The 71,118-nt window shown below is 45.5% G+C and overlaps 4 protein-coding genes and 1 long non-coding RNA gene across 13 annotated transcripts; 4 read left to right on the top strand and 1 right to left on the bottom strand.

Moving 5' to 3' along the window:
- The first annotated feature begins 15,999 nt into the window (after positions 1–15,999).
- Positions 16,000–19,352, top strand: LOC125521925 (TSL-kinase interacting protein 1-like). The gene is made up of 7 exons (XM_048686988.1): positions 16,000–16,325; positions 17,087–17,273; positions 17,383–17,492; positions 17,600–17,838; positions 18,088–18,253; positions 18,342–18,747; positions 18,850–19,352. The coding sequence occupies exons 2-7, from the start codon at positions 17,162–17,164 to the stop codon at positions 18,912–18,914; spliced, it is 1,098 nt and encodes a 365-aa protein (XP_048542945.1). The 5' UTR covers positions 16,000–16,325; positions 17,087–17,161; the 3' UTR covers positions 18,915–19,352.
- A 496-nt stretch (positions 19,353–19,848) lies between these two features.
- Positions 19,849–21,813, top strand: LOC125521029 (60S ribosomal protein L9). Its single transcript, XM_048686084.1, has 3 exons — positions 19,849–20,312; positions 20,423–20,545; positions 21,447–21,813. Exons 1-3 carry the CDS (start codon positions 19,950–19,952, stop codon positions 21,528–21,530), a joined length of 570 nt encoding a protein of 189 aa, XP_048542041.1. The 5' UTR covers positions 19,849–19,949; the 3' UTR covers positions 21,531–21,813.
- Positions 21,814–25,221: 3,408 nt separating this feature from the next.
- On the top strand, positions 25,222–32,563 carry LOC125518695 (F-box/kelch-repeat protein At1g22040). Of its 3 annotated transcripts, XR_007288068.1 has the most exons (4): positions 25,222–25,550; positions 26,415–27,848; positions 29,374–29,681; positions 32,335–32,563. XR_007288068.1 is itself a non-coding variant. In XM_048683523.1 (3 exons), the coding sequence occupies exon 2, from the start codon at positions 26,443–26,445 to the stop codon at positions 27,811–27,813; it is 1,371 nt and encodes a 456-aa protein (XP_048539480.1). In that variant the 5' UTR covers positions 25,222–25,550; positions 26,415–26,442; the 3' UTR covers positions 27,814–27,848; positions 29,374–29,871. The 3 variants fall into 3 exon arrangements, 2 of the variants coding, with proteins under 2 accessions (XP_048539480.1, XP_048539479.1); XM_048683523.1 differs by lacking the exon at positions 32,335–32,563 and having other exon boundaries at positions 29,374–29,871; XM_048683522.1 differs by lacking the exons at positions 29,374–29,681; positions 32,335–32,563 and having other exon boundaries at positions 26,415–28,095.
- A 6,804-nt stretch (positions 32,564–39,367) lies between these two features.
- LOC125523588 lies at positions 39,368–41,694 on the bottom strand. Its single transcript, XM_048688606.1, has 2 exons — positions 39,774–41,694; positions 39,368–39,495 (listed from the first exon to the last, which is right to left on the bottom strand). The coding sequence occupies exons 1-2, from the start codon at positions 40,936–40,938 to the stop codon at positions 39,449–39,451; spliced, it is 1,212 nt and encodes a 403-aa protein (XP_048544563.1). The 5' UTR covers positions 40,939–41,694; the 3' UTR covers positions 39,368–39,448.
- Positions 41,695–43,939: 2,245 nt separating this feature from the next.
- LOC125520984 lies at positions 43,940–53,918 on the top strand. 7 transcript variants are annotated; one of them, XR_007288950.1, is made up of 7 exons: positions 43,940–45,253; positions 45,318–47,217; positions 47,519–47,594; positions 48,274–48,419; positions 48,561–48,733; positions 50,023–52,672; positions 52,757–53,918. It is a non-coding gene; the product is annotated as an uncharacterized LOC125520984 (long non-coding RNA). The 7 variants fall into 7 exon arrangements; XR_007288951.1 differs by lacking the exon at positions 52,757–53,918 and having other exon boundaries at positions 45,318–45,434; positions 45,522–47,217; positions 50,023–50,564; XR_007288954.1 differs by lacking the exon at positions 52,757–53,918 and having other exon boundaries at positions 45,318–45,434; positions 45,645–47,217; positions 50,023–50,564.
- Positions 53,919–71,118: the final 17,200 nt, after the last annotated feature.

Below are 71,118 nucleotides of genomic sequence, written 5' to 3' on the forward strand. Positions count from 1 at the left end.
ATCCAACTTAAGCGCACAATAGCTGTTGCTCTTCGACCTGTTGCGCTTCATAAAATGTAAACATTCATAAGCACAAATGATATTATCTGTTATAAGTCTGGCAGGCACGAAAGCGGACTGCTCCTATGAGATTATCTCTGGCAACACGAGCTTTAACCTGTTAGCCACCACTTTTGAAGCAATCTTGTACAAGACGTTACATAGACTTATAGGCCGGAATTGTGAGAGGAGAGTTGGGTTCTTCACCTTGGGGATCAACACAAGAATCGTATTGTTAATGCACTCCGGGTTCTCTTCCCCTCTGACGATCCTGAGAACAATTTCAGTAACATCTTCCCCACACACATCCCAATGTTTCTGGTAAAATTGGGCTGGAAAACCATCTGGACCCGGAGCCTTGGTGTGAGACATCTGAAAAAGTGTTGTCTTAACTTCATCCCTCGTATGTGGAGCACATAAGCTAGTATTCATAGCCGTTGTTACCTTCCTCGGAACGTGTTCGAGCACATCATCTATGCCTTGAACCCCCTCAGAAGCATAAAGATCATTATAAAAATTGTGCACCAAAGTCCTCATCTCATCTGGATCCTTTGTCAACACTCCCAGAGCGTTTTCCAGCGCCCGTATCATATTCTTTTTCCTTCGCATACTCGCCCGGAGATGAAAAAAATTCGTATTCTTGTCACCAGAAGAAAGCCAATCAATCCGTGCCCTTTGTCTCCACATTATTTCCTCTCGATGGTAAAGCTCAATGAGCCTCTCATTTATTTTCAGTTCAACGTGGCTAGGCGATGTCCTCAAGGGGTCGCCCCTCAGCTCATCCAGTTTACTTTTAAGCTCCTTGATTTCTTTGCATACGCACCCGAAAGTATGCTTGTTCCACCTGGACAGTCCCCTGGAGACCTAAACCAGTTTATCTTGGAGTTGCTGAACACTAACGCATGGGCCGCCTGCTGTCCACTCATCTGTTACCGCACCTCCAAAATCCTCATGCTTTTCCCACATCGCCTCGTACCGGAAAGACCGGCTTGCCGTGCCCTCGTTACTTCTTCCCAGGCTGAGCAAAATCGCACTTTGATCGGAAGTAGCCGCCGAATGATGCTCCAAACAAGCCATAGGAAAGCGAGCAGCCCAGTCTGCATTGGCTAGCGCCCGGTCCAACCTGCACCTGGTGTACGTACCTCCTGCGACTTTTTTCTCAAAAGTCCAAAACGGCCCCTTATACCCAATATCCAGCAACATGCAAACGTCTGTAGCATCTTGAAAAGCTTGAATCTGCGCATTGCTACGATGTACCAATACCTTCATGTTCAGTTGGACGTAGAACTTCGTTGAAATCGCCAATACACAGCCAAGGGAGTGCGCTCAAAGTACTAATGTTTTTCAAAACCGTCCAAGTCTGGTGACGCAAATGGGTCTGAGCCTCGCCATATATACACGTCATTCTCCACTTCTCGTGTCCGTCTTCTTCCACAGACACATCAATATGATAACAGGAATAACCCAAAATCTCAACTTTTATTTCATTGTTCCAAAAAATACCAAGACCACCACTTCTACCTTGACTATCAACTGCAAAAGAACTATCGTAACCCAAAGTACCACCTAGAGCTTCTACCCTTTCACCATCAATCTGTGTCTCTACAATACACAAGAGGGTAGGGGCAAACTTCTTCGCAAATTCGCGAAGCTCTTGGACTGTCGCGGCGTTGCCCACACCGCGGCAGTTCCAACAAAAAGTACTCATTTGGCCTGGCGGCGCTCCTCGAAGGAGCCCGCCAAATTCTTCACAACAACACCTTGGCTCGTAGTATTCTCGTCATCCTTCTTTGTTCTCTTTGGGTCCCTCTATGGCGGTGGACTGGTGATGACGGGTGTCGGTGTCAAAACCGGCGGATCTCGGGTAGGGGGTCCCGAACTGTGCGTCTAGGCCGGATGGTAACAGGAGGCAGGGAACACTTTGTTTTACCTAGGTTCGGGCCCTCTCGATGGAGGTAATACCCTACTCCTGCTTGATTAATATTGATGATATGGGTAGTACAAGAGTAGATCTACCACGAGATCAAGGAGGCTAAACCCTAGAAGCTAGCCTATGGTATGATTGTTGTGTATGGAGTTGATTGCCTACGGACTACAACCCTCCGGTTTATATAGACACCGGATAGGGTTAGGGTTACACAGAGTCGGTTACAATGGTAGGAGATCTTGAATATCCGCATCGCCAAGCTTGCCTTCCACGCCAAGGAAAGTCCCATCCGGACACGGGACAAAGTCTTCAATCTTGTATCTTCATAGTCCAGGAGTCCGGCCAAAGGTATAGTCCGGCTACCCGAACACCCCCTAATTCAGGACTCCCTCAGTAGCCCCTGAACTAGGCTTCAATGACGACGAGTCCGGCGCGCAAATTGTCTTCGGCATTGCAAGGCGGGTTCCTCCTCCAAGTCCTTCATAGAAGATTTGTAAACACCAAGAGTAGTGTCCGGTTCTGCAAAATAAGTTTCCACATATTTCCATAGAGAGAATAATATTAACACAAATCAAATCTGCTGACGTATTCTGCAGTGCGCCATCACACTACAGCCAAGTCCTTTACTCGAATCGTTTTTACTTTTCCACCTCAGCATGTTTTGCGAGGCGGTTTCCTTGGCACGTCTTGTCAAAGCAGAGATCATGTGCCCTTTTTACGGGATTCTCATCAATACGGACGTGGGTAACCCAATCGTGCCCGTTAGCATGTTTTCTCGATTAAAGGCGAGTCCCAAACGGTTACGGGGAGGGCTCCTGGTATTCAACCTCTTATAAAGAGACCAAGGCCTTACTCCTTTTTCCAATCTCAAACGAGTTCGCCCATCGCCTCGAGTTCCAACACCCCAGGCTCCAGATTCCAGGCGCTTCGGACCTTCGACAATGTCCGGTTCTAACCTTCAAGGCCGATGGATGCCCTCCTCCGTCACGGAGGAGGACGTGCTAAAGTTAAGAGAGGCTAAGTTCTTGACCGCCGAAATTCCGCATAGGTTTCCTGCTCAAGGGCAGGCTATTCCCAGTCCCCAGCCCGATGAGAGCGTAGTGTTCATGTCTCACTTCCTTCGGGGGTTAGGCTTCCCGATGGATCCCTTCGTGAGGGGGCTGCTATTTTACTACGGGCTGGAATTTCATGACTTAGCTCCGGAGTCCATCCTCCACATTTCCTCATTCATCGTTGTGTGCGAAGCATTCCTCCGTGTTACCCCTCACTTCGGATTATGGCTCAAGACCTTTGGATTGGAGCCGAAGATGATCGAGGAGCGGCACGCAGAGTGCGGAGGCGCTGTCATAAGTAAGAATGCTGATGCTCCATGGCCCGAGGGCTCCTTTCAAGAAGAGCTCGGCTTGTGGCAACGAGAATGGTTCTATATCACCGCTCCCAGGAGCGCCAAGTGGGCGGCGCCTCCTGCCTTTCGCTTGGGTCCCCCATCACGGCTAGCGTCATGGGTCAACAAAGGATTAGATTGGGGTTTGCCCAAAGACGTGCCCCTGTTACAGGGCCGAATTAAGGATCTCTTGGAAGGAGACCTCAGTTTGGTCAAGGCGACGCAGGTCATGCTGATTCGCCGAATATTGCCCGGCAAACGTCGCCTCCTTCGCCTGTGGGAGTTTAATCCAGAGGGACCGTGAGCTCTCCAGAATTTTATGGGCGCAACGCCCGCGGAGATGTATAGAATGTTCTTCGGATCACAAGAGATGTGTCCGAATTTAACCGAGGACGCAGGCCTAAGCTGCCATCGCCCGGATACTCAAGTAAGCAACCCTGTGCCCGGACCTTCTATCCGTATAATTTTCATAAACTTGCCCCTAAAAGAGCCGTCCTTTTAAACAGGAGTGGATAGCGAAGGCGAAGCTGATCAGGTGTCCGGCTCCCCTTCCTGAAACCAGGCCGGATCCCGTGTTGGTCAGGATGCTGGAGATAATGCCTTTGGAGGGGGAGGACAAGGAAGCTATGGCCTCTTCGAAGGAAGCTGCTCCGAAGGGAGGAACCGACAATTCCTCTCCTAAGGGGAAGAAGAGAGCCGCCTCTGACGACCCAGAAACCATGGCCTCAAAACGGGGGAGAAAATCCTCGTCAGAGGGTCCGACGCCAGGGAGTTCCTTAGCCGGACTACGCCCTCAAGGGGATCATCCCTCCAGCGAGCCGTAAGTGGAGAAAAGATTTTCCTTTTGAGGGATGAGAGAAATCCTTGATTTTATATCTGAGAAGATTAACCGAAATTTTACCTTGTAGATCGGACCTCAGCCCTTCGCAGCAGAGCTCGTCTTCGGGGGATCTTCTTCCGGAGATGATGGAGAGCGGAACGCCTCCCCCTGCCGTGCCGCCCAGCGAGGCGGGCGACCCTGAGGTGTCGTCGCGGAGGGTTTCTCCGAATCCGGCAGGGGCGGAAGATAGCTATGTGGCCCCCCGAGGCTCTCCGCGTCCGGCCTTCGAAAGAGGCCATAAGACAAGTCCGGCACCGTCTTGTGCTCGGCCGGAGGAACTAAAGATTCTGCTGGGGCGAGCTTCTATCTCAGAAGAGCACCGTGCATTGATGGGCACGGTGATTGAAAGGATTTCATCTGCAGAAAGCGGATTGCATGAGGCCGTCAAAAGTTTACTGACGGGTTTTGAGGTACGTTAGATAATGTACACTTTTGTCAGTTGCGCATAAGTAAGATGCGCCCTGTGTAGATAGTAGCCCCTGAGACTCTGCGCGGTGTCAAGAAATGACGGCACGCAGAGGATCATAATCCCAGGTCTAAGATGTCGCCTTTGAATGTAGGTGGCGAGGTGTCCGGAATCAAGCCGAACTGATGATGTGGCCGAACTAAAGCGGCAACTGGACGTGGCAGATGCCGACATCGCACTTGTCAACAAGCGTCTTGATGAGGCTCAAGGTATTTAATTCTTCGGGCGGCATCAGGTAAGAGGAGCTTCATGCCAGTGTCTTACAATGTGTGTGCTTGACGCAGATGGTACGGCCGCCGTGGAGAATCTTAGGGCAGAACTTGCCCGAGCTAAGGAGCAAGCCAGAAAAAGCGATGCGGCTGCCGAGAAGGCCCTTGAAGAGTTGAGAGCCAAACAGGCTGCTCACTGCCGAAGCAAAGAAGAGATGGCCGAGATGGCCGAGAAGTTAAAGAGCGCTGCAGACCATTGCAAACTTCTTGAGAAAGAAGACCGGGCGAGACAGACGGATTTAGAGAAGGCCGTTGCCGATGCCAAGGATGCTCGCTCTGCGATGAGAGCTGCGAAGGAGGAGCTGCGTCAGGCTGAACAGATTGCGGCTGGAAAGCCCTTTATGCTGCGGAGGAAGTTTTGTGATCCGAAGTTTGCTCCGTTGGACCGGATGTGGAGTGTGGAGGACACCTATCTGGATTTGGCAGCAAGTGCTGCTGATGCGACCGAACACTTTTGAGATCTAAAAGATCGCGAAGCGGAAAAGCTTTTCTGGTCACAGTTCCACAATCCAGAGCGTCCACTGGCAGTGGACGATCGCCTGGCTCAATGGGCCGAGCTGAATAGATTGTCCGGACTCGCCATGAAGTACGTCATGGGTCATCTGTGGCCTGGGAGATCGGAGCCGAAGAGTTATTTCAGCTTGGTGCAGCAATTCCTTGACGCGGTGCCGCGTATTAATGCAATGAAGAGGTCAGCATGCATAGAGGGCACAAGGATGGCTCTTGCCCGTGTTAAGACATACTGGGCAGAGATGGAGACCACCGTTGTTGCGTCCCGAGATTCGGACAAAAGCCGAGTACCTTCCGAGCACTATTTTCAGGAAGTCCTTGAAGGCGCTCGTGTAATAGAGACGCAGTGCTCGAAAGATGCTATGTTATGATAGCATATGTAATTGAAAAGTAGTATTTTGATAAACTGTAGTGGCCTTTTTTATACTTGTGCCTTCAAGTATTGTGAACACCTTCTATGCGGCCGTTTTAAGATATATATATATATATATACAGAATCTGAAAGATGGCAGTCGTTGGCTTCAGCCCCCACGCACATAGTGCGGGGGTGCTCGCAGAAGACGCATTTTCATACTTAACCCAACGTCTTGGTCGTACAAAGGAGGTGATAGCGCAGCGGGCCAGGCAACCGAACTATAATGCTTTAACACTTTCACTTAGCCATAGGAGTTTGACAATGAGACTCTTTAGGTAGCTCCTTGGTGGCAACTGCGCTCGTCCGAAATCGGGGCGCGTATGTGCCTGACCGGGAAGCGGTCCTTCGTTAAAGCGGAGGAACCAGATAGATTCCGATAGGTCATCGAGTGGCTGACCAGTCTCACGCTACATCATGACAGTCAGTTTTCGGCTTTCTCTACTGAGGTGCTCGCCCTGGCCGAACCGGGGGCACAATCACAGTAGTTCTTCTGGTGCTACCTTAGTCGATAGAGCGGAACGTAAGGTAGCCGAACTCAGGAGCCGGGCAACCCAACATTTGACCAAAGACATGATTCGGAGCTGATGCATATAATGCCAAAACTCGCGACGCCGAACACTCCCTAAGGTGTTCGGTCTTTATGAGTGCGGGCGAAACAACACTCTTTATTAAAAAAGCTCCTAGTGTCCAGGTATGCGCAAAAATTCTGACGTGGCCACATGCCAAGACGCCAGCCTCCTCCTTGGTTATATTAGAAAGAAAAAACCAGGGGATGTGTAGCAACAAGAGACAGTAAAAAAGGTTTACGCAGGGTCTTAATCTAAAAAGAATCCTTTAGGACGGGTCCCTACTGCACGTCTGCGCCTGTGTCTCCGCTGTGCCGTATCCTGGACGGGCGCCGCACGACGTTCATCTATGAAAGAGAGGAACTGAGTTGAAAATGGGTCGTGCCGACAAAGTTTAGAATAAGCAAGTATAAAGTAAGATATATGAGATTGAGTTTTATTGTCTCTTATTGTATATGCGTGGAGCCCCTAGTGTGGGGGTATATGGCTTGGGTCTGCGTTTACGCCGACGCTTTGATTGCTTTTCGGGGGGTTGATCTCCCGTCCCATCCCCTCTTTCTCGTTGTCGCTTCCTTTAGGGGTATCCACCATGTACACATCGTGGGATGAGGTGGCTGTCCAATGCTCTATGGGCGTTGGTTCGTCGGTATCTCCTGCATTGTCATCCATGCTGTCGATGTCTCCGGAGTCGCAGTTGAGCACGTCTTTTAAATTGTCGACAGTGGCTACCAAGTGGGTGGTGGGTGGGCTTTGAATTTCTTCGTCGTCCGTATCCCAACCTTGCTAACCATAGTCTGGCCAGGGATCTCCTGATAAAGAGAGAGACTTTAGAGAATTCAGGATGTCGCCGAAGGGCGAGTGCTGAAAGATGTCCGCGACGGTGAACTCCATGATCGGCGCCCAATCGGATTCGATCGGCAGGGGCGCGGGGGGCTCGGAGCTTGGAGAGGGATCCGGATCCTCGGAGTCACGGGCCATGCGGAGTGCGGGGCTGGAATTCGGCTCAATCGCCTCTGAGATCGCAGCCCCTGAGGCAGCGTCTAACCGCTGATCCTCGATCGGTGCAGTAGGCTCCGAATCAATGGTCGGAACCGATGCGTGTGCGGCCTCCAAGGCGATGTTCGGTGGCAGAGTTATATCATGCCCATCGAGACAGTGCGGCGCGCTTGGCTGTGGCTCGAATCCATCGAAGATCAAGTTCCCGCGGATGTCAGCCATGTAGTTTAGGCTTCCAAACCTGACCTGATGGCCAGGGGCGTAGCTTTCGATCTGCTCAAGGTGGCTAAGCGGATTGGCCCGCAGTGCGAAGCCGCCGAAGACGAAGATCTGTCCGGGGAGAAAAGTCTCACCCTGGACTGCATCGTTGTTGATGATCGAAGGAGCCATCGGGCCTAAAAGCGATGACACAGAGGAACTCTCAATGAAAGCACCAATGTCGGTGTCAAAACCGGCGGATCTCGGGTAGGGGTCCCGAACTGTGCGTCTAGGCCGGATGGTAACAGGAGGCAGGGAACACTTTGTTTTACCCAGGTTCGGGCCCTCTCGATGGAGGTAATACCCTACTCCTGCTTGATTAATATTGATGATATGGGTAGTACAAGAGTAGATCTACCACGAGATCAAGGAGGCTAAACCCTAGAAGCTAGCCTATGGTATGATTGTTGTGTATGGAGTTGATTGCCTACGGACTACAACCCTCCGGTTTATATAGACACCGGATAGGGTTAGGGTTACACAGAGTCGGTTACAATGGTAGGAGATCTTGAATATCCGCATCGCCAAGCTTGCCTTCCACGCCAAGGAAAGTCCCATCCGGACACGGGACGAAGTCTTCAATCTTGTATCTTCATAGTCCAGGAGTCCGGCCGAAGGTATAGTCCGGCTACCCGAACACCCCCTAATCCAGGACTCCCTCAACAGGACCTGATGGAACGATCGCCAGGGCCAAATTTTCCGCCGCAGCCTGAGCATGGTCCCTTGCAGTAGCTGGGTAAGTACTCGCTTCAGTTATTTTAGGTCTCTTCCTGCTTGGATCATCAGTATGCATGTCATCATCTGCTGCCTGTTCCTCATTCCCATATTCTTCCATAGTATTATGTTTTTCAGCGCCCCAATTCCCACCGGACTCTCTTACATCCGAGCGTCCTCCTGTTCGCTTTCCATCAAAACGGCCTCCGGACCGGCCTCCGCGACGACCACCGTGGCGCCCATGTCCCTCACCAGGACCCCTCCTACTGCGCATAAACCACTCAGCCCTGAGCTCCTTGAAAACTAGAGCAGATGGTGTGAACCCCATTGCCATGTTCTTTGAAAAGATGGCCCAGCATCTCACAAACGGCGCACCAATCGGGAAGCCTTTCATACTTCACTTTGTATATCTGTCTCTTTCCATCTCTGATCATCCACACCGCGTTCTTGAGTGGTTTGTGGACGTTGATACGCACTCACACCCGGTGAAAATTTCCAGTGAAATCATGGGATTGGGTCTCAGCAAACAGGACTTCACCAACCTTGGCAGCTAGGGGCTGGATGAGATGAGCATATAAGTCCAGCACGTCATGGATCTGAATCCATATATCAATTGTCTCCAGTTTGATTGTAAAGGGTTTTGTTATTCCATCATATGGTGCAAGGAGCACCGCATCACCTCTAAAATTCCAGGGGCCCTCTTGCATGACACGCTCCCAATCCCCCAAGCAAGTAAACTGGACAGAGTATAGATTCTTCTCCAATGGTTTGAATTTTGCTTCCTGTGCCACATCCCAAGCGGACCTCATGTTCCTAAAGAACCATGTCTAACTGTAGGTTTTCTTGGTGTTTACCTTGATCAGCGCAACCCATCTCGGTGCCTCCAGCGGCGCCTCCTTCTCATCAAAGACTACATCGTCCAGATCCTCCTCACGTAGCCCCAATTCCATCATCATCTTCTCCACATCATTGAGTCCATAGGAGCCCGCGGCTCCCTCAGCAGCCATCTAGATCACTAATCCGAGAGAGGACTATCGGGTTTTTGGTGGGAAACCCTAGATTCTGCCGTGACATGATCCAGGCCGGGAGCAGGGGCGCTTTAGATCGCCCCCTGAATGCTCCAGGGGAGGGATCGAGCGGAGAATCGGCGGTAGGGAAGCGAACAACTCGACGGCGGCGACCGATAGCCCCGGGAGAAACCAGGCGAAACCCTAACGAGAGGGAAGACCACATAAATGAAACGTGCCTAACCCAGGCTCAGATGCACCCTATATCACAGGCGTTGAACCACATGGGGATAAGTGTCTGCCAGTGTATTACAGGTCTTATTCAGCACCGTATTGTTGATAAAACAGAGGGCCCATGTCAGTCATTATGACGGGTCTGTGGCCCAACGGCAACACCGGACCAGGTTGACTCACGGCACCGGCCAATTTCTGAGCCAGCACCCGGCGACGACAGCTACCTTTTGGGTGCAGCCGCGAATGCCTCTGCTTCGAGTTTCAGGGTGTCTACGTTGAACGAACGACTCCTAAGCAAATCGCCCTCACTCAAGGCTGTTTTCAAGATGCGCGAGGAGTCATGTCTGCCGGCGAGCATGAAAATGTTCAGTTAATACACTGAAGAAAACTCAGGAACCAAGTCTCTGAAATCATGCCAATGCTACTACTGCCAATACTAGAGCGATAACCTGCTTCTCTCCGGTTACCAAAATGCAAAACAATCATGCATCACCATCATTAAGCATCTAATCTACTGATTTTCGCTGCTGAGGTAAAATTCCTACAGATCAGGGACGCGATTTATCTCTTGGCCCACCCAGGAGCTTCCTGGTTGGTTGACCTTCCCCATGGACTGCACCGACTGCCCTTTCTTCCTCGGATGCACTTCTTCTCCACGCTGTGACTGAAGCCCCGTTCCAAATCCAACCACCTGCCCACAGCTTGCTCCGGCTACTCCAATAATACGAACCTAAATGCTTATTAGCGCAGCTACACTATTTGGTTGAATCAGGTGCACCCTGCATTCTGTCTGTGCTGGGTACAGGAGTGTAGTTCGCACTGCGTAAGGCGCTTGTGACGACATGACTGATGGTGGTAGTGATGACCTCTTGATGGTAGTCCACGCAGGGACGACGCACATGACAATCCTAAAGATTAATTGCATGCATGACCAGATGTCATTCTATTTTATTCTGTTTCATTTAAGAAAAAGCTATAACTTTTGAACCGAACGTCGGGACAAAGATCCATTTTCACCATTAGGTTTCTCGCGACAAGATCTTTAAAACTAGATCACATATGAATATGTTTTTTAAAGCAAATTCCATGTCGGATGAGGCAAATTTAACACTAAACAAAAGCAACTTTCTTACACCATGTGTACTAGTGAATTACCTATTAAGTATTTCGTAAAAAACTTAGAAACCATGACAGACAACTTTCATCAGATATAGACAAGTGAGCATTATCGGTGGGCAACTTTGGTATTACATAGAGGCAACTTTCAGCACTAAAGGAGGCAACTATGTGTTACGAAGGTGCATCCAACATATATTGTGCATATATTATCCTATGATAGCCTATCCATGATTTGTGGAAGCACTTAAAATATTTCTCCTAAGTTGTTTATCATGATTATGAAGTGGTCCAAAGATACGTGTAGACTAAATTAAAATTAATGTTAGAAAACCAATAATATAAAGAGGAAGGGCATTGCAAGCGACGAAACGCTTTGAGGAGTTGAAAGTAAGCATAGATCTAGAGATTCTCAAATAGGTCAACCTTTTGATAGGAAACTTGACTCCATTAAAAGCAACTAGTTAGCAATGGTAGGCAACTAACTAGCAACAAAGAACAACTTTGAAACAGAGTTAGGTAACATCACATCACGTTTCTTAAGCAACTTTTCTTTTACAACAAGTAACTTTAGTGCTAAAAATAGGCAACTTCACTCCATTTTATGTCCTAAATAATTTTGTCTAATATTCTCCAAACTTGCTCACCATGACTTGTAAGTTGCTTACCATTGATGCTCGTATGTTGTTGTTTCTAAATTCTCATAATAATATGAACTCGTCTATCATTGATGCTCATGTGTCTGTCATTTCTAGTTCTTTGCCTATCGTGGATGCTATTGTTTCCCAACATTACTTATTAGTTGACTATCAATGATGCCTACTTGATATCATCGCTAATTAGTTTTCTACAATACTATAAAATGTTGTTTGCCGTCGTTACTCAAGTTGCATATACTCTGAAGCGTAGTGTTCGTATACTCGCTAGTTATGATAAGCAACTTAGAGGTGAAGTTAATCAACTTATAGGAGTCGTGGTAACCAACTTAGAACGATTTTCTGCTGATATGCATCCATACTATACTAGGGAAAAAGAAGGGAAAATCTGTTTCTGATCCCAGGCTCAGATGCACCCTATATCACAGGCATTGAACCACATGGGGATAAGCATCTGCTAGTGTATTGCAGGTCGTATTCAGCATCGTATTGTTGATAAAACAGAGGGCCCATGTCAGTCATTATGACAGGTCGGTGGCCCAACGGCAACACCGGACCAGGTTGACTCAAGGCACCGGCCAATTTCTGAGCCGAACTGAGCCGGCACCCGGCGACGACAGCTACCTTTTGGGTGCAGCCGCGAATGCCCCTGCTTCAAGTTTCAGGGTGTCTACATTGAACGAACGACTCCTAGGCAAATCGCTCTCGCTCAGGGCTGTTCAAGATGCGCAAGGAGTCATGTCTGAACGACTCCTAAGCAAATCGTGTCCGGCGAGCATGAAAATGTTCAGTTAATACACTGAAGAAAACTCAGGAACCAAGTCTCTGAAATCATGCCAATGCTACTACCGCCAATACTAGAGCGATAACCTGCTTCTCTCCGGTTACCAAAATGCAAAACAATCATGCATCATCATCATTAAGCATCTAATCTACTGATTTTCGCTGCTGAAGTAAAATTCCTGCAGACCACGGACACGATTCATCTCTTGGCCCACCCAGGAGCTTCCTGGTTGGTTGACCTTCCCCATGGACTGCACCGACTGCCCTTTCTTCCTCGGATGCACTTCTTCTCCATGTTGTGGCCGAAGCCCCGTTCCAAATCCAACCACCTGCCAACAGCTGGCTCCGGCTGCTCCAAGTTAGCAGATGCGCCGCCACCATCGACCGGAAACAAAAAATAAAGTCGATAGAGAAGTTCATGTATAGCAATTAAGAATATGACACTGTAACAATACCACAAACTCACCTGTCCACCATAAGCAGTTCCACAGAAAAACTAGAAGGGGATATTTCGAAACAGATGAACATGCCGGTCTAGCACTATCGACATCACGAGGCAAATTTCTGTCTCGAACTACATGTCCGACAGCTCGGCTTTTCCTTGACATCACACTGGGCCGGCTTCGTAATGTCACCGACGACCTGTCGACGGAATGGGCGAAGCCGCCGGTGCAGGACACAGTGGATAAGACGATGGGGAGGACCACGGACAGAGTTCAGATGCTGATAGGGTTTCTTTTGTAAAAGTGAAACGTTTTTCCAGGTTGCCACTAAAACAGGGACCACGGGTTGATTTCATGTAAACTGAGGGGATTTTTTGCAAAACTATCACGATGGACGACCAGAAGCAATCGCTCCTTTATTATTAGGGGAAGATATCTTGTAGATCGATACCGTTGTGTCACATTTCTCCTTCTACTTCCATAGACCATCTCCGCCTTTGCCTCCCCAATGCAACCTCACTCCCTCTGTCAATGGTGCATCTCTCTCTCTCTCTCTCTCTCTCTCTCTCTCTCTCTCTCTCTCTTCGTTGTTTGAAATAGAAAAACTACTCTTTTTTTTTGCGGGGTGAAATAGAAAAACTACTAACTACATGCAACATTGGTACAGAAAAAACTACTAACTAAACGCTACATTGGTTGCTTTCGGCTATATTCCATGAAGAGAAGTACAAAAGATTGATCTACCAAAATAAATGAATCAAAAAAATCATTTCTCCGATACAAAAACGCTTGGTATATTTACTAGAACTATTGGATTCCAAAAATGTGGAACACCAAATCACCAAAGGAAGCGTAGAGTATATCATAGTGATTTGGGCATTCTTTTAATTGACAAAAATATTTTGCTCTCTTTTAGTTAAGGGACTTCCATTTTCTCATGCCGCCACACATGTAACATAAATCAAATGACTGAAATACCGTTCAAAGGAATACATCCTTCATAAGTTTCATGACAGAAGTACCACTAATGTAAAATATTTGAAAGCCTAATGGGCACTATGTCATAAAAAAAATCAAATCAAGACTCATGTATTCTTGCTATACACGATGGCATGTAAACAGTCAATGAGGTTATTAGAAGTGATAAAAATATACCTGTTAGATCCTATCAAGTTGTCCTATTTGTGTGGGATACGTGTGTGGTTTATTAATCTTGACAGAAATTAAAAAGCGATTATATTGACCTTGTAACACTAGTAGAAAAACGGCTTTTAGTATCGGTTCGTAAGGACCTTTAGTACCGGTTCTGGAACCGGTACTAAAGGATGGGCACTAAAGCCCCCCCCCTTTAGTCCCGGTTCAGCACGAACCGGGACCAAAGGCCCACCACGTGGCACGAGGCGCACCGTGGTCTTGGGGACCTTTAGTCCCAGTTGGTGGATTTTTTTTAAATAAAGCAAAAACAACCTGCCTACTGGGCCGACACGGCCTGCATACGACTAGAAACCCAACCTCCAGTTGGGCCAGGATGCAGGTTCGTATGGCCCAGTAGGCCCCACAGGGCAGAAGACTTGCAATAAGCCCACAAAGGCCTGCTTAGAGAGGAGCTCGACACGATAGCCGCGGCGGGGCTTATAAACCGGTGCGAGCTCCTCTCAACTAGCGAGGTGGGACTAAACATTGTGCACTGCGGGTGGCAGCGCACCACCTTTAGTACCGGTTGGTGGCTTCAACCGGTACTAAAGGGGGGTCTTTCGTACCGGTTGAAGCCACCAACCCGTACTCAAGGCCACCACCTTTAGTACCAGTTGGAGCCACCAACCCGTACTAAAAGGGGGGGGGGGCTTTAGTACCGGTTGGAGCCACCAACCCGTACTAAAGGCCACCACCTCTTTAGTACCGAACCGGTACTAAAGGTTCGTCACGAACCGGTACTAATGAGCGCCGCCCGCCTAGCCATTAGAACCGTCACTATTGGTCACATTAGTGCCGGCTCGAATACAAACCGGGACTAATGAGCTGAACATTTGACCCTTTTTCTACTAGTGTAAGAAAGATCATGTTTATAAGGGCATCTCATATTGCTATGCTCCGCGGGAGCAAACACACCTACATGTGATAGATAGTTTCATGTTGGCAAATAAATGTGTATTCAAAAGTACAATAGTTGGTATTTTGTCTTGGATTCTAAATTTTGCTTACTTGACCGAATATGTCAAACAAAGTGATGGATGTGTTTTCTTTCCAAACATTATGCTACCTGATTTAGCTGCCATCTGTTTGGAACCTGTTGTTACCCAGAATACTAAAGGAACATATGAATTGCCATATCCTTTTATTTTTATATTTTATCGATCAAGCGGCGTGCGCGGTTGCCACCGAGCGTGACCTAGCGCCATGGGCATCACCACCGCACATGTCACAGATCGACATGCACGAGTGGAGGGCGACGGACACGCTAGTGTCGAATATGAGGCGTGGGATGGAAACTTACAAGCGTGAGAGGTAGGTGGGGCGTCCAGGCACGCAAGGTGGGGTGTGCGATCGAAGCACCGGAGGAGACGACATGGGATGGTTGCTGGGTGATTTTAGGGCCGAAAGGAAATTGGGAAGGTAGAAGAAAGAAGGAAATCAGAAAGGCAAATAACCAAAACAAGTTAGAAAAAAGAATCAGGTGGGAGGGAAAAAAAGGTGTGGGGGAAGGAGGGTGGGAGGCGGGGCAGTACCTAGGCGGAGGTCAGACAAAAGATGAAGCGAGATGGGAACACTACTCTTTTTGTCAAGATAGGGAAGATGAGATGTTCACATTTTAAAAAATCATCTCAATTTTTTTAAAAAAAATCAGATTTTTTTATTTTTATTTTCAAAATTTTAATACATGGTGAACAATTCTTTGATAAACAATAATTATTTTGTTGTAATACAAGTTGAACATGTTTTTAATACACAATGAACTTTTCCATAATATATAGTGAATGTTTTTTAATACATTACTAACACATTTTTCTGAACACACCAAACATTTTTTTTCAAATTCACAAGCATTTTGCGAAATTCGGAACATTTTACAAAATGTGAAACGCTTCTCAAATTTTAAAACTTTTTCAATAATTTTGGAAACCATTCTTAAAATCCAGGATCATTTTTATAATCTGTTAACCTTTTTTCCTTTGAAATCCCTAACATCTTCTGAAACTCGGAACATCTTTCAAAAAATGGAAAAGCAAACCAAAGGAAAGAAAAAGGAAATGAAAAACAAACTCGCGTCAGAGTTGGGCCGGGCCATTGGCGCTCGCTTCAGCACTGTTTGTTTGATGCCTACAGAAAAAGAAAAAAAGAAAAAGCCAGCCCCCACGACCTCTTCTTCCGTCCCGAACGAACCAGCCTCACCCTCGCCCGCCCTCTCCGGCGACTGGCACCGCGCCGGACGCCGCCGCCGCCTCCTCCTCCCCGTCTTCCCCGCCACCCAGCTCCGCTCCGCCCCCGCCCCCGCCCCCGCCCCAGCGCGTCGCCGCCCCAAACCGCACCCAGGCGCGAAGGGAGCGGCACCTCGAGCCGGATTCTCCCCCCAAACCGCGCCCGCGACGAGAGGGCCTCCTGCACCCCGCCGGTTCGGCCGCGCATCCCGCCTGTCCAGATCTCCGTCCCCGCGCCGAGGCAGGGTAAACCTTCCCCCACTTCCGCGGTTCTGGCTTGATTCCTCTGCTACTCGGTCCAAGCGTGGAAACCCTAGCTAGGGTACCATGTAACCAAATTAGGGTTTGATGCGGGGATGAATCTCGAATAGGAATGACGCGGCGACGGTGCGTGAGTCTAGTCAATCCAGGGTAGCATAGCATGTAGCCAAGCTGCGATCAGTAGCTCTGGCATTGACAACGAGGATGTTGTTGATTGGAATGATGCTCCTGTCCATGCGGATCAGAGGGCGATGATGTATGTATGCCTTGTTAGGCATCCTCAGTTCTCTCCACTAGTTCCAGGGTGAACGGATTCGTCGCCCGCCACCTGGTAGGGGGTGGGGCTTGTCCATGTCTTGTTGTTGCATAACTGTGTGGTTGGTTGCAATCGCAATTGGGGATCAGTTGCTTGGCTTATTATTGCCAATACAATTCTGAATTTTTTACGTGGTGACCCGAAATTCTCTGGAGCAAATACGTTTTTGAACCCTAACTGTAACAAATACATAGAACAGTGAGTTTTTCACTTTTGCTTGCCACTTTGTGTTAACTCATTACGTATTGATTATCAAATGCAATAAGAGGAATTCTCGCTCCATTTGGATTGAGTTTGATACTCTACTCACCAATTTTCTGATCTGAAACACATCTTGTATGTGCCCTTTATCAAATTGAGAAGAGTTGTTATTATACATTAAAGTCTAGATATAGATTCAATAACCGGTTCCATAATTCATTACCTGCAGGAAAGGTGGAAGTTTCCTAGGGCTCGACCAATATTGAGCTTGATAGCTGCTACTGCTGACGAATATCACAGAATCATGAAAGCTCCTCAGCAGCACCATAAACCAACCGATACAGAAGCAAAGGCCAAAGTTGGTGTTAATAAGATGCACTGCCTGAAGCCAGGCAAATATACCCACAAATCAGCAGGTGATGCGTTGGTGCCCTATTCTTGATTTCTTTTAGTACTACATTTGTACTGAGCTTCGTATCAGGCGAATCAACAACTGAAGTAGAAAAACAAGGTGCTCTTTGGCAGGTGATTATCTCAGTTTGACAAACTTGTCTGCTCAACCACCAAATTATTCTGGAAAGATGAAGCTTCAGTTTTTCCCAATAGATGAGGCGATTCAAAATGTTCTACAGCAGGTGATTATCTCAGTTTTTGCAGGAGAGATTCATATAAATACAGCATATGATGTTCTTTCAAGTTCACACTTCTTTACTTTTGGTTTGTTCCACCACTTATGTAACAGGAGAAACACAATCCTTACCTGGAGTTGACTTTGGCTCCTCGAAAGAAGATGTCCTCAATTGTGCAACACTTGAACACAAAATGGGGTCGTTCTAGTTGTGCAAAAGGCGACCTCATGCTCTTCCCATACAGTGCTAGACCGGATAGCATAGCCAGCAGTAAAAAATGGACTCTTAATGATTCTTGCACTGCTGCCGATGTTTATGTTGCTGTTGGCAGCCCTTCAACATTCCGTTTAAGGTTCAATTTCTTACCCAGAAATGGTTACCTTCATTGTGATGTACATATATAAATGACTCCTTTTTTAATACTCACTAGATTAATTTAAGGTACCTTCAGATGGTCATGATTTTGTATTTATTAACAACATTTCATCGAAGAAATTAGTAATGACGGTTCAATTCTGGAAGACTTGTCATGTCAAACAGCATTCTATGAAAATCAAGGGAATACGAAAAAATTCAGCTAATTATCATTTGCTTACTTTAGGTATGGTTGGTTCAAGCCTAATTTGAAGCAACAAATCAGCGAAGCACCCTTGGCACCAGTGCTCTCCGCAGAAAAGACTTTGGGCGACAAACCTTCACATCATTTTGAGTTTGCAAGTAAATTTGCCAGTCCATCCGTTGAGTGTAACACGGAAAAGACCATGGTGGTGAGTAAATTTCATGTGCTTCTTGCAATAATGATGTCATTTGTACTTGAGACTTGATCTGATCCTCTTTGTATGTTTCCAAAATTAGGATAACAACCAAAGCAAAGTGACACCGCTTTCATGGATTGACAGCATATCCAATATCAGTTTTGGAGCACTGCTATCGCAAGCCGTGCCCTCTCAAGACAGCAAACAACCGCCTTTGCAACAAAATAGCTCGATTATCCAGCAGCAGATTCCTGCCACGTGCGATTCATTCGATGCTGCTATTGCTTCCTTGATTGCTCGCCAGCAAACAAGTAACCAACCGAAGGTGTCAAATCCATCCCTGTGGGATGCAGATGAAACCTGTCATGCATTCCCTCCTCCCCGGAATCAAAATTTAGCCAGGATGTCCGCTTGTGGTCCTGGCAACAATAGTGCTATTACCTCAACTACCCTTGGTGCAATTGCTGAATCCGGTACAGGTGGCGACCAGCAACACTGGCTACCAGGTAGCTGCTGATGATCCCTTGCTCTACTAGTGCTGTGTTTTCCACCCAACACAGAGGTATGTGTTGCACTGTTGCTTATCAGCAGTCATTTTCCTTGTGCAGCGCTCTACCGAAGGCAGGAAAGAGGAACCAAGGCCCCCTCAGATACCACCAGGCTTGGGCAATAATGATAATGTGAAGCCTGATGTGTCACTGCAGATGGGGCGTTTCACGAAGCTAGGCTATTGAGTGGAACTGGCAGTTTAGGGCTAAGCGGCTTGCTTAGCAAACAGCTTGGACGCGTTCCGGAAGTTCTGTGTTTCGTAAGGCTCGGAAGTTTTACATGGAGGACCTGATCCTATGTAGATCCTGTAAAGATAGATCATCATTTGGGTTTCCTGCTGCTTCGGTCGGAATCGATTACTTTGGGCTTACTGCAGCCGATTGTGTAGATAGATAATCAGTTAACGACACGTGTTAGTCGCATAAACTACTTTTTTTTTCTTACTGGCCGCCACTTGTGATTTTTGAATTTGTCCATGATCTGCTTGGCTACTCGCCGTTTTCTCTGCATCCTGTATGCATTCCACCGAATGTTTGGCAAATGTTTGAAACTTTGGCTTCAATATGTGTATGTAAAACCGAGTCATTGCAATTTTGCACAGAGGACGGGCTAACGCCATCCCTGGGCCCAGCTTTTCTTATACTGTAGCTGTGGCAATCCAGATTTAATACCGATCACGAGAGTATGTTAGTTTTTTTTTTCTAGCTAAATACTGTAGTAACTAATGTAGTAGTAAAAATTATCTTGTAGCATGAGCATCCTAAGCATCTCTACTTGGGGACGACAAACCGGTCGAAGTCAAGGGAGGACAAGCCATGAGATGAAGTAAACTAAAATCCGCATCGGAAAATAGAACAAAACTCTATCATTTTTATGTATTTTGGTAAAACAAGCTTTGGGTAAGAAATGTTTTTTTTACCAGCTTGCGAGAGATGATGGAGAGCAAGGTTTCTTTGAGAGAAAAGGCCGTGATGTTGCCGTGTGGTGTGCAGCCCAGAGAAGCCCGGCCCAGCAACCCAACCGAGAGCCCAGCCTATAAACACGCAACCCTCAGTCCCCACCCCACCCTCTCTCCCCAAACCCTCGCCCCTGCCCTCCTCCTCCTCCTCCCCGCCGCCGCCGCCACCTCGCCCCAGCCCAGCCCCCATCACCGGCGAAGATGAAGACCATCCTGGCGTCGGAGACGATGGAGATCCCGGAGGAGGTGACCGTGAAGGTGTCGGCGAAGATGATCTCGGTGACGGGGCCGCGGGGGACGCTGACCCGCAACTTCAAGCACCTCAACCTCGACTTCCAGCTGCAGGAGGGCGGGCGCAAGCTCAAGGTGGACGCCTGGTTCGGCACCCGCAAGACCATGGCCGCCATCCGCACCGCCATCTCCCACGTCCAGAACCTCATCACCGGGGTCACCAAGGGCTTCCGCTACAAGATGCGCTTCGTGTATGCTCACTTCCCCATCAACGCCTCCATCACCGCCGCCAACCGGGGCATCGAGATCAGGAACTTCCTCGGCGAGAAGAAGGTACCTGCTTTTAGCTTTTCTTTTGTTGCCAACGCGGTTGATATGCAGATTTGGTTTGTGGATCTGCTTGTGTGTGGTTGATGGATTTAGCGGCTGTGATTTGGTTGCAGGTGAGGAAGGTGGACATGCTCGACGGGGTCACCATCTTGCGGTCCGAGAAGGTCAAGGATGAGATCGTCCTCGACGGCAACGACATCGAGCTCGTCTCCCGCTCCGCCGCCCTCATCAACCAGGTGAATCAAACAAACAGGATCCAGACCCTTTCTTTTTGTTCATGTGCATGTTGTGGTGCCTGACTAATTTGGGTGATCTGAATTAGAATGATCATGTGTCATTCTCGCTTGTGCTCTTTGGGGAAGCTAGCATGATAGATGTGCGTATAAATCATTGTGGGTTTCTTTATATGTTGGATGTCTAGTGTTCTTTCTTTGCGATGCATATATGTCTACTTGTGCTGTTCAACATGATGCAAACAAGGCTGTTTCAGCCGTTTTACTGCTTGTTGAGCGTTGTGCTGCATGTTTAGACGCTAGTGCACACCCCATTATTGGTCATCTATTAACAGTCGCAGTCTTGTCGGGTTTCTACTGTTATTAGGTAGTGGTTAAATCATTACATGTCAATTTGTTTGTAATTATGTGAAGAAGAAACTATGATGATCTGCCTGAATGATATTCATCCAGTAGCAGTTAAAAGCTTTTAGTAAGATGTCCCATCTGTTCGATTTTGGTATAATTGTGGTGGAAATGGACTTACCTGAGGCAGCATGTGCTTATTCACCCAGATCATGAGTTAAGGTTTCTTTTGTAGCACACAGTTTTTATTGGTTGTTTCATGTCATTGTATAATAACCAAAATGATGTTTGCACTGTGCAAGTTGACTGTATGTCTTGTTTCTATGTGTTACAGTAATGTAATTTTTCTTCCATTTTCGTTCCTTTACCACTTCATTTGTTCTGTCCTACTTGAATTATTCAAGTTATTATGATGTTTGGATGGCTGCTGAGGCATGTATGATCTATTCATCTGACTTACACAACACATGTGTGCTGAGGGACGTGCACCGCTGTTTCTTATTGTTTCCAATAATTCATACTTCTAACACAAGTTCCCATTTCCTTTGCTGTTTAACAGAAATGCCACGTCAAGAACAAGGATATCAGGAAGTTCTTGGACGGTATCTACGTCAGCGACAAGGGCGCCATCAAGGAGGAGTAGAGTGCGAAAACCGTCCCAGAAGCCGTGTTTCTGCCTGCCGTGTTTCATCGTCTTTGTGTCGTGGTTGTGATTTTGAACTTTCTCTAGACTGAATTTTGTAGTGGAGTTAATTAGGGATGCGCTATGCAACATGTTATCTTTATTATCCTACATATTGTCACCGTGAGAATTGGTACGACGCTTATCTTCCCCTAAAGGTTGATGACTTCAGGTATTTGAAGTTAAAACAGGACATGAATGCGCTGCGTGTGCTCTAGTGTTAAATGATTTGGTTATGCATTTACATTGCCTGCCTTCTCTATTTGAGCTGCTTAAGTTCTTGCTGCCAAGGTAGAAATGTTGCCGCTTGTTACTGCATTTTGTTGTGTGGCTCTTAAGCAGCACTGTGTCTGGATGGTTGTCCATGTAGAATAGTTTGTATTGTGGTTGTATTTTATATTTGTGAACAAAGGAGTTATAACATGATAATGGAAAGTTGCTATGGAGCTTGATGCCACTCCACAAAAAGGTTAGAACATCTTATATTTGTGAACGAAGGAGTTAGAACATAATAATTTTCCCTTTCTCTGTACATTATACAAAAAAATTGCTGTATGGCGTGATTCACCATATGTAAATTATTTGATGAACTCATCATGCAAAAAAGCTCACGGAAAACAGAGACTGGTCGATAGCTTTTGCTTTTTGTATATCACGGAGAACAGATGTACAAAGAATTTGCTCCACAGCGTCGCTTTCCGTTCCAGGAGATGTTGGGCAAATGAATAATGCACGGCATGGCATCTTCAGAGACTGGTTGAATATTTTCGTTTTTTGGTTTACATGAGTCTGAACACCTCGGAGCACACAAAGGAAAGATGCCTACCACTATTTCACATTGACATAACTATAGCTATAGCTTACAAGTTCAGTTGTACCAAATCAAAGATCTTAGTTGGTTTGGTTTCTTGTCATGAAGCTTTGCACGTAGGTCAAGTCTTAGACTTGTTTGCATTATCCTGAATTCATTCTAGTCTAGGAGGCGCCTACGGTTTACATGAGTCTTGAACACCTTGCAGCACACAAAGGAAAGATGCCTACTACTATTTCACATTGACATAACTATAGCTTATAAGTTCAACTGTACCAAATCAAAGTTAAATAAAAGCAGGCGGCTAGTGCATGTGCTTCTTAGTTAATTAGGTTCCTTGTCATGAAGCTTTGCATGTAGGTTCAAGTCTTAGACTTGTATGCATTTTTCTGGATTCGTCTACGAGGCATCTACGGTGCTACTGCTACATGACTCATCTTATTAAGAATAGATCATTTAACCCCATTGAATGAAAAAAATGAAATTCGATTTTTTGGGAAATTTGGGAATATGAGATAAATAAACAATTGAATTTGAAAAAAACTTTCTATTTTGGATAATTTCTTTTTTAATAGGACCCTTTTTTTGGAGTGAACGATCGAGTATTTCCCTATTCCTTCTTATTTTAACTGATTGTATTCCATATGGAATAAGAGAGAAGAAAAGCATTTCACGACCTCCCGAGGGACTGTTAAAAAAAAAGCTCCACATCAAGCGCCTTTCCTGGCCACTCCATAAAAAAGGTAGAACATCTTATTAAACGAAGGAGTTTAGAACATGAACGAGGGGACTAATAATTTCCCGTGAGTTTGTTCTTTCTCTGTACATGTCCAAAAAATAAAATAAAAATTGATGTATGTTGGTGTGATTCACCATACATATATTATTTCATGTACACATCATGCGAAAAAGCTGTGCCTGAAGGCTGCTGCGGCTGTTTTTCAACGATTCCTGATCCAGGAGATGTTGGGCAAATGAATAATGCACGGCATCTTCAGAGGCGCTGGTTGAATATTTCCGTTTTTTCGGGTTACACGAGTCTGAACTGAACACCTTAGAGCACACAATGAAAAGATGCCTACCACTATTTCACATCGACGTAGCTATAACTTATTACTTGTAAGTTCAGTTGTACCAAATCAAAGTTAAATAAAACAGGCGGCTAGTGCATCTTATCTTAGTTGATTAGCTTCCCTGTCATGAAGCATTGCTATTCCACAGATGTTTGCAGTGATCTATTCATCTGACTTGCACAACACATGTGTGGTGCTGAGGGACGCGCATCGTTGTTTCTAGTTGTTTCCAATAATTCATACTTCTAACACAAGTTCCCCTTTCCTTAGCTGTTTAACAGAAATGCCACGTTAAGAACAAGGATATCAGGAAGTTCTTGGACGGTATATACGTCAGCGACAAGGGCGCCATCAAGGAGGAATAAAGAGAGAAAACCGTCCTAGAAGCCGTGTTTCTGCCTGCCGCGTTTCATCATCTTTGTGTCGTCGGTCGTGATTTTGAACTTCTCTAGACTGAATTTTGTAGTGGAGTTAATTAGGGACGTGCCATGGAACATGTTATCTTTATTATCCTGCATATTGTCGCCGCGAGAGTTCGGTATGATGCTTATCTTCCCCTAAAGGTTGATGGCTTAAAAGTATTTGAGGTCAAAACAGGACATGAATGTGCTCTACTGTTCAATGACTTGGTTACGCATCTACATTGCCTACCTTGTCTTTTTGAGCTGTTCTAAGAGTACTTTGCTGCTGATCTGAGAATGCCATTTTATCCAAAATGTGTTGCATTCGTTATATGCCCTGACTATGTCCAGGCAAGTATTACATGTTTTTGTTCCCTAGGAAATTGTTTTGCCAGCTCTTCCCGGTTGAAGGAACAGGCGGTGGAGGTGAACTCGACGAGCTCCCCATAGAGCGCCTTTCCCCGGCCGCTCCGTGATAAAGTTAGAACATCGTATTAAACCAAGAAGTTTAGATCATGAACAAAGGGAGTAATAGTTTCCCGTGAGTTTGTTCTTTCTATGTACATGTATAAAAAAAGATAAGAATTGCTGTATGATGGTGTGATTCGCCATGCATAAATTATTTCATGTACTCATCATGTGAAAAAGCTGTGCCTGGAGGCGGCTGTTTCTCAACGATTCATGATTCAGGAGACGTTGGGCAAATGAATAATGCACGACATCTTTAGAGGCTAGTTGAATATTTCCGTTTTTTTAAGGTTTACACGAGTCTGAACATCTGGGAGCACACAAAGGAAAGATGCTTACTACTGTTTCACATTGACATTGCTATAATTTATATAAGTTCAGTTATACCAAATCAAAGTTGAATAAAACAGGCGGCTAGCGCATGTGCATCTTAGTTGGTTAGGTTCCCTGTCATGAAGCTTTGTACGCAGGTTCAAGTCTCAGACTCGTATGCATTTTCCTGGATTCATACTAGTCTACGAGGCGTCTACGGTGGTACTCCTACATGACCATCTTATTAAGATAGATCATTTAACCCCATTGAATGAAAAAATGAAATTCGATTTTTAGGGAAATTTTGGAATAAGAGATAAATAAACAATTGAATTTGAAAAAAATAACTCTCTATTTTGGATGATTTCTTTTTCAATGGATCCTCTTTTTGGAGTGTATTTTTTGCGTACCAGGGTAATTTGATATGAAGAATTTCTATGGTTCCTATTTTACTTGACTTGGAAAAATAAAAAAACATTTTATTTTATTGAAAGGATAATAAAGAAAGAAAGAAAGAAAGAGAAAGGGAGAAAAAGCTCCCAAAATATAATAAAAAAATAAGTCGATGGTTACTTATTTGGTCAGCATCAAAGCTCGAACCAGAGCCACGCAACTCCACACGACTCCCCCCTCTCCCTCCGCGCTCGCGCCAGTCGATCGCTCGCCGCCGGCGCCGTCGCCGTCGCGCCGCCATGCTCCAGCCCCGAAGCCGCGCCCCCAACCGCCTCCTCATCTCTTCTCCCGCGGCCTCCCCCCTACCCCCGCTCCACCGCCCCGTCCCCGCAGCGGCGCCCGCCGTCTCCCCGAACCCTAGCCTCGCCGCAGCCCTCAAGGCCGACGCCGTCCTCGGCCTCGTCCTCTCCACCGGAGGCGCCCCTTCCTCCGCCCCTGCGGCGCAGCAGCAGTAAACAGCCAGGTAAAACTACACGCGCACAATCTTGTTAAGAGGAAGAAATTGACCGCGGCCAGTCCGTCGTCGGGTTCCTCCAACCTGGGACGAGATTTTCTCGCGGTTAGGATTTTGGTTGTCTCCTCGCGGTAGAGCAATAGTTTCGTCGCTCTGCTTACCAAACTATCACCGGCCTCATGGTCTCTATCATGCTGAAAATGGGTGAAACTTAGATCTAGTCAAGTACTACCTCCGTTCCGAATTATAGGATGTTTTGGATATTTCAGTATGGATTACATGGGGACTGAAACGAGTGAACAAATACACTAAAATGCGTCCATATACATTCGAGTCAGAAAGAAGTCCGATTGGACTGTGACTGCATATGAAATGCCAACCCCCTTTAGAAGTTCGATTGGGTTGTAGTCCACCATCAGAGATGGAGTGCAGAATTAATGTGTTTTTTGTTTTGTTTTTTCTGTCGCATCGCATGAATTTGGGACCATTTTGGTTGTTCGAATGACTAATCTTTTGTGTATTAATTTTGATAAGAGAAATAAATTAACCGTGGCCAATCCGGCGCTGGGACAAGATTTTCTTGCAGTTAGAATTTGCTTGTCTCCTTACTCTTAGCTAGCTGTGAATGTGATAGAACAATAGTCACTCTGCTTACCAGCTGTCAGAGGGCCTTGGTTACTTCCCAAGATCCTCATGGTTTCTCACATGCTAGCTTAGTTTCTGCTGTGACTTTATATGAAGTGCCAACTCCATTACAAGTTTGATTGGATTGTCCACCATCGGAGATGGAGTGCAGATTTGCAAGGCAGCTACGAAGCTGCCTGTAGGTGAACACCATGCTGACAATTGGCTTTCTTTTGGGCCTTTTTGTAGGTACAAGAAGTTGGAAACAAGTGCTCAAATGGGGGCGTCTCTCAGCTTCCCCAGCAACGGGAAGCAAACACTGGAGCACAGGGAAGCGTCAAAACCAGGTTCCTCAAAGAAGCTGCGCCCTGGTCATTACCACCCGAGGCTGATTCCTGACCTCCCGGATGAGATCTCCCTGCAAATCCTCGCGAGGATGCCAAGGGTGTGGTATCTTAGCAGCAAGAGGGTTTCACGGAGCTGGAAGGCCGCCATCACTGGCATGGAGTTGTATCGGGTGAGGAAGGAGCTTGGTGTGGATGAGGAATGGATTTACATACTGACCAAGGCGGCCAATGGCAAGCTGTCGTGGCACGCCTTTGATCCGCTTTGCAGCCGATGGCAGAGACTGCCGCTCATGCCTGTGGTTGCTCGTGGGGGAAGCCGTTTAGGGGGTTTGGTGAGTGCTGGGATTAGGATCTCTGGTGTCATTAGAGGCTTGCTTGGCCAAGAGGATTGGTTAGACAAGATTCCCTTTTGTGCTTGCGCCATTGGAACGGTCGATGGATGCCTCTATGTTCTGGGCGGTTTCTCTAGAGCCACAGCAATCAAAAGCGTATGGAAGTATGATCCAGCTGTAAATTTGTGGCAGGAAGTAAGCTCAATGAGCGCCGCGCGAGCGTTTGGCAGGACTGGCCTTTTGAACAACAAGCTGTATGTTGTTGGCGGTGTCATCAGGGAAGAAACTGGATTAGCTCCGCTTCAATCTGCTGAAGTGTTTGACCCAACCACAGGAATCTGGGCAGATGTGCCAAACATGCCCTTCTCTAAAGCACAAACTCTGCCGACTGCATTCCTGGCTGACTTACTGAAGCCGGTTGCTACAGGAATAGTCTCATTTGGAGGCAAGCTGTATGTGCCTCAGAGCCTATATTCCTGGCCATTCTTTGTTGACGTTGGCGGGGAGGTGTTCGATCCTGCGACGGACTCATGGTCAGACATGCCTGTAGGCCTGAGCGAGGGTTGGCCTGGGAGGCAAGCCGGGACAAAATTAAGTGCTGTTGTGGATGGGGACCTATATGCTTTGGAGCCCCCAACTTGTTCTGATAGTGGCAAGATAAAGATGTACGATCCCAATGAGGATACATGGAAGGCTGTTGTCAGCCAGGTGCCTGTTGGTGACTTTGCAGAGTCAAAGTGTCCGTACTTGCTTGCGGGGTTTCTTGGGAAGCTCCATTTGGTTATCAAAGATGCAAATGGCAAGGTCAGTATCGTGCAAACGGACGCTCTGAGGCCTATGGATGCAACTGGCTCGACATGCCAAAACCCAGTCGTCTCCTGGGAGCAAGGCACTGATGTTTGGAGAACCGTGGGCTCGAAGAAATTTGCGGTTGCTGAACTTGTTAGCTGCCAGGCGCTCAGCATATGAAGTTTGGAGAAATCACACATACATTCTGCTCTGCTGTACGTACCCTGTGAATCATTGTGTCTTTTGTAAAGTAGATATCCTTCTATCATACATCTGATCAAGCCATGATGAACTTGTTGGGTTCACCTTAATAGCACATGTGAATACGGATCAGAAATGTAATCTTGCCAGCAGTGTACACACAATCTGTGTTTAGTCCTAAGATGTAAGTAAATGTTTGGTTCTGTCTACTCCTATATATAATAACTTCACATAAGAGGAAGAAAGTCATTGCTTTGGCCATCTGAAGAATCATGCAACCTGGGAGGTGCTGCTATTTTGGCACCCTTTTTCTTTTCTGGTTTCTTGATGGAAAGTAAACTGTTCAATTCTGAAGATCATCATTACGAGTTGCATGCATATGCATCTGTTTTCTCCTTCTCTAATTATCATGGTTGCAGAATCTGCAAAAGAAGGGAATATTGCAGACATACGAACATTTCTTGTTTCTTTTTTCTTAATGGACCATGTATTTCTTTTTTAGATAGATAAAAAGACCTTACCGAGCGCTTCTTTGCCCTTAGTACTTGCAATTGTGAATGCTTTGAGTTGGTGTTTATGCTTTCCAATTTCGCCATGTGAGTCTCGCTCAATCCGTCATGCCAAGTTTGCCATCTGTTGTTATCTATACTTATCTTCCCATGTCAAGCTATCAACACACTGGGTGCCTGCTTCTTTTCTTGCTCAAATTCTATTCTTGACCTTTTTTTCTCGACGTTTAAGCTTCATGTATTTGGCAATTGTAGACAACTAGTGCAAATAGATAATTTGTCTAGTTCACCTAGTTGAGGTCAAATACATACATATTATGCATGTTTTGTGTATTTCTACTGTTTCAAGAAAACATACACTGTCCGTACTTTCAGCAACAAAACCATATATTAATTCTGCTGTATGAATCGCTGTGGCTTTTGTGAAGTACGTAGTAGAAAACTTTCTTTCGTACCATACATCTGATCCAAGCAAGAATGCCACGAACAACACATCTGACTGAATAATATGGATTTGAAATGTAATCTTGCCAGCAATGTACACACGCAATCTGTGTATGTTTACTTCAAATATGTAAGCAAATGCTTGGTTCTACTCCGTATATAACCATGAACATAGTTCGTTACAGGTTTGAGTATACATGTCTTGGCACATTTGGGTTTTAATTCCTGAATTTGTTGGACTTTACTTGGTTGGGTGGTGGTAGGATGGAACTTAATTCCATACTATATATGCTTCTAGTTCTCTGGTCGACTGGGTTTGCCCTAGATTTACTTGTGCTGAACTGCTGATTGGCAGTTAGTGTTGTTGGCAGATTTCTTTGCTTCAACTGTAGGCATGTTTAATCTTGTTTAGGAACATTTGTAAATAGCATGATTACTACTGCTATGTGTCATGTGTTTTCTCTGAACCGAGGCATGTTTGCCTTGGCGCTGACTGAGATACAGTACCCAGTAAGCGATTTTCTGAGGTCAAGTGATATGCTTTTGTGAACTAATAATGCTTGCAATTATTTCCGATATTTTGCAGATCTTGAGGCATGCATGTGTGGTTGGAAGAAACACTAAAGAAATTCGACCGTATACTTGGTGTGATATAGCACTCGCAGAACTTTCTGAATGCAGTATGTACGAACATCGTCCATATGCAGAACAGGAAGCTTAAGCTGTACACTGGCAATTTCGAGCAGTGTGTCTAAAAACGATCTGAACTGGAAGAGAACCAAATGAAGCAGTACAGGTGGGATGCCTCAGGTCCGCCAAGCTGGCACGTCAGGCTCAGAGTAAAGAGAAAACACTTGCCAAGATGGAGCATGGCGGTCTCATGGAGGTCACAAGGTACTGACATTCCACTTCACCAACGTCGGCAAGCTTCCGCCGCCTGTATTTACTATACATACTGATATACATTTGCAGTACATTATATATATCACACATTTTATCTATCTATCTATCTGTTTATACAGTGGAACCATATTATACGAGATATAGCAAACAAACGGAATGAATCGAAGCTTAGAGTAGGCTAGTGACCATGCATTCTTGGCTCATGCATAGATATGGCAGGAGATGTATGGATGGGACGATAGATGTCTCACCTGATCATGTCACTCATACATGAAGATGATGAAGAAGGCAATGCCAAGGCCAAGGCGCTTGTGTGCGGATGCAGCATCATCAAGATTCTCATGCACATCTACATGCTGATTGCTGTTTCATCATTTTGGAAACAAACAGAGCGATTCATGCCTGGATGGGATGGATGTGAATCTTGATGATGCCACGCCCGCACACACCCACCATCAAGGAGCCCACCCTGCAAGTAGCTAGTAGTAACACTAGAGCAGCAGACACTGATGCAACTAGCTAACTAGAGCTAGCTAGTCCCCGCAGGACTATGAAAGCTATTGCTAATCTCCCCCTGGCTCTATATATACCACAGTATACAAGGGTAGTAATTATTAGTTAATTAGAGAACCGGATTACTGGAGCATGGTATTTGCACCCAGATTGGCAAACCGACCAGGTGACGTGGATGGGGCCCGCCAGGCGAGGGTGGCACCTGCTGGGCTGTCCACCAACAAAAGTATTCCATCTACTAGCTTGTTTTTTTATACAAGGTGTATATCAGTGTCGAGAAGATATTGGTTACACCTGGCTGGCATCTGCACCAACATGATCTAAAGTGCTACCTAAGACATCAGATATGAACATAGCCAAATTATTAGAGAAAGAAAATAACAAAATATCTGTAAACAACTGTAGCAACCAAAAGCAAGAACCATCAACAATGTCAGCCCTAGGTAACATGATAGGTGCTTCAACAATGACGCACAAGCGTCGCCGTCCCGTTGAGGCAAGATCATGAGTTTTCATCCATCTTTGTCAGGTTCAACTAATGAAGGTCCAACCTAGAGTTTTTCACCCCTGAAACTTCAAGAACCCGTGCACTCAAAGTGTTTTTGCCCTGGAACTCAGTCACCACTCACTACAGGGTACAGTCGTTGATCAACGAGACGTACTAGAATAACCATTGTGAATGAGTACCTGGTTATGTCGGCAGGCGCTACAATAACCAACTGTACTGGGTACTTGAAACATCGTGCCTTTATTTATGACACTAGTAGTACAATATCTGGCATTGTCCCAAAAATTTCGTGTCTTTTATTTACTTTATACACTTGTAGTACAGCATTTGGCGCTGTCCCAAAAATTCGGGTCTGCAAGTACACGGCATCCTAATGGTATTGCCGTTCTGGAGCTACTTGCATGAACTTAGCTTAATTTGGAAATGTCGGTGACTCCGTGCAGCGAGAGAATACGTCGAAACCTTCAATACCACCACCACCACCACCGCCAACTGTATCCTGGCTAGCTTGCTTTTGTTGTCATCATTTCTACGAATGCAGATATTTTGAGCACCTGCACGGCTGCACCCGGGCCCTGTTATACTGACCCTCCAATATTGCTTTAAGATCTGTGCGACACAACTAACTTCCTACGTGAAATTTTCTCTTTTTTGTTTCTCTCACATAGAACATGTCTTGAACTTCAAACTTTGCAGCGCAGCAAAACTTCCTAACTAGAATGCGGGATAAAACTTTCAGATTTTTTGGTCCGGCATAAATACTAGAAATAAGATTTTTTTAATCAAGCAAAACTAATTTTGTATACTTATGTTGGACCAAACAATCGAAAAGGTTTATTCTAGATTCTAGTTAGAAAGCTTTGATGTTTTGCAAAGGTTTAAACTTCAAGGCACGTTCTATATGAGAGAAACAAAAGAGATAAATGTGCTTGCACGAATCTTGATGCGGAGCATGGATGGCTAGATAAGAGGGGCCCGGGTGCAAGTGCTCTAAAACATGTTTTCGATCATCTCTACCTTGGCTTGGTGTTGCAAATAAATTCATTTACAAATTGGTTACAGCAGCCCATCTATCCATCGATGCATCAGCATGATCTGTACTAGCTTTTACATGTCTGAAAGGTGACTATGCTGGAGTACTCCCTCTGTTTTAAAATATAATATGTTTTTTGATCAAAAAGTGTCTTATATTTTGATACAGAGAGTATTTGCAATGCCAACACAACTTCTTACCATTGCGTGCTGAGTCATCGACACTTCCAGCTTGACTTGTACCTTGTGTCTGTAGGCCACACACTTAATATAGGTGAATAACTTCTGTGAAAGCTACGTTTGGAAGTTTGTTTGAAAAATTACTCCCTCCGTATTAATTGTTGTTCAAACGGATGTATTTTATCACTAAAATACGTCTAGATACATCCGTTTCAACGACAATTAATATGGGACGGACGGAGTAACAAACTAGGCAATACTAGAAAGGTGAAGTTCTATAAACATGTGCATTTGAAGTTCAAACTCATATACATTTGGGACGTAAGGAAAAAAACATGGATGCATAGTTATGTTTGTATTGTCTGTCACCATTCATTTGCTGATTTTGTTTTTTCCTTAACTTCTAAACAGGGCCGGTCTTGAGATTTCGGGGGCCCTGGGCAAAACGAGAACCTAAGGCCCTTATATTTTACTTTAAAATTTTCTTTCGCTTTTCGAGATGCAAAGTCGCTGATAATGATCAATCTTATTCAACAATTTTTTCTCGATGTGGGAATTTGCCAAACCTAACCGCTCTTGGGACATTTACAAACCTCACATTGTTTTTACTAATATATACTAGTCGTATTTAAATGATGCACATACTTCTTAGAGTAGGACAAAAGCAATCACAACAAGGAAGCATACCTCGGCCATTATCAATGTGATGGCTCCTTCTACATGTCATTCTTGATAAGATTTTTTGCTATTTGATGAAGCATTAGAACCATCTTCTAAGCCCTAGAAATAACATGGATAATGAGTTAAATATCATAAGCAATATGAGAAACCCGTTGACCCAGAGATTCAGTGTATTACTTTATATAATCTGCAGATACAAAGACATCATTTTCTGCCACTTTGATCCTGATCTAAGTTCAAAGTTTCTACAACGAACGGACTACTTTTTTCTGCACGTGAAGCAAGGAAGGGGATAAATCTCAAAATCCATACAAATTCACATGATTCAATAGAAAGGAGCCGACACAGTCACTACCAGAACATAAAAACGACCCTACTGGTATCGACGGTGATGACCTTGCTGTGATTGGGAACTGGGGTTTGTTGTGTTCTGGACGATGGGAAAAAAACGTTGCGTCGGCATGTTGCCGCGTTTGGGGACTGGAGTTCGACTTGGCCCCCCGCCACTAGGTCACCGGCACCAGGCTGTCGCGCGCAGCGGTGGAGCGACGACTGACATCTTGATGAAGAAAAGAAGAGACAACTGACAAAGCGATCGATCTGATTGATTTTTTTAGGGAAACGTTTAGATCTGGCACGCCGGTCCAAACTTCCGCCGGTCACGTGACACGCTGGCACTCACAACGTGCTGCAACCTTGTATTCCCTTCACGCGAAAGGTTCCGCGCGAGACGCATGCGTGGTGGGTCAGTGCGAACCGTTTTTTTACCTTATCTCTTTTTTCCCCTCTTTTTTCCTGGCCACACAACGCCACATCGGTTTTCTTTCACCTCCAGCCCGCGTGCTAAACTTCTCTTATCCGTGCTCCATTGCCCTCATTAATAGCTTCAACCGGCTTCAGAAAAAGCTTCAACCGTCCGCATTTTTTGCTACAACCGACCGTCACCGGAACCAGCACTGTTTTGGTGGAACCGGCCGGAGAGGGAGCTGGAACCAACAATTTTTTTTGCTGCATCCAGCGACAACATCTTTTTCAATAAGGAGCTGCAACCCACAACAGCGGGGATGACGATGCTACAAGCACGAACTGGGGACCGGCGCCTGCAAGCGTCGACGTGCTGCACGGGGATGCTTCAACCATCTACAGAAAAGCTGTTAACGACACTCGACGAAGCTACAAGCAGCGACGGAAATTGCTATATGCGTCATTCTTTCTTGCAGGGACAAGAGAGAAGCAGGTGTTACAACCGGTGCACATCGGAGCTACGACCGTCAACCCAAAATGCTACGACCGGTGGCATTTTTTGCTGGAACTAGAGAAAGAATAGGCTTCGACGGACGTGCGTCATAGCTGCAACCATACTGAAAAATGCTACGCCTGGCAACCAAAAAAGCTACATCCAATTTTGAAAAAAGCTTCAACTGGATACGGGGTAGCTGGAGGTCAGCCACCGCGCAGCCAAAAAAGCTGCAACCGGCGTCGAGAATAGCTACAATCCGCTTCTAAAAAAGTTTCAAACCTAGATCGAAAAAGCTTCAACCGTCAAAGCTTCAACCAACCAATGTCAAACTCAAAAGAGTTGGAACCATTACGAGAAAAGCGTAAACCTTAGACAGAAAAAGATTCAACTGGCATTTTGTTTTTTGCTACAACGCACCACCGGCGTCGGCAGTTTGTGGCGCCACCCCGACCAGCACTGCCCTGCTAGAAGCACCGTGCGTGATGCTACAACTAGCGTACCAACTTGCTACAACCAGGGTCTCGTTATGCTATGACGCATCGCCGACGTTGATCTTTTGCTACAACCACACCGGCTATTGCTACAGCCCACATTTCTTATGCTACCACATACCACCGGCGCCGGTTCTTATGCTACAACCGCGTTGCTTTTTTGCTACAACCAGCATTGCCATTTGCTACTATGAACCAACGGCAGCGGAGAAAAAGCTGTGACAGACGAATTTTGTTTTTTCCTGGGACCGACGGTGTTTTCTTGCTGCGACCGGCAGAGTTTTCATCGGGACGGTGATGACTGCTCGTTTTTTTTGCCGGGATGGCGAGGCTGCACTAGAGACGGCGAGGGGGCTACGAAGGCGAGTACAGGATGTTGCAACCGACGACGAAGAGGGACCATGAACGGCGTGGGTGATGCGTAGATCACGACGAATGGCAGCGAGACAGTTAGCGGGGGCAACGATGGCGAGGGCCACGAGGGCGCCGGTGATTCGTCGGAGGCCATGGCAAACCATGTCGTTGTACGAGACAGCCTGCATGGGCAGTCATCTACAGCCGGTCAAAGCTGTGTTCCTGTCTCTAATTCGAGACGAAGCGGTGCGGAGGGATGACGTGGTTTTTTTTAATCCAATGACCATAGATGGATTAATCCAACGACTGTGATAGGACCGGCGCAGCGCTTGGGCCGGTGCGCCGGCGCAGATTACTGCCCGTTTTTTTAGGGGTCAGCGATGTGATTGATGACGAAGAGAAGAAGCGGCTGTGCGTAGCTATGCTTCAACTAGCGCTAGCGATCAGCAAGGGAATTGGGCCTAGCTTCGCTTCCTTTCTTAATTTTTTTCTCTGCCTAATATTTTTCCTCTATACTAATGTACCTGCATGCCAGATCGTGGGCCCCTCTGAGTCTTGGGCCCTTGGCCGTTGCCTCGTTGGCCATACCCTAGGGCCGGCCCTGCTTCTAAATGAATTTGGGTTGATCTTGAATTTTTTACATGTTTATATAGAAGGTCACTCCTAAACGTACAGTATTTCTGTAGAGTTTTATGAAATTTTGGAACATAGTTGTAGCCTGGTTCTCACCGGTCATTATTACCACAATTTGGTTTCCGCTGGATATTTTGTCATGTTTACTTGACCCGCCAATCCATACAAGGAATGAAGGAAACCAAGTGTAACTGAACCATATATTTCCACACCAATACCTGTTGGAAACACGGCCATGCATGGGAGGAAATCAAAAATAAGAATCTCTGTGCACGGCCATGGGCAAACACTGATGATTACAGCAAAGTGACATCGAGATCCTCACAATCTGTCCGATGATGCACCATCCACAAACTGGCCGTGCAGTGGTGTAATTTTGTTTAGCCCGAGATCGTCCATGACATGCATGCACAAGCAGGATCGAGCCAGAGATAAGACGCACAAACTGAATCTTATTAGCAATCATAGGTGAACCGACACACAACAACGCACAGCAACGCAGGCTGTGGATGACCCGACAAACACCTTATTTAGGCGACGCCGCGCACAGCACCCGACATGTAGGCGTACACGAATGGGACGCTGAGCCAGCTCCCGTGAGCACTCACGCGCCGTCCTCTGAGGCGAGCACGGCCTCCACGGGCGCAGCGTGTGCTTGCTCAGCGACGGCCGGCTCTGGCTCCGGCTCCGGCTCGGCAGTAGCGGCTGCCTCCGCCTTCACCTCCTCGGCCTCCTTTGTCTCCGGCTCCGCGGCGACTGCTGGCTCGGGTTCCACCTCAGCCGCTGCCACGGCATCCACAGGAGGAGTCTCCTCCACCGCGGCCACCGCCACGGCCTCCACGGGGCTCGCCATTGCCAGGGGCTCCACAGTGGCAGGCACCTCCTCGGCTTCGGCCTCCTCCCCCGCTCTGTCTGATTACCACCTTTTGTGTTTGTCTTTCTCAGTTTGTTCGAGTCACACGTCGCCTGCCCTTCAGATATGTTGGCATGAGTGCCTGTCGTCCGTGCTTCTTAGCAAATCCACACATGTGATAGCACACCACCCACTGATTCCGCAGGGACACAAGAGATTTTTCTAATTCAGATATGTTGGCATGAGGGCATCTCCAGCCGTTGGCCTCCCAGGAGGGGCAAAAAATCGCCCCCTGGGGCGCACCGGCGCTAAACCGCGCACTGGGGGCGTGATGCCCCCCAGTCGCGCCCCCACGGGTTTTTAAAATGTTTAAATTCGGCACAAACACAACATAAACATGGGCGAGTTCGTTCAAATTTAAACATATTTTACAAAAAAAAGAAAAAAACTACCGCGGGCTACCCCCGCCGTCTCCCTCGCCGCCCGCCTCGCCGCCCGCCCACGCGGTTCTACATGCCGAGGAGGCTGTCGAACCGCGTGTAGTCACCGCCGTCGTCGTTGTTGTCGTCGTCGTCGTCGTTGTCGTCGTCGTCGTTGTCGTCGTCGTCGTCGTCGTTGCCCCCGCCTACGCCTCCGCCGTCCCTGCTGCATCCCTCTCCCGGTTGGCGCGGTGGGTTGGACGGTCCGGGGGCGTCGTCGTCGTCGCTATCGAGGACGACGATGTTAGGAATAGGCAACTTGTATTCCCATGAGGCCATAGGCCGATATATATATACATGTACAGGTGTGGAACATATGCAGGAAACCCCTTATACAACGGGATAAATACAAAGGGGTACATGACTTATATTATAACTCTAACACCCCCCCTCAAACTCATGGTGGATGAACAACACTGAGTTTGGAGAGATAAAAGCCATGTTGTGCTCTAGTCTGAGCCTTCGTCAGGAAATCCGCCAACTGTAACTCGGAAGGCACATACTGAAGAGCAATAACTTGATCCTGCACACCAGCGTGCACATAGAAAGCATCAACACCAATATGCTTGGTGAGCTCATGCTTCACAGGATCGCGTGCAATGCTGATAGCACCTGTACTGTCAGATAAAAGCAGAGTCGGTGTAGTGACAGAAACACCAAAATCCTGAAGTAACCACCGTAACCAAGTCACCTCTGCCGTCAAAAGAGCCATTGCTCGCAACTCAGCCTCGGCACTCGAACGGGAAACTGCAAGCTGTTTCTTCGTCTTCCAGGCAATGAGAGAACCACCAAGAAAAACACAGTAAGCAGAAAGTGAACGGCGATCGGAAGGATCACTAGCCCACGTAGCATCCGAATAGGCCTGGAGCTGTAAAGAACTGGAGCGAGGAAAGAATAGACGGTGAGAGATCGTGCCTCGAAGATATCGAAGAACACGAATGAGATGACTATAGTGAACCGAGGTGGGGGCAGAGACAAACTGACTCAGAATATGAACCGGATAAGAGATGTCCGGACGAGTGACAGCTAGATAGACAAGACTGCCAACAAGATGACGATAACGCGTCGGGTCAGGGAGAGGATCACCATCAGTAGCACGGAGGTGAACATTGAGCTCCATAGGAGTCTCAACAACGCGCTCGTCAGTAAGAGCAGCACGAGCAAGAAGATCCTGGATATACTTTTCCCGGGATATAAAAAAGCCATCAGAGGTAGAAGAGACTTCAATCCCAAGAAAGTAGCGAAGAGGTCCAAGATCAGACATAAGAAACTGCTCACTAAGACGGGCCTTTACAAAGGCAATATACTCGCAAACTGCCATTCAGGATGAACAACAGCCTGACGGTAAGAAGTCGGCTCAAGAACAGCAGCACCAGCGGTGGGAAATCCAAAGCGATCAACAGGCGGACGAGGACGAGAACGCAAGTCATAAGTAGGCTGAGAGGAAGATGACGGCCCATCCACAGAGGCATCGACTGGTCGTGGACGACGAGTGTAATGCTGAGGAAAAGATGGAATAATAGAAGGAGGAATCGGCAAGGTAGAATCAGGGGGTGGCGACAAAGAAGTCACCGGAGATGAAGGTGTAGAATCCGGTGACAGGCTGGGAGAGGAGACCGGAGAGGAAGTCACCGGAGATGAAGGTGGAGAACCCGGTGACATGCTAGGCGAGGAGACCGGGGAGGATGGTGGCTGCAAATCAACTAGATGTGGAGAAGGAGAGGAAGTGGAACGGAGAGGTACAGTCTCGGCGGGGGTGATAGGTGAGTCAGGAAAAGTGAGGAAAGAGATATCCTGCACTGAAAAAGTTGAGGAAGATGGGCGTGGGTAGAAGGGACGAGACTCTTCAAAAGTCACATCTCGAGAGATACGCATCCGACGACCAATAGGATCCCAACAACGATAGCCCTTATGCTCATCACTGTAGCCTAAGAAGACACACTCAACAGACTGAGCGGTCAGTTTGGTGCGTTCGCGAGGGGCAAGAAGAACATAGCAAACACAACCAAACGAGCGAAGCATCGAGTAATCGGGAGAACGATCAAAAAGCCGCTCGAAAGGAACACCACCCTGTAGAGCAGCGGAAGGCTGTATGTTGATAAGATAGGTGGATGTGGAGACGGCCTCAGCCCAAAAATGAGGCGGGAGAGAGGCAGCAATCATCAATGCACGAGCCGTCTCAAGAAGATGTCGATGCTTTCGCTCAGCCACACCATTCTGAGCATGAGCACCAGGACAAGAGAATTGAGAGAGAGTCCCGTGCTCAGCAAGAACACCACGCAACATCTTAGAGATATACTCGCCAGCGGAGTCAGCACGAAAAACACGAATGGGTGAAGAGAACTGAGTATGAACCATGGCAGCAAAACGCTTATAAATAGACAACACCTCAGAACGAGAAGTCATGAAATAAAGCCATGTGTAACGAGAGAAATCATCTATGAAAATAATATAGTATTTATGACCACCTTTCGAAGCAAAAGGGGCCGGACCCCATACATCAGAATGGACTAAATCGAAAGGACGCTTAGACACTGACTCACTATGTGAATATGGTAACTGAATCTGCTTGCCAAGACGACAACCCTGACACTCGAAAGAGACATCTCCTGAGACAGACCCCAGAAGACCTCGACGAACTAAAGAAGACAACCGAGAACCACACAGATGACCAAGTCGATGATGCCACTGCTGGAAGGAACCAGTGACGGAGGCGACAGAAGCGGAAGAACTGGCGATGGTGGTGGCAGCAGAAGGAACATGAAGCCAGTCCAACTCCCAAAGACCCTGAGAATCACGGCGGCGAGGGCCAGCCCCAACCAGAGTGTGCGTGTGACGGTCCTGGACAGAACAAGAGTCAACGTCAAGGATGACGCGACAACCAGAATCCGTAAGTTGACCAGCAGAAAACAAATTCATGGTAAGTCGAGGAACATGAGCAACATCAGGAACAGAATAAGAAGGAGTAGTAAGATTGCCTCTACTAGCAACAGAAAGTGGAGTACCATCAGCAGTGAAGACATGAATAGGAGAATCCAGTGATCGAAGAGAGGACAAAGTGGAAGAATGAGAAGACATATGAAAAGAAGCTCCAGAGTCCAGAACCCATGGGGATGTACCTGACTGTGTAGAGGGTGATTGCTCAGTGCGGGAAGCATCAGTCACAGAACCGGCAGTACCCGTCGAGGAAGAGCCTGAAGCGGCGAGCAGACGCTTAAGTCTCAAAATATCCTGCTCAGTCAAAGCAATGGCTGAAGCTGTCGAGGTAGATGACGAAGTCCCTGAAGATGATGATCGAGCCTTGCGCAGGTGTTTCTTCTTCGTGTAGCACTGAGACTCAAGATGACCATCATTGTTGCAATAGGCGCAATGTGGACGGGGGCGACCTGAGCCTCCAGAAGGAGTGGGCAAGAGCGGCGGAGCACTCGAGCGAGAAGGGGTCGGTGGAGCAGGTGGCGTAGGAGCACGAGTAGCGAGCACAGAGGGAACCTCCAGCAAACCAGCACCACGTAAGCGAGTCTCCTCAGCACGAATCTCAGAAAGCGCCTCCATGAGAGAAATACGGCCACGAGCAAACAACTGAGCACGCCGGGGCTCAAACTCCTTACGGAGCCGAGACAGGAACTCATAGACGCGATGAAACTCCAAATTGGCCTGGACAGCCTGGCAAGAGGGGCAGGTACGACACCCAGCACTACGGAGAGAATCAAGCTGGCGCCAGATAGCAGAACTCTGTGCATAGAAGTCATCAACAGTAGAGTCACCCTGCTGAAGAGCATGCTCCTGACGGATCACAGAGAGGTATAAGGCATCACCAGAGGGCTGATAGCGCTCACGAAGACGGGTCCACATCTCAAAGACAGTAGAAAGACCCAGAAATTCAGAAGCAAACTGAGGCAGAACACTAGCAGTGAGAACAGCTGCAGCACGAGCATCATCATCAAGCCACTGGGTGTAAACAGACAGAGCACAATGATACGTCTGAAGAGCCTCCTCATAAGCCAAAACCCTCTCATCATAAGCACGATCAGCAGCCTCATCAGCAACCTTAGCCGCATCCTTGGCGGCCTGATTAGCATCCGGAGGAAGAACCGATGGAGTTGGCGGAGTAGGGGCCACCGGAGGAACTGGACGTGGCGGACAGCAGACCTCGCCAGAAAGAACACCCCAAAGACGGATGCCACGCATGTGAATACGCATGAAGCCAGTAAACTCGGTGTAGTTAGTACCATCAAAGATCACCGGGCAGCGAGGGACAGCAACATAGCCCGATGCAGCAGACATTTTTTTTAGGAATCCAAAGTCGGGCCTGCGAGCGAGAGATGAGATCGAGCGATCAGGCGGAGGTGGCAGTGCGGGAGGGAAACCTTCCTGCGGGACGAACCCCTGCTGGGCCTGCGGAGCGATCACGCAGAGGCGGCCTTCGAGCGATGCTGAGATCGAGCGATGCTGAGGCGGCCTTCGAGCGATCGATGGAGTCCTGCGATGTGATTCAGAGATCGAGCGGGAGCGGCAGCTTGATCACCAATCGGGAGAGGAGAGAGATCGCCCCCTGCGGCCTGCTGCTTCGATCGCCGATCGGGAGAGGTGTTTCCGACGTACTTTGTACGACGCACACGCGTACGTATACAAGGAGCAAGCAGGCAAACAAGCTGGTCAATGGATTCTTGACGTGAACTAGTACATGCACATGCACGTACGAAACAATCACGCCGGCTCCTTGATCGCTGAAGCAACTCGCCGGGAACTCACGCACACACGCGAAACAATACGAGGCGCCGATGGATAGCAATAGGTGCGTGTCGCACCTAATACTTTATTTCTTGATCGATCTGGAGAGGAGGGATCGAACGCACGAGTTGCAGCGTGCGAAAAAATTAACCTAGCTCTAATACCATGTTAGGAATAGGCAACTTGTATTCCCATGAGGCCATAGGCCGATATATATATACATGTACAGGTGTGGAACATATGCAGGAAACCCCTTATACAACGGGATAAATACAAAGGGGTACATGACTTATATTATAACTCTAACAGACGACACCGTCCTCGTCCTCGCGCCCACGTTTGCGGGCGGCGATCTCCTCCAGGGCCCGGCGCTGCCGGATCATCTCCTCGCGCAGGTAGTCGTCGCGCGACCACCGCATGGCGTCTTCGTCGGAGAAGCCACGCCGGGCTATCTCCTCGTACTCCGGGGGGAGGCTGGACTCCACCTTGGGCTCGACGAGGGCGCTGGAGCTGCGGGTGCGCGCGCTGACAGGCGTGTCCTGGGGCTCCGGCTTGACGGGGCGGAGGTGGAGGCAGGAAGAGCCGCCGGAGCTGCGGGTACGCGCGTTGACAGGCGTGTCCTGGGGGTCCGGCTTGATGGGACGGAGGTGGAGGCAGGGAGAGCCGCCGGACGAGGAGGAGGACACCCCGGTCTCCATGCGCCTCGGCGTCTAGGAGCTTCCCCGGCGGCGGCATGAGGAGGACGGGGGAGCGGGGTACTCGAGGCGCGGCGTGTTGCCGCCCTCGATGTACTCGAGGACGGACTCCAACGTGCGCCCGGGCACGCCTCACCACCGACGCCGGCCGGCGGCGTTGAACCTGCCGGAGGGCACGACGCCGTTGGTGGCCTCGAGCTGCTCGCCGTGCCGGCAGCGGAAATACGGCTCCCAGATTGGGCTGTCGGGGACGTATCGGGGCCCCTCCCTCGCCGCACGCGGCAGGGACGAGCGGATGCGTGCGATCTCCACACGCCGCGCCGCGCCGGTGGGTACCGGGGGCACCGGCACGCCGCCGGCGCTGATCCTCCATGCCCCGGGCACCCGCATGTCCGGCCGGACCGGGTACTCGGCCTCGAAAAGGAGGCGAGCCTCGTCCTCGTGCAGATGATGGCGCCCGAATCCGTTCGCCGCGGCGCCGTCGCCTGGGAAACGCTCGGCCATGCTTTCTCAACTGGTGACGGCGAGAGGAGGAAAGGGGGAGAAATGAGCGCGTCGTCGGTGGATGATCGGGGTGAGTCCCTCCGGCGCGCTTGCAGTCGGCTTTTATAGGCGGAGACGCCGCGTGGTAGGCTTGGCCGGCGCGTTACGCGTGGCGTGATTGCGTGGCGGCCGAGGGACGCGTCGCCCAGCCTTCACTGCGCCACCCGTGAGGCACCAATGGAGGCTGACCGGCGCGGCAGTTTTGGCATTGATTCGCCTCGGGAAACGAGGCGATGAGGACGACGAAGGTGCGAGCAGAGAGTAGAGTCGCTGACGCGGTGGGCCCATGGCTCTTCGCGCCAAAAACGATTTGCTCGGCGCCCCCGAGCGACCCCTAGCGCGCCGGGTTCGGGTTGGGTCCGCCGGCGCCAATTTTGACCTGAGCCGGCGAAAACTGGGCTCTTGGGGGCGCGACCGGGCCGATTTTTTGGCACCGACAGACAAAAACACACCTGGGGGCCTTCTTGGGGGCGCGGCTGGAGATGCCCTGAGTGTCTGTCGTCCGTGCTTCTTAGCAAATCCATGTGATAGCATACCACCCACTAATTCCGCAGGGACACAAGAGATTTTTCTAATTTCTTGCATGTATCTACTGGAGTATGTTTTTACTCGTTCAATTACGTGTGCGTGATTCTAAAAAAAAAAGTCACGTGTGCGTGGGTGCGTGTCATTTTGTTTATCATTTGTGCTCAATTTCCGTCATTCATATGCGTGCGTATCATTTTGTTTATCATTTGTGCTCAATTTCTGTCATTGATATGTCCTTATTAGTCCATTATCAGTCTTGTACTCCCTATGGTCCATAATATAAGGATGTTTTTTACACTAGACTAGTTTAAAGACCCTCTTATATTATGGGACGAAAAGACTTGTTCATCCAGTTCTATAAGTCATTAGTTTATTCTTAGTTTCTGTATTTTTGTTCAGTATCCATTATCCAATTTTAGTCTTTCATTGTTCATTTTTCCCCAATCATCATGGTTCATTCATCACTCATTGTTTATTCGATCATTCTCAATCTTCTTGCTGATAACCTAATTTAGCTGAAATCCATCATTGAACATATAAACTTTGTTGTGCAACCCGCCATTCTGGAGCCCCCGCATGCGCGATGCTCGTTCGGCCACTTTCTGTAGCTCGCTTTTGGCTGCTGGCGTGTGGTGGGCCGTTGGTTTTTTTCACGTCCATAACTGCTTCAAGAGTGGATGACAAGTGGGGCTCGTCGCGTGTGGGGTCGAGAGAATGGCGTGGCGTTAAGAAAAGCATCAGACCCTAACCGACGAGGGGTAAAAAGAAAAAAGCAACGCAGCCTCCTCTCCTCTCCTCGCTCGCCTCCTACTCTCCCCCACGCCGCCCCTTCTCTCTCCCCGCTCGTCTCCTCTTCCCTCGACGCCGGCTCCCCTGTCCTCGCCACCTCTCCTCCTTTTCCTCCTCTCTCTCCCGCGCCGCCGTTCTGCCCCCATCCACCCGTGCTCGACCCCGAACCTGGATCCCAGCCCACCGGATCGGAGGCGTCTGGGCGTGGAGGCGAGCTTTTCCGACGGCAGCGATGACCACCATCCAGGCCCCCTTGCTCACGGTGGATAGGCTACGACCGAGGGGACGCAGAGGAGGAGCGGGCCTCGCGGAGGAGGGGCCGCAGCTGTGGGAGCTCTCCACGGAGGAGGATTCCGTGGCGGTGGAGCGGAGCGTGCGGTGGCGCGGAAGTAGCAGTGGAGGCCGGAAGAGCGCGGCGCGGCATCACGTGGCTGTGGTGGCCGAAGGGGCGGCGCGGCGTTGCTGCCTCTACCTCCATCCTGACCTTTTTACTCGCGCGCAGGTACCAAGTCGTCTCTCTCTCTCTTGCTTTGATCCCCATAAATTCTCATCTTCACCTATGTGGATTTTGTTTATCTATGCCTGCTATGTGTTTGAAAAAAATCCAAGCAGTATGAGGAGAAGATTTTGTGGTTGATTTAGTTTTTAGGATCTGCCGCCCCCTTTTTTCATTTTTGCAACAACCTGTTTCATGATGAGACCCATCAATTATCTTTTCATATTTTGACAGTACTATATTGTTTACTTTGTGGAACTTTAGTTACCTGTAAGATGCAATCAACACCTTGAAATATTTGGTGTTTCTCGGTGCTCTGTCGTTGACCATAAAATCATGAAAGTTTGTTAATAACTTAGAAGGATATGATTCCAGCAATGTGTTTCACGCATATTATGTACTATTAGTGTGTGAACAATATTTTTCACGGGCTATACTTTTCTCAGCATGTTTCTATCTGGTTGGTATCCGCTGGTACCATTCATTGTGAGTGCTTTTAGGGGTTGCTCAACTCTCGGCTATTTTCACCATCTAAATGATTGCATCTTCCCGTTCTCACAATTTCTCAAAGGTTATTGTATTGATACTATGGAATTTATAGTGAAAAAATAATAGGGTTCAATTCGATTCATTTTGGAAACTCTAGCGGGGCCATCCCAAATTCCTCTCAGCTGTCATAATTGAATAAAAGGGATCGTATAGCTTTCCAATTCAGCAACATACATCTATCACCTAGGCATAACTGCCAACATCAGCAAGTGCATTTGCTCGTAAGGACCATTCGAAGGCCAAGGCCACAGCTTACCGCGTACTGCAGGTATGGTCCCTTTTTTCTATAAATCATTTTTTGTCACCTTAGTGAGGAACTGTTCATTTTCCAGCTCGGATTGATCTTGGGGCATCGCCTGGGCCTACTTCTTGGAGTTGGCCTCCATACAGGTTCGAGATTATTTACAGAAGACCATGGTGTACTGCATCATATCTACATGGCAACACCGGTACAGTTACAGTGTGCTGAATCATAAGAGTACTACAACTCTGAATCTTGAAATGTTAATATTTACGTTCTCATGATTTTCTTGCAGTTCATAGTACTTGCGAGTATACCCCTAAAAAATTAGTACTTGAGAGTACGACGATCTTTTCTTTTGTTTGATTACCTCAAGGCAATCTCTTGAACTAAGCAGAGTTATGTTTCCTATGTACAGTTTGTTGCTCTCGCTCAACCAATCAATGCTTTAGCTTTTGTTTTTGACGGTGTCAATTATGGAGCATCAGATTTTGCATATGCTGCTTATTCGTTGGCAAGTCCGCTAATTTTCCAGCTTATTTGTGCTCTGGCTTTCCAGCTTTCTCTTCTGACACATTCCATTGAATTAGAGAAAAGTATTCTTTTCATCTCTCAATTTTTGGCGAAGTCTAGATTTAATCCTTCAACTATGAAACCGGACAACTTGCACCTCAAACTCTTAATACCGGACAAATTTCGTCCCTTGTAGCAGCCGACCTAATTTTGTTGCTTACTTGGCGTAGTGTTTGACTGGTTTTGACCGGTTCACGCCAACATGGCAAAGGAGATGGTAAATCGCTCTTCGCTTCGGAACAAAAAATAGCTTGCACCGGCGCCGGCGATCTGGACGATGCGGGTGCCAGCGAGGAGAGACTGCGCGATGCCTGGGAGCGAGCTGGGCTGTCCGTGCGGCTGGACAAGCAAGCACGGGCACACGGAATGGCCAGAGCTTCGTCGGCGACGACGTCCAGTGGAGGCAACGGGCGGCGCCATGCGGGCAGCGAGCTAGATGGCATGGGGTGGCTCGGGGAGAGAGACTAAACGACCATGGGTTCATCTATAGCACGTACACGTGCTCAGACGTGGCGGATAAGCACCAGAGCGACGGCTGCGTCGACGGCAGCGGGCGGCGGAGCATAGGCTCGCGGCTGGCTGAGCTCGTGGACTAGGGGCTTCTTGGGGAGGACGTGCGAGGCTTCAGTAGGACCACGGGGAGCTTAGGAAGCCGACAGGAAGAACCAGAGGTTGCCGGACGAGGAGCTCGCGGCGCGGCGATGGTCACCGGAGTCGAGGAAGACGATTTGGGCAGCGGCGATTTAGGGCCTCCGCGTCGCTTCCTTTGGTTTTGTTACTAGAACGGCGAGGTGAAGCGTCTTGATATGGCGAGCCGTGGAGGAGGCCTATGCCGCTACGGGCAACCCGTGCTGCTCACAACGAGTTGCAAAACGATTCCCTCCTGCCGGCACAATAACAGACACCAGCTGGCACAGCAACTAAAGACACAGGCGCTCCATACCCCCTTGAGCGCTGGCTCGGCGCCATCGCCGCCGGCATCCTAGCATGCCGCAGCAGCGCTTGTCGCCGGTGCACTCTAAGTGCTCGATGAAATGCCCATTAGAGAGATAATAGGAGGGAAGAAGAGATAGGACAAGTAGGATAGAAAAATACTGCCACCTAGACAATGACCGGTCAAAAACATGCCAAGTCAGCTTGGAAACCGCTTCGGTTGTGTGGAGGGACGAAATTTGTTCGGTATTAAAAGTTTGAGGTGCATGTTGTCCAGTTTTATAGTTGAGGGACTAAATCTAGATTTCATCAAGAGTTGAAGGATGAAAAATATACTTTTCTCATTGAATTATGTATCCTCAGATACTTGTGGCTGTTGTCAGCATCGCTTGCATTGTCACCCTCGCCAGTTAGAGTGATTTCATTGGAATCTGGATAGCCTTGTCCATCTACATGTGCCTCCGCATGTTTGCAGGATTATGGAGGTAGAGTGAGGAAGCACTCTCATTTCATTATATTTTCTGAATTTTTATTATTACGACGAAAACCAAACAACAAATACCCGTATTCACTAATGGCTTGTTAAAATGGGCTTTCCGGGATGAAATATGCAATATCAAACGAAGCCGTAATCGGTTATACCTCATTGCTCATTTTTGTTTAACTTTGGATCCCCTATAAATAAGAATAACTTCGTATTTGCTTGAGTTTTCCTTTTGTATACCAGGCGTGGCTATATTTTCTATACTGGTTACAGTTTAGGTAACCTTGATTTATTTTTTCCAGTATTGGGACTGCTATCGGGCCATGGGCTTTCCTTCGCAGCTGAACATGTAACGTACATTCTCGTAGATAGTATAAGGTAGGTAGAATATTTATACTTGTAAGCAACTTTGGAGTTCAGACTAAGATTTGGTGTGTCAGTATATGAAATCTACTATAAATCAAAAGCCAATATAAAGGTATGCTCCACCTTGATTGTCGTTACTATGTTCCACTCCTATATTGACCAGGGGAAGTTGTATATTATGCCAATTTTTCCTTCAATTACTACTGTGTTTAGAGTGTACGTATCGAATGAACCAATTCCTTCAGTTATATCAGTACATATTAAAACGAAAGGGTGTATATGAACATAAGCATTCATACGAACTAAAATTGTTTGGCATTCATTCCTTTCCTGCGGGTCATTCATCATCTCGTCTCACAACACTCATGCCACATAACCTGGCGAGCTCACACCTTACTCAGTTCTATGTACCAGCTATGTAGATTCATTCACCGAACTGAGATGATGTTTGTGCTCAGTTAGATGCTGCTTGCTCGATTTTGACCATGCTTGCTGCAATAATCAATCTATTTGATATGAGACCTATTTGTTCTTTGTTGACGTTTGGTTACAAATCCTGGAGCTATTCTTTTTGTATTGAGAATATTACCTTTTATCACCTTATTTGGCTGCAGTTCATCTTTCCCATTAGTTGTGTTAGTAAACTAAACTGAGAATGTTTGTTAACTTTTTATGGCTTGGGATCTTGCAGCTGCGGCGGCTCGCTGTTTGTGTGGTGAGGGTTACTTCCCCTGGTGCAGTAATACCATTTTGGAGTGTCCCTTGTTTGCAACTATATTTATCTACAGCCTCTGCTAACAGGGCTCCGGTTCAGAGAAAATCAAAGGGACAAACAAAGTAAGATGCAAATAAAATTATCCACTTGGCTATGATTTTCATACTGATGTGATTTGGCCTGCTAGATTAACTACTTTCTATATGCTCAGTTTTGCGTCTCGTGTGCTGTTTAGATGCTGAGAGCCGTTCTTCAATATGTAGGCTCGGATGCACGTTTGTTGGTAGATCAGTTTAAGTTGCTTTTATTGAACCAAAAGTTAATGTTGTTGGCCTTGCCAGCCTGCCAGCCCTCAAAGAGGTCGTTCAGCCTCGAAGGAGAGGGGACTGATGGATGCTAGGGAAAGAAACTAGGTGAAGCTCTGATGCTTGATCGAGTAAGCATCCTCTTCTTATCACTCTACTTTGTCGGTTGTCCACTGAAATGGTATGATCAGAATATTCCTCGAATTTGCTCCATGACATCTTGCTTGCCATGTGGTCACCTTACCTCAAAATTGACATATTAATCAATGAACTACTGTTTAGGCAAGGGTTTATAGTCCCAGTAAACTATAAAACCAAATAATTGTTCCAAAATTTCGAATTTACCTCTGCACATGTAGAAGAACATCATAGATTGTTTAGACTTGGTGTTAACAAAAAATGATAGTAGTATGGTCAGACCTATTTCCCCCACCTGCTTACTCATTTGAGTATATTTGATTGCACTTTTGGGACATTATTACCATTTTTACTTTTTACTTTGTTCAGACGCCGGTTCTTATTTGGTTTAGAGGTATGCTACTCCAAACATATGTTCATTTTGGGTTTAGATTTTGTAGATTGAACTAATGCGATACTAAAATTATCCGTCACCCCAAAGGTTCTTCCCTGTTGGTTTCGGGATTAGTATTTTGATCTCTGTTTGAAAAAGGACAAACAAGAACAGACTCACTAACACCCTCGGGTTCCTCTCTGTTGGTTTCAACATCAGTATTTTGATCTCTGTTTGAAAACTATTAGAAAAGGACAGATAAGAACACACTCATTGACACACTCTAATATCTTTTTAATTATGAACTCAGTTAGCTGAACTTTATCGCATATATTTCTAATGGTTTAATATGTAGTTATTTTTCGTAATTTGAGTTGACTAGCTCTATGAATATAGAACAGAAATAATTGTCTGCTATTCACTTAAGGTTCATATACTTTGTGATTTTCAGCTAGAACGACTTCTTAAGTATCCACATCTATTGGGCAGCTTGAGAATTCAGTTTTTTTCATATGACACCAGACTGGGTACAACTAATATAGCGCCATCTTTGCCTTTTGGCCTCTGTAGCAAGTCAAAGTAGTAGATGTCTAATGATCAAATGATTCCTCCACTAAATGCAACGAGTGCATGCTGGTAGGTGTTACATAAGGACGAAAAATAACATGGCTCGCTGCCGTCCTGCTGCAACCCCCCCCCCCCCCCCCCCCCCCCCCCCCTCGCCATGTTTTTGTATACACCATGCATGGAGCACATAGCTGCACATGGACTGATTAGAAAACACTTGTTGTGTGATGATAAAATCACCAATTAGTTAATTTTGTATTTGACTTTGCTTGTTCAATTGTTATCAGTGTTTTCAAATTTGGCACCATCTATATCGTAATTAATTGGAATCCCTTCATGCAGGAACCAGATGCTTTCAAAGTTCTTCTGGTTGAGTCGTTTACTTACTAGCAATGACATTCACAATGGGAAGCCTTTATAGCAGGCTACTTTGATTGATTCCCAAACTATGGCTTAGTTACAAATGTTTTGGCGGTGATGTTTCATACACCAGTCCAGTGTTGCTACCCAATGATGAGTTGTATGAAGCACTTTGAAATGCTTTGAAGAAAGTCTTTTAGGTGGCGGTTCTACTGCTGCTACTCCTGTGACAGCCAAGGCGTAGGTTGCAGCTCGCAGAATTTTAAGGAGGAAAGGAAGACATGATTTCTTATTGGTGAGGTGAGTTGTTTCCTTCATATACAAATTGCAGCGATGACAGACACTCACTGTGCTTGTTTGTTCATGTAGAAAGTCATTTGTTTTCAGTAGTAGAAACATCTTGATTAACCTAGCTGAATTTTGTGGCTCAGTAGCCGCCTCCTGTATGTAGGCATGTTTAGATCTTTTGTAGAATCAGATTGTTAATATTTCCTTAGAAGTAAAAAAGGTTACCTTTTGCATTACTTGTTTACTTGGACCCAAACTGTTCATTACCTATTGTATCTACAGAGTTTGTCTTAGCGTAGCGTGCATTGGAACCATAGTTACAGAGTTTGGCTTAGCGTGCTTTAGAACAGTAGCTGCAGAGTTTGACCTCTCTGTTCTTATTTCTCTATATACTTGACACATACCTGCCTCTAACGTGTCCATGTGATTCCGATGAATTTGCTATATCTAATTTTTGAGCTTTTCATTATCTTCTAATTGTTGCATGCATTTTTCTAATATACCATTCTCTCTCATCCAAATAACTAAGTGTTTATAAGGTGGCGGCAAGGCGTGCTAACAGCGCCTTGCAATTATGTCCGCTTTAGGAGATTAGGAGCTTAGACGTCTATAGGCGCTTAGGCGTCAGAGCGGTTGGTGCTCACCTTAGGTCACCTTACTGCCTTAAAAATCATGGTGGTCACACACTCATAACACATTACCTTTGAAGCTTGTGTATGTGAATGTATAGATACACTTAGTGATCTGCGCATTGGTAAGTACTAACTGAACTGAATATCTTGATCACAAGATATATCATTGTTGGCCGGCTTGGTTTAAGAACCCATTAGCTGGTTTATACTCCCGTCATCCCAAAATAAGTGTCGCTGATTTAGTACAACTTTACTAAATCAACGACACTTATTTTGGGACGGAGGGAGTATAATATTTGTCTGCTTATTCCTTTGTTTTTTTTTTCTCTTTTGCTTTCAATCGTAAGTGGCACAGATGTGCAGTTCAAAGGCAGGCTGTGTCAAAGATGTGAATCAAATAGTTATGCCGTCGGTGCATGTTTTTGTTGCTCTTAGTGTTTTCGTTATGATGATTTTGCTATCTTAGTCTTTTCGTTCTGATGATTTTGCTATCTCAGCGATCCGTGTTTGACAATCTGTTACCTTTTACGGGCAGTGCATGTGAAAGTGTACTATGCAAGCATTATGGGATAATGATACACTGCTTATTCGTACGTTCACACACTCTGAACACCACAATCAGACTAGGAAGATGCCTAAATAAACTATGAGGCTGCCTATATATAAGTGTTTCTGTAAACCAGATATAAGCCATTATACTATCTGTACTACTATCTGCAATGTAATCCACATTGCATTATATTTCCAGCTACATCTCCTACTAACATTCTTTCTAACTGGCTTCTTGCGCCATTGGCGCAACCGGGTCATCTAGTTTTAGTAAATGCTCAGTGCTAGCTCTCAGCCCCTACGTTCCTCAGGCAAGCTCACATCATTCTTTGGTCTTTCATTTCTGAGATTTTTTAAAACATGAGGAAAAATAGAAACTCTGAATTTTTTCAAATATCGAACAATTTTTTGAAAGCACAGACAATCTTTTACAAAATGGAACACATTAAAAAATTCTGAATTTTTTTTGAAAAGTTTTTCAAATTCCAAAGTATTTTGTGATTTGACAAATTTTGAAAACGTGAGCAAAATTTTAAAATCCAAAATATTTTGGAAACACGGGCATTTTCTTAAATTGCAATTTTTTTGAAAATGTGAATAAAAGTTTGACACTCAGAACATTTTTTGAAAAACATGAACAAATTTGGAATTCCGAACATGTTTTAAAGAGATGAACAATTTTTTTAAAATGTGAAGAGAATTTGAAATTTTCTATTAGTAAAGAAAGAACAAATTTTAAATATGTTGATCATTTTTTGAACTTTGCGAATTTTAGGAAGAAAAAAATAACATAAAAGAAAATAAAAAACACACACAAAATCGATTCCTGAACCTTATAGAAGGTCCCAAACCAATTTGCGCTTTTGAATATTTGTTCAAAATTCCAAAAAATGTTTTTTTCAAAATAATTTCAAAAAAATGTTTGTGTCTTTCTCAGAATGGCAAAATACAAACATTTTTAAAAAGAGCAACAAAAATTATGAATACAAACATTTTTAAATTTTACAAACATTTATTGAAAAAAACACTAACAAGTTTGGAATTCTAATTTTTTTTCCCGAAAATAGGAACAAATTGTGGAAAGGCCGATAACTGGCCGGATGTGTCGTGCCTTGCATACGGTGTCGGAATTCTTTCAAACCTGGCATGGATGTGTAACATGGGTATGACCACCTTTTTGCAGAAGTTGGGTTAATTTCAAGAATTTTCATAAAATAGGACGTGTTCAATGGAGTTTGTCTGCGCAGGTCAGAAGGCTCCATTTGAGAGCACATTGTTTCTCAACATCTCTTCCACTAGATCTTATTCTAACGCACTGTCACCGCCACCTTCTCGTTGATGCCTGAAAGAAACCAAGATTTTCCACCATTTCCACTCGCATCTCGGCTCCCCTTCCACCAAGATCGACATGTCGGAAGTCTGGGATGTTAAGGCTTGGACCTATCATCGAATAGGCGGTTTGTCACTGCCTTATGTAAAGTCGCTTGGGTATAAATCATTTCACCGAAAGTGGTTCAAAATCATGTTGGAAAACAATAAAAAATGATCATCAGTTGAACCATAAGACCCTTTTTCTGCAAACTTAGTAAATATTATCCTGCTATCCAAAACTACTCATGTCTAAAAATTGGATATTACATGTCGATTCAACTTATTCATATCATATTTAGTTTTTATTCAATCCAATTGCGAATTGAGTTGATTTGATATTAAGAATAATAAGCTTCAAAAAAGTGTAAACATACAAAAATGATATATTCATGATATTTTTTGCATTCATAATTTGATTAATATTTTGTATTCCATTGACCTTTAGTAGAAACTTTACTTTAAATATAGAATGCAGAATTAAATTTCTTTTACTGTTCACCACATTCTCATGCATCCTTCAAATTGTGTGAAAAATAAATAACTTGATCATGTATGTAGTTTATGTCATGAATAACTTTGTTCACTAATATTTTTCTATTATTCTAATTTCTGATTTTACTGCTATCTTACACAAGTTAAGTTAACATATATCATAATTTTTTAAAATTTATACTAATTTTTTTACTTATATGATGTATAGTGTCAACATAACAAATGTTGCATAATATTAATAAACAGAAGATTTTTTGCCAAAAATTATAAGATCTTATTCAGTATATTCTACATTATATTTATCACAATTAACAATATGATAATGCTATTAATTTTTTTATATATTATTATTTATTATAAATATAACATCAATCTTTTTCAAATTAACCCGTGCTCAATTAAAGTTATATTTGGCAGCAAAAGCTATGCTTTGCCTTTAAATTTTATTGAGGTATCGATAATTTTTTTATTTTAATTGAATCACTCTTAGACATAAAAGAACTTAATGATAAAACATAATTTCCTATGAACTAATATGCATCGTTAGATGAGGTATACTATATCTTTATGTTTTGCGAACTATATTATCATATTATCGTTAAACATGTTTGTACAGAGCTTGAGAAGATACCTATCTAACATATATCTTGATAGACATTTCTAGAGTGTATAATTGTTTACGATTATTGTATCCGGCAAACCACATGTTTTTATGTTTTTTGCGACGATACCGAACAATTCCAGCATCTTACTATTCGGCCTAGTTTCTCCGGTAAATTATCCACCAACAGACATATTCTGTCTATTAGTTCATTTTTGATAAAAAATATTACTTCCTCCGTTTTTTCCCTCTGTATTTTTTTGATAAAAAATATTCCAGCATCGTGGTTTTAGTTCAAACTACAACGACGACACTTGTTATGAAACACCGAGGGACTATAATAATTTAATATCAAGAATATATTAGTTACAGCTGGCCTCTGCAATGCCTTCAACAAAAGAACGTTGTATGAGTAAGACCATTATCTGGCTCATCAACTAATAAGGACCAAACCTAGAGTTTTCAACCCTACAACTCGAAGAACCCCCCACACTCAAAAGAGTTTTCACCCTGGAACTCGTCGGTTGCACTACAGGCTACAACCACATGATCAACTGAGACGAACCTAGTTATGTCGGCAGGCGTTACAATAACTGTAGTGAGTACTTGAAATTTCGTGCTTTTTTAATTGTTTATACATATATATGCACTTCTAGTACAACATTTGGCGCTGTCCCAAAAATTTGGGTCTGCAACTGCACGGCATCCTAATGGTATGCCATTTTGGGGCTACTTGCGTGAGCTTAGCTTAATTTGGAAATGTCGGTGACTCCATGCAGTGAGAGAATACATTGAAACCTTCAATACCACCACCGCTAACTGTCCCCTGGCCTAGCTTGCTTTTCTTGTCATCACCTTTACCTTGCCTTGGTGTTGCAAACAAACTCATTTACAAATTGGTTACAGCCCGTTCATCCATGCACAAGCAGCAGTATGATTGTACCAGCACTAGCTTTTACATGTCTGAAACACGGCTATACTGTGTATGATTACAACTTCTTAGGGGAACCTGGTGAAGATGCAACATGGCTGTTACTGCCTTCATTACCATTTATCCCCGAGTCGTCGGTCGACACTTCCATTGTTGTTTTGAAACCTCTGAACTGCATTTTCAAAGGAGCCCAACTGGAAATTCACCGGCTCCGCCCTTCCAATATTTAGAGGTCCATATCTCCACGGTGTTGGAATAGTTATATAGAGATAGGACAAGTGTTTTACTTTTGTAACCTCCTTCTATCTCTTCTTCTGTTTATCTCCTCCAACACCCCCTGCCTCCACTCCTCATTTCTTTGCAAAACCATAAATGCACAAATATCAACACTGCAAAATATATCTTTTGTGCTTACAAATGATGTAACCACAACCTATTTCTCGCCAGATACTTGGCTTTCCTCTAAACCCCTAGTTGATGTGTTCCGTACCTATTTTCACATTCCACTGGTCCCTTTTGTAAGAAGAGAAAAGTATGTTTTTGTCCCTCAAATTCCCCAAAAGTATAGACTTGGTCCCTCAAAATTTTTTTGGTATATATTTGATCCTTCAACTCTCAAAACTGGATAAGTTTGGTCCAAAACCAGATTTTAAGCATGTTGACCGGGTTTGACCATGTTTGATCACCTTGACCAGGTTTGACTGATGAATAGTAAATTCAAAAAATAGCAAAAAATATATATCAAAGAGACTCTGAAATTTTGTGGCAACCAAGGTGTTTGGGAATTTGTGTGGTATATTTCGACATCCCAGGAGCTCATGGCAAAAAAAACTAATTTTGGCTCACAAAAAGGCATAATTTGTTTTTTTATTTGCTAGAGCTCCTCGGATGTTATTTGACCACAAAAATTTACACGCACCAAGCGCACCCAAGCATGTTTGTTGTCACAAAATTTCAGATTGTTTTTGAATTTGTTTGCTTTTTTGAATTTATTGTTCATCGGTCAAACCTAGTCAACATGGTCAAACCCCGTCAAACATGGTCAAACCCGATCAACGTGCTCAAAATTTGGTTTTGGACCAAACTTATCCGGTTTTGAGACTTGAAGGACCAAATATATACCAAATAATCTTAAGGGACCAAGTCTATACTTTTGGAAAACTTGAGGGACCAAAAAACATACTTTTCTCTTGTAAGAATGGGAAATATTATGCGTTTTGGTCTGGAATTTAACCTGTGTAACGGCCTAACCAGTGTTGCATCCCTGGAACTGGCTTTTCTTTGGTCTTTGCTCCAGGATATTAGGCTCACAGACGGACCAGTCTCCTGCTTCCTTAATGGGGGACATGCTTTCACGACAAAGACGCGCAGTTTATTTGGCAATCCAAGGTGCCAAATAAGATTAAGGCATTCGCTTGGCTTCTCTTCAAGGGCAGGCTAAACACAAAAGGGAACTTGCCGCATAAAACCATTACTCCAAATCCGGACTGCCCTAGGTGCTCTCAGCTGGAAGACACGGATCGCCTCTTCATCACATGTCTCCTCGCCGACGGGATTTGGCGAAGGCAACATTTCTTGGGAAAAATTGTCTAAAAATTTCTTAATAAATTTGAATAATATTTTAAAATCATGATTTTTTTGAAATTCGAACAAACTTTTAAAACATGAACATTTTTTGAAAAAGTGTTTTTTATATTCTGAACACTTATCAAAATTTCTTTTATATACGATGAACAATTTATAAATACACATTGAACATTTTGTAATATATGCTGAACAATTTCTGAATACACATTTAACATTATTGTGATATATGCAGAACAGTTTTTAAATACACATTGAACATTTTTGTGATATATGTTGAACAATTTTTAAATACAGAATAAACATGTTTTTAAAAATACGTTAAGCATTTTCTTAATATACAGTGAACATATTCTTAGATATATGATGAACATTTTCTTATGACACGGTGAACTCTTTGTATAATAATATACCGCTTTGAATAAGTAGGTAGCTATCTCAAAAAACAGTCAACAACTCAAAAAGAAAAACTCTTTGTATAATACGAAAAAAGAGAACGAAAATAAATAAATGGAATAAGAACAAATCTGAAAAAGAGAAAGAAAAAAACTGGAAGAAAAGGGGGAAAGCCCGAGCAGCAACAAGCGCGTACATCGAGCTGTAGCGCGCCTCCACCTGCGTCCTGCTGCTGCCCCTTCTCTCCTTCTCGGATCTGAACCCAATTGCTGCTGCCTTTCTTCTCCTACATCAACTGCTGCTGCTCCTCTTCCAAACGCCTCTGCTTGCTGCTCCTCTTCTCCAAGTCACTCCTCTGCTACCTGTTCTTCTCCAACGCCCCCTGATGCTCTGCTCTCAACTCTCGCTACTGCTTGATGCATCTCTGCTTCCTCTCTGCTGCTTGCTAATCTTTGTCTGCTTCTCCTCTGAACAATGTACACCGCCTCTCTCTCTCCCCCCCATCCCCACCCCCCAATGTGTGTGTATAATTTCTTTAAATTCTGTAAATTTGATAAGCTATCATTAAGATATGATATTTTCTGTTACCTTGTCAATTCACTACTAGTTTTGTATGCGTTATCGTCCATGTGCTAGAAACCTACATAAATTCAGTTCACCTATGTCATATGTGTCACTTTTGTGGTACATGTGTGTTTGTCATGTGCACTCAACTTGTGTAATTCTTGTTTGTATTTGTGTTGTCGCTTTTGTACTGAACTTGCTGCAAAAACTTTCAGTTTGTAGTCATTGTGTTAGCTCAAGTACTAGTGATACCTAAATATGTGTGTATGTTTGTGATGTGAAGTACTTATATTCTGTCTTATGATATTGCTTCTACCCTTTTCTTATATGCTTGCAAGTTCTATATGTTGAAATATGTGCAGTTTCAGGCAATTATTCAGAGTATTAAATTATAGTTTCATCATAGTATGAGTTTGACACCAGCATATGTATGTGTTATTGTTAATAATTTCAGAGCAACTACCAACGGTAAGCACTACAGAGACAACACGAACTATTTGATCATTGCCAGCTTGTAGATTTCACTGATCAGAGATAAGTTCAGTTCTAGTGCCTTTAAAATTTCTACCAACACATATATATATTATTCCTCTCGAAGGATAAATAGCAGTGATAAAAGGACACCACTAAGCAAGTCAAGTGTAGGTATTAAATAAGAAGAACAGAGGCACACAACAGTTTTTGATGATCTATTCTATAAAGCACTATTACTAGTAGTTATCCACTTGCTTTCAAATCAATTTTAGTTATAGACTAAACTCAACAAACTAGTTAGATCTATGAGATGGCAAGTAGGCGAAAACAAAACACTCACTTCTGTCGACAGCACTCGAAGCTGCTCGTGTCGACGAGGCAAGGCATGTTAGGTTGACGCGGTCCCAGAAAACCTTTACGCTGCCGCTGTACCACGGAGTTGTCGGCGAGGTCTCGGAGATACAATGCCGCTCCATGAACTGGGGTACACCGAATCGAGGAATCGAGGAGCAGGAGGTTGCTGCTCAAAGCCAACACTCGTGTACATGCCAAATACACGAGCACCAGATCGGACACCAACTTGATTTTTCGCACTGAGATGAACTGGAAGGAACTTGATGAGGAGCTCTCTCCAATTCTGTGATCCTCAAAAGGGAGAAGGGAGGGCTGATTTAAGGAGAGGAGATGGAGTCTGCCGCCGCTGCACAACAACCGCCGCATAGCTCGCAACGAGCCTGGAGTGGGAATCGGATCGATCCCCCTTTTTAGGTCTCAATGGTTGCGGGCAACCTTATCTTTTCTCCCATCTCTCTATGACACTTGGCCCCAAAAATTTCTCTTCCTTTATCTACAGAATTTCGAATTTCTTTAGGCCGACAAAATTGGGAAATTCTTAGAATACACTCAAAATATACAACAGTCCCCACCAATTTATCAATTTGGATGTCCGATGTGAATAAATGCTTTATTTGATATACAATTGTTTGAAAAAGGGTACCTTGCGATTTTGAACTCAATGCCTAGCAGTAAGAGCTACGACTTTGCACAGACAATGGAGGACTATGCCTTGATCCAATGCCTTGGTGTGAAGCTTTCACTCAATCTGCACTTTGTACAAGGCAGCTGTTCCGCACCTCTCGGGGTGGGACGTTACGGTCATGTCCTCGTATCTAACTCATGAGCATTTAGGATAGTGTACTCATTCTTCCTTCGATCGCGATCTGACGACCATGCTCACACGTAGGTGAGTTCTCTAGGAGTTCCTGTAGGACGATTCCCTTAACTAAGATGTCATCAAACTCATTAAGAACTTTCTCTCAACCTGCCATACAGATGGAGTACTGCAGCTAATAGGACTCTTTTAAATGTACTCCTTGTCACACACAGCTTGTTTTCCCTGAGCCTAGTTCACGGGATCTTCGATCATCTAGGATAGGTTACCGCCGATGGTGACGTCCACGGGTATGAGCCCCATTCCCGTCGATGCTGCAACAATGCACTTCCGTGCCATTCCTTTGGTGAAAGAATCAGCTAGATTCCTCTCAGACTGGATGTATTCCGTCGTGATTACACTGTCTCTCTGGCATGCCTAACCGACTTAAGTCATCTTTTTATGTGTCTTGAAGACTTCATGTTGTCCTTCTTTCTCTTAACCTTAACTAGAACGGTTTGGTTGTCGCAATAGGTCAAACGACTAGAATTGGTTTTTCCAACACTGGTAGGTCAGAAAGTAGCTCTCTAAGCCATTCTGCCTCTACGGTGACTGAGTCAAGTGCTACTAATTCAGCCTCTATTGTGGACCGAGTAAGGATAGTCTGTTTGGAGGACCTCCACGATACGGCTCCACCTGCTAGAGTGAATACATAACCACTCGTAGCCTTCATGTCATCCGAGTCACTAATCCAGTTAGAGTCACTGAATCCTTCTAGGACTGCTGGATGACCATTAAAATGTATTCCCACATTTTTTTGTTCCCTTCAAATATCTAATTACCCTCTCTAGTGCTACCCAATGATCATCTCCTGGATTGGCCATGTAGCGGCTCAACCTGCTTACTGCATATGAGATGTCTGGTCTTGTTGCACTGGCTAAATACATGAGGGATCCGATAATCTGAGAATATTAAAGCTGCTCTTTGCCATGCCCGTTGTTCTTCTTTAGTTTAGCATTTGGATCATAAGGTGTGGCCGCTGGTTTACAATCCACGAACCTAAATCGCTTGAGGATTTTATCCACGTAGTGAGATTGTGAAAGAGTGATCCCACTCTCACCTTTTATAAGCTTGATGTTCAAAATAACATCAGCTTCACCCATATCTTTCATGTCAAAATTCTGGGAGAGGTATGAATTAGTTTCATTGATTGCATCCATGTTGGTTCCAAACAATAATATGTGATCTACGTAAAGACATACGATGACACCTTCGCCCCCTTTAAATTTTTAGTACACACACTTGTCGGCTTTGTTTACACAAAAGCCAACAAAAGTCAAAGTACTATCAAAAATTTTCATGCATTGTTTGGGAGCCTACTTGAGACCATACAGAGATTTAATCAAGCGACATACTTTTCTTTCTTGTCCTTCTGCCACAAACCCATTGGGTTGTTGCATATAAATTTCCTCATCCAATTCTCCATTTAGGAAAGCGGTTTTTACATCCATCTGATGTACATGGAGTTTATATGCTGCAGCTAGTGCTAAAAGCACTCGAATTGTGGGCAGTCGAGCCATAGGAGAGTAGGTATCAAAATAGTCCTCACCCTCTTTTTGCGTAAAACCCTTAGCCACCAAACGGGCCTTGTACTTTCCGATAGTACCAGCAAGTCTCCGCTTTCTCTCAAAGATCCATTTGCAACCCACTAGTTTGCAACCGATCGGAAGGTCTATAAGCTCCCAAGTCTCGTTCGCGATGATAGAATCCATCTCGCTATATATCAACCGCATCCTTCCAGTACTCCACATCAGGAGATGTGTATGCCTCCGAAAGAGTTCGCGGTTCATCATCCACGACATAGGTGACAAATTCATCGCCAAATGACTTTTCAGTCCTTCGTCTCTTACTCCTCCTCAACTCCCATGTTGGAGCGGTGTCATCCACGCTAGGAAGAATAGATGGTTCAGCAGAACCATCCAGCACAATTTCCACACTCATTCTCATAGGGAATAAGTTCTCAAAGAAAGTCGTGTTCTTGGACTCCATTACGGTGTTCACCGCCATGTCATTCACCTCGGATTTGACCACCAGAAATCTATAAGCTATGTTGTTTTTAGCATATCCTAGAAAGACACAATCAACGGTTTTGGGACCAAGTTTTCTTTTCTTCGGCAATGGCACATGCACCTTTGCAAGGCAGTCCCAAGTACGAACAAATGTCAAATTAGGTTTTCTCCCTTCCCAGCCCTCGTAAGGTGTTACCAAATGATTACGAGGAGGGACTCTGTTCAACAAGGCTTATTATAATGCCATTCATTTCACATATGTCAGAGTGGATTAGCTCAAGTGGAGAAGTGTCTCACCCTTCAACACTATGAAAAGGTTTTCGGGGCTGCTTAGCTTGCATGCACACTTCACATTTGGAGCCCTTCTCGTAATTATAACTAGGAATTAAACTCATTTTGCTTAATCGCACAATAGCCTCAAAATTGACATGACACAGTCGGGAATGCCAAACATCATGAATTTTATTGCAAGGGGAAACATTGAGAATGTTTACAGTATTCAAATCAAGAACAGACAAGCGGAACATGCCTCCGCTGTCATAACCTTTGCCCACAAAATTACCAAACTTGGTCAGAATGACCTTATTGGACTCAAAAACAAGCTTTATTCCCTGCCTACACAACATGGATCCACTAATCAAATTGCGAGTCATTGCAGGCACGTACAACACGTCTTTTAGGACCAGAGCTTCAGGCAGACCTGCCCAATCCCATGTACTGCAGCAGCAGGACCGTTCCCCATCAGGATGGGTCCACCATCTTTACCCTGAAATGAAGAGAAACACGAGCACAAATATGTCTTGTAGCACCAGTATCAACCCACCAATCTATTGATGGATATGCCATAAAGGCCTGAGGTACATACCCATCTGTATTTGTGTTCGCTACAACAACATTAGCTTCAGCCTTACGACCCTTGTGCTGACTTGGTGGAACAGGACCTTTTCCCTTACGTTCACGGCATTGGTTAGCTTTGTTGGGGAATGTAGCATGTAATTTTAAAAAATTTCCTACGATCACGCAAGATCTATCTAGGAGATGTATAGCAACGAGAGGGGAGAGTGTGTCCACGTACCCTCGTAGACCGAAAGCGGAAGCGTTATGTTAACGCGGTTGATGTAGTCGAACGTCTTCACGATCCAACCGATTCAAGTACTGAACGTACGGCACCTCCGTGTTCAGCACACGTTAACCTCGATGACGTCCCTCGAACTCTTGATCCAGCAGAGGGTCGAGGGAGAGTTCCGTCAGCACGACGGCGTGGTGACGGTGATGGTGATGTGATCCGCGCAGGGCTTCGCCTAAGCACTACGACGCCATGACCGGAGGAGTAAACTGTGGAGGGGGGCACCGCACACGGCTAAGAGAATAACTGTTGTGCCTTTGGGGTGCCCCGCCCCCGTATATAAAGGAGGGGAGGAGGAGGCCGGCGGCCAGGTGGAGGCGCGCCAAGGGGGGGAGTCCTACTAGGACTCCACTCCTAGTAGGATTCGGGCCCCCCTTCCTTCCAACGGAGAGGGGGAAAGGGGAAAGAGGGGAGAGGGAGAAGGAAAGGGGGGGGGGGCGCCCCCACCCCTTGTCCAATTTGGATTGGGCAGGGAGGAGGCGCGCGCCACCTCCCGTGGCCTTCCTCCCTCTCTCCACTATTGCCCATAAGGCCCATTAACTTTCCGGGGGGGGGGGGGGGGGGGGGGGGGGGGGGGGGGGTCCAATAACCTCCCGGTACGACTCCGATAAATCCCCGAACCTATTCGGAACCATTCCGATGTCCGTATATAACCTTCCAATATATCAATCTTTACCTATCGACCATTTCGAGACTCCTCGTCATGTCCGTGATCTCATCCGAGAATCCGAACAAACTTCGGTCACCAAAACACATAACTCATAATACAAATCGTCATCAAACTTTAAGCGTGTGGACCCTACGGGTTCGAGAACTATGTAGACATGACCGAGACACATCTCCAGTCAATAACCAATAGCAGAACCTGGATGCTCACATTGGTTCCTACATATTCTACGAAGATCTTTATCGGTCAAACCGCATAACAACATACATCATTCCCTTTGTCATCGGTATGTTACTTGCCCGAGATTCGATCGTCGGTATCATCATACCTAGTTCAATCTCGTTACTGGCAAGTCTCTTTACTCATTCTGTAATGCATCATCTTGTAACTAACTCATTAGTTACATTGCTTGCAAGGCTTATAGTGATGTGCATTACCGAGAGGGCCCAGAGATACCTCTCCGATACTCGGAGTGACAAATCCTAATCTCGATCTATGCCAACTCAACAAACACCTTCGGAGACACCTATAGAGCATCTTTATAATCACCCAGTTACGTTGTGACGTTTGATAGCACAGAAGGTGTTCCTCCGGTATTCGGGAGTTGCATAATCTCATAGTCAGAGGAATATGTATAAGTCATGAAGAGAGCAATAGCAAAAAAACTTGATGATCATTACGCTAAGCTAATGGATGGGTCTTGTCCATCACATCATTCTCTAATGATGTGATCCCGTTCATCAAATGGCAACACATGTCTATGGTTAGGAAACTTAACCATCTTTGATTAACGAGCTAGTTAAGTAGAGGCATACTAGGGACACTCTGTTTTGTTTATGTATTCACACATGTACTAAGTTTCTGGTTAATACAATTCTAGCATGAGTAATAAACATTTATCATGATATAAGGAAATATAAATAACAACTTTATTATTGCCTCTAGGGCATATTTCCTTCAAGCTTTATGACCAGCCTCACCACAAACATAACAGATGATGTCCTCTTTCTTCATCATCATCTTCTTCATATTCTTTGGTTTTGGCTTATGTGGGGCTGGTTTCTTGTATTTCTACGAATTCTTGACCTCAACTTGGTGAGCATGGACTTGAGAATTTCCTTCACCATCACCTGCCCTGGCCCGCTCCTTAACATTAATAGCAGCTACTAGCTCGCCATGAGATAAACTCTCCTTAAGATGTCGACGAGCTATAACAAAGTCACGCCAAGAAGGCGGCAACTTGGCCAGGAGCACATTGACTTGAAAAGACTCAGGCAGGATGCACTTGTACTGACCAAAGTCACGTACATGGAGCTAAAGCTCATGGATCCGCTCCATCACCGAGCAACCATCTACCATCTTGTAGTTCAAGTATCTGGCAGTTATGAAGGACTCGTTCCCATTGTCCCCCTTAGAATATTTCTGATCCAGCTCATCCCAGAGTTTATTGGCATTCATGTAACTCACATACACGTCAAACAACTTGTCGGCAAATACAGATAACAAACGAGCCACAGCTGGGGTATCTGCATCCTTCCACTTGGTCTGACACTCAGCGTCCATAGGATCAATGCGTGGGGGATCTGCCATGGTCCAGAATAATTTCTGATCCATCAACCACATCTTTGTCTTTGCCTGCCAACGATTAAAGTTGGTTCCGTCAAACACATCTGGTTTGATTACATCTGAGCGAGAGGGCATTTCTTCAAATAAAGGTTTTCTGGATTGTTGAAATATGTGCAGTTTCAGCAAATTATTTAGAGTATTAAATCCTAGTTTCATCATAGTATGAGTGTAACACCAGTACTCACTTCCGTCGACAACACTCAAAGCTGTAGTGTACTATTTATAATTTGCTACATGCTAAACAAATTTCCACTCAAACTCTGGGATAGATATTACAAATTTTCATTAAATTATACCAAACTATTTTACTTTATTACAATTTATTTCATAAATATAATATTTAATTTAATATCTTTCTATTATAATTAGCAACATAATAATGCTGCTAATTTTTAAATACAATATATTTTGCAACTCCAGTGTGTATCGTTTAGATTGATTTATGAACAATTGAAGTACCACTGACATTTTTTTGGGGTTGAATTGTACTTAGATCTAAAAACCATAGTAATAACAAGACATCGTTCCACTGTGAATTGATGTGCATCATTTTGAGTTATATAGTTTTTATGTGTTTGCAACTATTTTAATTTCCTAAAATATATTTGCAGAGAGCTCGAGAATATATGTGTCTATCAAAATATTTAACGAAGATTTCTAGAAAATTATAATGTATCTTATCTGCCTTCCTAGCAGAGAAGAAATTTTCACCTTCACGTGTCATCTCTACTTCTCTACTACTTAAAAACTAAGCAGTGTTTTTTTTCTGTGAGCAAGAACTCTTTGTCAACCGGTTCACCCTTCCCATCAAGTCTCTTTCATTCAGCCGGTTTATTTCCCACCATGCCATATTTGATCGCACCTTTTCTGTAACCCACTTTATCACATCAATTTACTTATCTTTCGCATCAATTCCACTTTAATTTACTTAGCAAATTTTTCATCAACTATAAGATAAATCACGAACAGGATTTGGTAAGCAATTATTTATACAATCACATTAATATGAGTAGGTAAATCATGAGCTAACGTACTAGAATATTTATATTCCCGTTGTAACATACGGGCGTTGTCCTAGTTTTTTTTGCGTGAGAAACTTTCAATCTATTTATTTTTAATCATGGCAGTACAAAGAATACTAGAGATAATAAAAAAATGCAACCAGGTCCATAGACCACCTAGCGACGACTACAAGCACTGGAGCGAGCCGAAGGTGCGCCACTGTCATCGCCCCTCCCTCGCCGAAGCCGGGCAAATCTTATAGTAGACAACTGAGAAATTGTCGTGCTAAGGCCTCATAGAACCAACGCAATAGAGCAACAAGCATCACCGATGAAGAAAGTCGTAGATTGGAAGGGTAAAACCTGTAAACACTCAATCGAAGACAAACAAAGACGGGACTCAACAGATCCATCAAAGACCAGCACCGACGGAATCCAGCGAGATTCAATGGAGACACTCCTCCACACGCCCTCCGACGACGTCCCATCGGTGAATTGTAAGCAAAGGAAGATACCTATGTGACACCCATGAAGTAGTTTAGCACCTCTGGTGCACTTCACTCCGTCGCAAATGATCGCATATCTATGGGTTTTTTCACACACGAAACTCCAGATCTTGAAACATAAGGATTGTTTTTCTTTGAGAAGAAATTACCTCTTACTATCATGTACTCCTTCCCTTCCATAATACAAGTTGTTATTAAATCCAATGTATGAGTATATTGGATGTAACTAGGAAACATGCCCGTGCATTGCAACGGGAGAAGAAAAACCGCATTCCCTCTGCCCGACGGCATGGGCTTTAGTGAACACTGTGGTACATCATCCATGCATGATTCCTTGGTCTTCCATGTGGGAGACATAGATGATTATATTTATGATAAACTGAAAATGTTGAAACATATAGTTTTTGTTAGCCTCAAGTTTTGGGTCCCTCAGATCAAAACACAAGTGAACTGTCCCCAACCAAACCCCAATTCCTTGACTCTCTACCACTTTGTTTTCCTCCAAAACACATCACACCGACAAAATCTCCCAAACAGCTGAATCACAGGTCACTCCAAATCAGAGCTCCATGGCGGCAAATTGGAACAGAGATCGATGTTGAAGCCGCTTGGTTGGAAAATCATGCCTTCTATATTATCTTACGCACTAATTTTTTCATTAATGTAATAATACTCACTGGAAAAAATATTAAATGCTCACCTAAGTAAAATTTCTTGAAAAATAGTAGCCACAATAACATGCTTATTTTAGCAACAATCTAACTAAAATTTGATAGCATCTATACTAAAGCTCATGTTATATTGTATTAATGTGCGTAAATGACAAAGGCCAAAATCTGAATACGTTACCTACACGAGTATGCCAATTCTAGTTGTTGATGTGTTAATTAAACTTAAAGCACCAAAGAGAGATTACCAGGATGATCATGACTTGCATAATTGCTTGGGGAAGGCCGGCCTTGGTGGCGCGTGAAGGGATGCCGAGGACAACAACAGAGACAACAGTTCTGCCGGGCAAGGGATGATGAGGACAATCATGGTAGTCTCGACCAGGCGTCTGATGCGAGCGAGGGATGAAAAAGATGATCAGTGAGGTCTTATGTATCATGTCTAGCCTGACTCGCCCCCAAATAATTGTGACTAAGATGCCGGCGACGTCAGCAAAAATTTGCACCTCTCATAGGACTTTTTTCATCTCTCATTTTAGATAGAGAAAATGACTTGGAGATGGCTTTTACAATGGCAAAACTGAAGTTAGGAGTAGACTTTTTATACCATTAAATCACTCTTTTTCTCTGCCAGCCACCTATTATCTCTCTCACCACTGCACCGTGAATGCCACATTGGGCACAACAGGGTTGTAGTGCCCCAGTTATTTATGCTAGATACCCTGAACCAAAACTACAATAAGAAAACTCTTCCATGTTACTTCCTATTTTTAATATCTATATAGGAAATAATTCGTGTGTTGTAACGGATGGCAACATATTCTACCGGTTTTACATAAATTGTGTGAGCATGTACCTTTAGAATCCGCATGCACTATCAAGCGACATGGAGAAGGGCCGACCGTGATGACGACCTTGTGGCAGCCTTGACCTCCTCGAATCTCACGACATGGAGAAGGGCCGCGGCGCCAGTGCCCGCGTGTCGGAGAAAGGCCAGAGGGTAGGCCCTGCAAAGGGGAAGAGATCGTGATTTTTTCATCTCAACATGGGTTCAAAATGTAGAAGTGTCTGGGTGGGAGTGGTTACCTGGGTTCATCAATCGCAGTGGACACAATGTCGCGATGGGGAAGGCCAGGGCCGAAGGGTACCTCCCGGCGTTGGTGTGGCGCCTCCTGTCCCCTATCTGCGCCGTCGTACGAGGTGGCCGGGGCGGCTGCTGGAGGTGGCGATGGCGGCATCAGCGACTCGAAGATGAGAGGGCTAGGGCTCGGGGACCGGCGGGAATCAAAGAAAAGAGAGGCGGAAGCTCGCGTAGGGGCGGTGCGGCGGCGCCGACGTCGGCGGGCCGTGTGCCGGCGGCAGCAGTGGCAACAGTTGGGTGAGCAGAGCGAGCTAAGGTCTCGGGAGGGGAAAAGTGAGGAGAGACCGAGAGAGACAGAGGCATCACGGGGTGGATCTTCTCAAAAAAGAGTCAGCAGTGGATAACATCTTATATTATGGGACAGAGGGAGGAGTACCAAAATAACCACAGCTGTAGAGTACCTAAGTATATATTTTTGAGGATTTAATTACACTATTGGTACATAAACTTGCAGCGCGGGTACAATCTCATACAAAAACTTACAAAATGACTCAAATTAGCCCATAAACTTGCTTTACGGGAGCAAACTGATACAAATTAGTTGAAACCTGCCACGTCGGCTCTAGGAACTTGGCCCGCATCCAGATTAATTTACAGGAACCCCCCACTGTATGATGTAAATAGATCCCCGAGTAGCCTAGCCAGCCTCTCTGTTCACCACACACCAGCCAAATCCCTAGCGGTTCTTCTCTGTTCTTCCCACAAATTCACACTCGACCGAGGCAGCCTTCCTCCCAAGCCAAATCCCTAACCCTTGACAGTGGCAACGGCCGCTGCAACGATGGAAGAAGGTGGCTCACCGTGACGGGGCGTCGTCGTCGGCGGATAGTCAGCCCCTCCTCGTGGGCGCATGGCCCATGGGTGACGGCAGTGGCAATGTCGGTCCCGACGGTGGTGGCAATGTCGGTCCCGACGGCGGCCTGGGCGACGGTTGTACTGAAGAATGGCGGGTGACATCTGAGCTTCATTTCGGCCCAAAAAAATCCGGAGGTGCTTTTCTATTCATAATTTCTCGTGTCCTACAGTATGTGACTTTGTGAGTAGAACTCAACAGTTATTGCAGAATCAAATGCAAATGGCCACTGAGTATCATTTTGATGGGTTTATTCCACCATCTGAGTATTGCCCCTGACTTTTATGACATTGAGAAGAAGTAGAATTGCGGGCATTTTCGTAGCCCTGTTCTTAGAGTGTGTACAGAAGGATTCGACGTAGGGCGTAGGTTTCTAGACTTCCATCTGAGTTATGTAAATAGTGGTAGTGAAAAGATTTAAACGACACTTGTTTTAGTCACAAAACTATGAAAGTAATCACATCACAAGATTATGATCAAACAACAACAACTCCACTGTAGCAGAACACTACTTTCTGCAACTCTCAACATCACACCCAACACGGGTTTCAGTAAAATATGACAAGCGGGCGGAAATACCACAAAACAACACCTTTCATCTACCGACGCCTGATTATCAACCATACGCACCACAGAAAAACCATATGCGAGCGAATATACCACTGATCAGACCGGATGAAAACCCTAGCGATAAGAGACGCCGTTACAGGTGGGACAATCCGACATAGAAGAAGGAAAGTGATTTCATACCGTAGTCAGGCGGAAACTCACGAATGCCATGAGGACGCGGCTCCATCCAGCGTCGACTTCGTCCGCGGCGACCATCGCACCGTCGCTGACGAGAAACAAAAAGACGAAAGGGCCGATGAGAAACGAAAACCGAAGTGACCGATGTGTGCCTCTCATCCAACAAGCAGGTTTCGGACTAATTTGTATCGTTCCCACAAAGTAAGTTTAGGGGCTAACTTGAGTCAATATGCAAGTTTTTGTATGAAATTGTACCCTCTCTGCAAGTTTATGTATCAATAGTGTAATTAACTCATTTTTGAGAGCTGAAATACGCAGCATCCAGCCGGCCAGACTACTGTCCTTATATATTTGAGTGTCTTAATTTTTTTGAAAGAAAGTTCGAGTTTTATTCATTAGAAATAATCATTACATCGTTTATGAGGATTGGTACAATTGCATTATGTGGTTTCTCGAGCCAATCAGAAATGAAGGAAAATCTATCCAACTTGGCAAGTTCATGAGCAACTTTATTTGCTTCTCTATTACATTGCTCAAATCTAGAAATAGGAAAATCGCAAGCTAAATGAAAACAATCATCAAAAATTGCAGCTGCTTCCCCCCACGATCGTCCTCCTTTGTTCATGGTCTCGATCACCTCCATATTATCCGAGTTAATAATTATGCGATTACAACCCGTCCTTTGCGCAAGCGATAGGCCGAATTTTAACGCCAAAGCTTCAGCCATCAACACATCTGCGCACCAGTCAATCTTACCATCCCCCCCCACCGGATGAACCTACCTTTGTCATCTCTTAAGACCACCCAGAGAAGGTTGTGGTCAAAAGAAGCATCAACGTTAAGTTTAACAAATCCCGGGGGGGGGGGGGGGGCTAGACCATCCTCCTCTTCTCATTGAGTGTCTTAATATTATGTCTGTTTCCTGGCTTTTTTTCCTTGGCTACAAAGTCCAGATGCAGACTGCTGGTGCTGATGCATGCATTTCAGCTCGTCTTGATTAATGCAGACTATTGTTCTTGATTCATGGAATGCAGATGATTAGCAGAAAAGTGCCACCTCAAGAAGTTGCAAAAATTAACAATCGTATATAAATATATGAACAAAAAGGTTGACTGATAAATTGATAATGTTCCATGGGCAAGGCGTACAGTACATGTGTTAAACCAAGACCAGTCAAGGACAACCATCAGACTGCAAATGATTAGAGCATCTCCAGCCGTTGGCCCCCCAGGCGGCTCGAAAAATCGCCGCCTGGGGGCGAACCGGCGGTAAAATCGGCCTGGGGGCGATGGGGTTCCCAGTCGAAGCTCCAGGGTCGGCCCCAAGCGCCTGTTTTAATTACTTTTTAAACATTTATTTGACTAAAATTCAGCGAACGGGACAAATATTCGGCGAAACAGTGCATTAATTCGGCAAACTGAAATAGTTTTTTACATAGATAAAAGACTTCAAAAAATAAATGCGACTACAGGCCGAATAAGGTGCTGAGAGAGGCGAAGTCGCTACCATCGCCGCCGCCGCCGTCATTGTCCTCGTCATCCTTCTCCTCCTTCACGCGGCTGCTCCTGCTGGACCCCTGCCAGGCGTTGCCCTGGCGGACCGGTGGTGGCGGCGCGTCATCGTCGCTGTCGTCGAGGACGAC

This window comes from Triticum urartu, chromosome 7 (assembly GCF_003073215.2).
Source record: "Triticum urartu cultivar G1812 chromosome 7, Tu2.1, whole genome shotgun sequence".
Lineage (NCBI taxonomy): Eukaryota > Viridiplantae > Streptophyta > Magnoliopsida > Poales > Poaceae > Triticum > Triticum urartu.

Bases quoted from the DNA above. Each gene is read 5' to 3' on its own strand.
- LOC125521029 (XM_048686084.1), top strand. From the start codon at position 19,950: ATGAAGACCATCCTGGCGTCGGAGACGATGGAGATCCCGGAGGAGGTG. The intron at 20,313-20,422 runs GTACCTGCTTTT...ATTTGGTTGCAG, and splicing joins ACTTCCTCGGCGAGAAGAAG to GTGAGGAAGGTGGACATGCT. The intron at 20,546-21,446 runs GTGAATCAAACA...GCTGTTTAACAG, and splicing joins CCGCCGCCCTCATCAACCAG to AAATGCCACGTCAAGAACAA.
- LOC125523588 (XM_048688606.1), bottom strand. From the start codon at position 40,938: ATGTCTGCTGCATCGGGCTATGTTGCTGTCCCTCGCTGCCCGGTGATC. The intron at 39,496-39,773 runs GTACATCCCCAT...TGTTCTGTCCAG, and splicing joins ATCACCCTCTACACAGTCAG to GACCGTCACACGCACACTCT.
- LOC125521925 (XM_048686988.1), top strand. From the start codon at position 17,162: ATGAAAGCTCCTCAGCAGCACCATAAACCAACCGATACAGAAGCAAAG. The intron at 17,493-17,599 runs GTGATTATCTCA...CTTATGTAACAG, and splicing joins TTCAAAATGTTCTACAGCAG to GAGAAACACAATCCTTACCT. The intron at 18,254-18,341 runs GTGAGTAAATTT...TTCCAAAATTAG, and splicing joins ACACGGAAAAGACCATGGTG to GATAACAACCAAAGCAAAGT.
- LOC125518695 (XM_048683523.1), top strand. From the start codon at position 26,443: ATGGGGGCGTCTCTCAGCTTCCCCAGCAACGGGAAGCAAACACTGGAG.